At 48.8% G+C, this 70,751-nt stretch overlaps 3 protein-coding genes across 12 annotated transcripts in view; all 3 read right to left on the bottom strand.

Annotated features, from left to right (window-relative positions):
* Positions 1-8,704, bottom strand: part of TBX1 (T-box transcription factor 1) — a 119,012-nt gene extending 110,308 nt beyond the window's left edge. Inside the window, exon 1 of one of the 2 annotated variants that reach the window (XM_085555535.1) lies at positions 8,372-8,704. The gene's annotated coding sequence lies outside the window, so the exon portion shown is untranslated. The remainder of the gene's footprint in view (positions 1-8,371) is intronic. The other variant, XM_085555536.1, reaches the window with a different exon arrangement.
* A 30,760-nt stretch (positions 8,705-39,464) lies between these two features.
* GP1BB (glycoprotein Ib platelet subunit beta) lies at positions 39,465-42,311 on the bottom strand. Of its 3 annotated transcripts, none has more exons than XM_085555478.1 (3): positions 41,437-42,311; positions 41,067-41,149; positions 39,465-40,850 (listed from the first exon to the last, which is right to left on the bottom strand). In XM_085555478.1, the coding sequence occupies exon 3, from the start codon at positions 40,762-40,764 to the stop codon at positions 40,165-40,167; it is 600 nt and encodes a 199-aa protein (XP_085411604.1). In that variant the 5' UTR covers positions 40,765-40,850; positions 41,067-41,149; positions 41,437-42,311; the 3' UTR covers positions 39,465-40,164. The 3 variants fall into 3 exon arrangements, with proteins under 3 accessions (XP_085411604.1, XP_085411603.1, XP_085411605.1); XM_085555477.1 differs by lacking the exon at positions 41,067-41,149 and having other exon boundaries at positions 41,437-41,762; positions 41,853-42,015; XM_085555479.1 differs by lacking the exon at positions 41,067-41,149 and having other exon boundaries at positions 39,465-40,254; positions 40,349-40,850; positions 41,437-41,762.
* A 148-nt stretch (positions 42,312-42,459) lies between these two features.
* SEPTIN5 (septin 5) lies at positions 42,460-70,392 on the bottom strand. Of its 7 annotated transcripts, none has more exons than XM_085555460.1 (12): positions 53,805-53,896; positions 53,503-53,571; positions 51,447-51,543; positions 51,027-51,113; positions 50,342-50,465; positions 50,069-50,203; positions 49,308-49,425; positions 48,874-48,975; positions 48,287-48,383; positions 47,258-47,393; positions 46,252-46,354; positions 42,460-46,104 (listed from the first exon to the last, which is right to left on the bottom strand). In XM_085555460.1, exons 1-12 carry the CDS (start codon positions 53,871-53,873, stop codon positions 46,048-46,050), a joined length of 1,194 nt encoding a protein of 397 aa, XP_085411586.1. In that variant the 5' UTR covers positions 53,874-53,896; the 3' UTR covers positions 42,460-46,047. The 7 variants fall into 7 exon arrangements, with proteins under 7 accessions (XP_085411586.1, XP_085411591.1, XP_085411585.1 ...); XM_085555465.1 differs by having other exon boundaries at positions 53,647-53,821; XM_085555459.1 differs by lacking the exons at positions 53,503-53,571; positions 53,805-53,896 and adding an exon at positions 70,124-70,392.
* Between the last annotated feature and the right edge of the window lie 359 nt (positions 70,393-70,751).

The raw sequence follows: 70,751 nt of genomic DNA, 5'->3' as shown, positions 1-70,751 counted from the left end.
CACACTAACAATGCTTTTGTTTCTGAATTGAAGGGGTGTTTAGTCTATTGAGCCTTTGTAAATCATGAAATAAAAAATAAACAGCACTGACTGTTGTTCTTTCCTCCCCTCATAAATACATCACCGTGATATGTGTTATCTGCTGCAAACACCAGCCAATTTGCTCTTTCCTCTGGAGATAAGATGAGGCATCTGTTTGCAGTGAAGATGAATAGCAGGCCACGTTACCTGGTGTCAGGTTGCAGGTGTCTACCTGCCACGCTTCTCTGGCCCACACGCCCTGCTGCTGGACTAACCCTGCTGCTGGACTGCTCCCAGAGCATCAGCAAGGCTGTGGGGTGAGGCTGAATGCGGCATTTCCATGCACAGTGAGGGCTGCATTGTGCCCTCTCTTCCCAAAGAAGGATCCTGCATTTGGCCTGGGAGCTGGTGCTGACTGGTCCCCTCACACTCGTGATATTTCCCTGTGTTATAATGACACTTTCCAAGGAATGAGTTATTACTGCAACAAAATGGTTTACCTTCATTTCATTCTCTTTCAGCCCATCTGATCTGATGCTCCTGCAGCCTCCGAGATGGCAGTAGTGCTGGGGTGAGACAGTGTTAGCATATAGGGAACAGTCTCATAAGAACAGACCAGCCTCCCTGGAGTTCAGAGGCAGCCCTGGGAAACGGCAGCCCCTGGAGATGTGCGGGGCACAGCCTGTCTGTCCTCTCTCCTTTGGATGACACAGAGCGCTCCTTTACTGAATTTTCTTCCCAAGGGAGGGAGGCAGCTGATGTCAGGTGAGGATTTCAGGGTCTGGCTCATCAGATTCCAGGGAAACGGCCACCCTCATAACCCAAAACAGCTGGTGTGTTTATAGTAAACATAAATGATAACTGGGTGGCCTTTGAAGCTACCATGTCCATTGCTGGTAATTATGGACAAGTGGATACAGCAAGGATGATCCAGAGCACTTGTTTAACATTCAGACATAATTATGGCCATTATCAAATTTCTGCCCCCTCAGCAAATGGGGGGACGGGGTCAGCCCTCCGATACCATAGGCAGAAACAGACAAGGAGGGGCTTATTCCCTGGCTAACTCACTGGACAAAATTCCTGAGTACCACCTGGCGCAGCGAATGGAGTTGCCTTTGCTGCAGTGGAGGCAGGTGATGATGGAAGGCCCCTTGGGCACCCCAGCCAAATGGATTCAACACCGCGGCCTCCCACAGAGCTGGCCTGGCCCCTGTCCCCTGGGTCCAGGAGATGGGGTATTTCAAACGCCAATTACACCTCTTGGAATGTCATTTCTTGAGCAAGGGGAGAGGGCATTGGTGACACTGCTAATTGCAAGGAGGTATCCCTTGTGTGTGTGTTGAGAGTGAAGCCTTACCCCCCACGGTGCCACCCCATCCCCACCCACCCTTTGTGAAGGATATCCCATCTCCCAAACACTGCAGCTTTGTGGCAGAGGGAAATACCTGGTTTGCAAAGGGTTATTCCAAACACCAGAGCTGATGAAAAACGTAGCTACACAAAGCCTTTACAGTGAGAACCTGATCCACAGGGAGAATTACTAAACAGGGTCTACCCAGGTATGTCAGTGAGAAAGCATGGAGGACAGAGAGTGGATTTCAGTATAAGGAAACAACTGAATCAACTTCTTCAAAGGCAGCAACCTAATTCTGTATCTTTATGTATGTTATCCACACGGCATATTTATGTTCTTAGACAAAACCACACGATTATAGAGCATCTAAAGATTCTCCAGTAGTTGGCAGAAGCTGTAGATCACAAGTCACAGAACTGCAGGGTTAGAAGGGACCTCAAGAGATCAGAGTCCAACCCTCTTGCTAAAGCAGGCTCCCACAACAGGAACAAAGGATGCACAGGTTGTGTCCAGCTGGGTCTTGAATGTCTTGATAGAAAGCAAGTGGCAGCATGTGACAGAAGAGAAATATGCTCCAGAGAATGCTGGAGTGAGCACCCTCACAATGACACTTTGGTCTTTGGCACACACAGCATCACAACTGAATTTTCTATTCACTTCCTAATGCAGCTGACTTTAGCAGGCTGAAGTAAAAGACCAACAGTACATCATCCATTGCTAAGAGTACCTCTGTACACTCACCATCTTTCCAACTAACAGAGCCAAACATTTATCTGTGACTTGAGCCAATTCCTGCTGAAGATGTACCGACAGGGAAGGGGCTGGTTCAGCATGAGACAGGCAAATGCATGCTAGAGTGCCGGGTTCCCATGTGAGCTGCTCTGAATAATCTCTAGTCCAATATTTACCTTCTTGAAGAGAGCAGGGCCAGCCACCCTGCAGCACCTGGCAGTGGAGCAAAGCCTGCATGAGCTGCTTCCTCTGCTTTGTTGTGGAAGAGGAAGGGGAGCAGCTGATTATTTTTTCTCTCTGGCTGTATCATAGAAGTAATCAAACAGTTGTTGAAAGTTGGGAATGACGGTGTTGGAGCAGGAGAGGGAGAAAGGGCCTTGTGTTAACCTAAGTGATAAGCTTTGCCCAGCCACAGCTCAGCCTGCCTTGCAGGTGGCATGATGGGCATGCAGGGTTTGTTCTTAGCAGTTCACCTGCTGCTGGCTTTCATCACGTTTTATTCAGTTTTCCTGTTTATCTGAGCGGCCTATTGTCATCACCTCCGTGCTGCAGGGCAGGTCTCAAGTGTGGAGCAGTCTGCAGGGCACACGTGGCACAGCCACCACCATTGCCAGAAGTCAGGAACTCCTTCTTCCCTCCATTTATGAAAATTGCTTCCTTTGCTGATGGTGATAAATGCAGGCAAACAAACACCACTCAGCCTGTTAAGCTTGTCTTTCTCCTCAGGACTTGAATGGTGTGGAGTACTCAAAGCATTATAAACAGACCTGATTTCCAGTAATGAAGCTGGAATAGACATGAGCAGGTCTGAGTACCACATGATGACAGGTTCAGTTATGGTATTATTGGATCAACGGTGGTACTCAGCATGGTCACTATTTTCAGGTGGAAGTTGCAAAAAGACAATTTCCCGTCTTTGAAACACCCATTTTCATATGTAAAAGTTAAATACACAACCCTGTGGCCTGCCTAGTCCACAGCTGCTCAGCCATGCTCAGGGCTAACAGCGTGCAGCTGCCAAGTGCAGAGTCAGCCTCTGAGAGCCCTGCCATGGGTTTTAGTGGGATTTACTGCACTGAAATGCAGAAAATTTCGTTGCCTTTAGGATTAGTCTCTTTGTTTGCACTTAGAGCAGGGCATACTGTCTGCGTGTGCTTCACTGTACATGGTGCTCTTTCCTTCAGTTATCACCACTAGGACTTCTGCCTGCAGGAGATGCACAGCCTTAATTCCTTCAGTCAACAGTCACTGCAGCTGGTGACTGACTCTGAATGCTACTGGAGCAAAGAACATCAGGAATTTATGACAACTAACCTAGCCTGGGTAGATTCGTACTGATTCTGGACTGACCACAGACCCTCCAGTACAAACCAACATCACTATAGTAGAAGAATTTTATAGCGCTTTTTGAACTAGAAAGTTATCTTGTCATTTGAGTTAAGTTTCCATTATAAACAGTGAATAACAAAGATGAAGCAAGGTAGTCTGAGGAAATTGCAGGAGCAATGCAGCCCTCACTCTCCACTGTGGCTACCAGAAAGTCCTGAGTGAGCCCAGCTGCACTGACAGGTAGTGTCCCACAAGAATAACAGATAAACACACACACTTCCCAAGTCACTGGATGCTATATTTCTTCTGATGAGAACCATCCATTTTCTTCTGTCCTCTGTGTCACATTAGTGAGGTTTTATAGAGCAAGGCAGGGAATGGGTTTATTTACTCCTGACTGCACTGCACAGTACCCAGGTTTGTTCGTATTGGCTACAAATGACCTCAAGGTCTTCCATTATAGGCTAATGTCTGCAGCTTTCTGACCTCAGATGTGCTTGAGGAAGAGCTGCAGTAAATCAGTGCAGCACTTCGACGCAGAGGAAAAAAGTCTCTATTTGCCAGTGGGAGTGGAAGGATTCTGGCTGGGCTGCTGAAGGGGAACATGCTCTCAGCTGCTCAAAAAACTCTGCAGGCAGAAGCAGACTTTGCATTTGCATTTGGAAGTGCAGGACTGTTGCAGTGAAGCAGGAGAACAGTAAGCCTGGCTGCAGTTCTCCTTCCACCTAGGCGAGCAGGGGAAGGCACAACAATTCACTTCATACAGGAGGTCCCATGTACACAGGCTGACTTCTGCAGCTGACCAGTACAAACACGGGTTACAGCAAATACTACTGAAATGGTACCACCGCGTGTTCATCTACTTTAAGTTTCTGCTAACATCACTAGAGCCAGGCACACTGCAACAGCCTGAAGAGAAGTTACTGGACTCACAGCATGGAAGACACTGGCTTGGTCAAAAAAACCTGTGGTTTTTGGGATGCCATCTGAGGACCATCTTTGCAGTGGTGAGAGTGGCCAATGCGATGACTCTTTGGAAATTTTTGATGGCAAGTTAGAATCCAAAAGTGGAGACTGACTGTCTTTGCAAGCCAGGGTATTTGGAGGTGTCTATGTAGGGCCACTGCTTGCTATAGCCGAGCTGTTTTTATACCTTTGTCTGAAAGATGTCTGGTCTCACACACCTTCTCTGTCATGAAGCAAAGTCTCTATTTCAGAAGCCTGCACTAAGGTCTATAGTCAATCCTTACCATTCTTCTTACCAGGATACAAAAAGTCTACATGGTCCTAGAGGAGATGGGTTGTAGGAGAATGAAACTGAGAATGCCATTATATACCCTGTGCACCACAGCATGTAGGATTGTAGGAGGAAGCCATAATGTAACCACAAAGCACCATAGCTGAAAATCGTCCCAACCACAAGCAGTTTTCCTCAGGAGGGTGGAAAGAAGAACATTTACCACATCCTCTCTACAGACAAGCAGAGCCCCAGGAGAAGGTATGGAGGAGGAAGTGCATGTTGCAGAGCAGAGCTTCTCTCTGCAGGACCTGCAGGCAGTGCTGGATTTCAAAACTAGTAACAAACCTCACAAGTGCAGAATGACAAATCTTGGAAATATCTACAGATGCATTCAAACTTCGTGATTCTGGCCCAAGTCCCTACACAAGGACCAGTAATTTCTAACTTGTAGATTAGAGGCTCAAGCAGCTCCAGAAACTGAGACACTGCAGAAAGAGTGGCATGTCTGTATACACACAACAAAGCACACACAGCAGTACCGGTGTGGGACTGGAAGCCTGGATCTCTGCATCTCTGAAAGTGCTCATCTGCTTCTTGCTTGGCATTCAAAAATACCAAGTCACAAGATCCAGACCTGCCAATTCTGTCACATTTCACTTGACAACTGTCCCTCTTCCACACTGTGATAACAACTTTGAAATTCACTTGGTGTTTCAGTTTCCTTCCTGTTTCTCTCAACAGCTACACAAATGACTGTCAACACATGCACAACAATAGTCTATCATCAGCAGATAAGCATGAAGTGCCCAGGAGCCAGTGTCCACATGGCCATTCCCAAACAAAGATTTGCATGTATTAAAAACTGTATAGAATAAACAATTCCAGTGAAAACAGGGAGTCAGAATTCTTTTCTTTTGGGTACAGGTTCTGAACGTTCTGTTGATCATTGCATTGAAGTTATGCAGACAGACCTTGCAAAACAGAAGTCTAAGCCAGGCAGATCCCAGCTTTTCTAAAAGAGGTAACTGATCTATATCACAGCTGTGTCACCACTGACAGTCACTGGGGGTTTTACCTTCTGTTGTGCCTGAAGGAAGCAGCAGGACCACAGCCCAGATCGCTGTCCTCAATATCCATACAAATGATGAGACATTCAAGCCCCAATCTAGAATTCTGTATGTGCATACACCACCAAACCTGTGCTGATAGCAGCTTATCTCAGTTCTAGAAGACTTTTCCTACAGAATTATCATGTTCTTAAGAGGTTATTTGTCTTTCAGTTTCTTATCTTCCTCAGTGGAAAAATGGATTCAAATATTTCTCTAACACCAACGACAAAACAAATCAAAAATTCCCCAAACAAATAGCAAAATAAGCCCCAAATAGAAACACTGTTTTTGGCTTGAATACAGTTTCATGTCATGACAGCTGCCCATTAAGACACTGCCTGAAACAGCATAAAAGTGGCAACAGTTGTGTATCCAAGGCCATCAGTTCATAGCGCACTGTTTGTGGCAGCAAAGATATCTTCACTTTCCTCTGCCTCGTCCTGTTCTCAGAGCACTGTTATAGGAGCGTTGTTTTAAAGTCAGAATCATTCAACATCCAGGTTTACACACATGCAGTTAGGGAGAGGGGGGTGTGGGGAATGTGCACACTGTGGCACCAAGCTAGTACAGCAGTGCCCAGGCAGGGAGCCCAGCCAGCAGCACGCTGGGGAAACCCTCCTGGAGCAGCAGCAGGACGGCCGTGCCAAGGGACTCCTCGATCCCCTCCCGTAAGCCCTGCTTAAATCCCCTGGAAATGTCTTTCGTTTCTCTGTGTTTTTTTAAGAAAGCAGTTTTCTTTCACAAGCATATCTGTCAGTCAGCTGAGTAAGAACAAGATGTGGATGGTTACTTGGGCACTGCAAACATCAGTGGTGTGTCAACTTGTGCTAGAGTCTGAGTCTCTAAAATAGGAATAAATTCAATTCAAGTGTGTAAAGTAGCTTTTCTATGTATAAGAATAGATTAAATTTGACAGCTTTGAAAACCTGATAGTGTCAGTGAAATCCTGCTACTGTGAAGGCATCCAGTCTTTGCTCTCTCCCATAATACATCATTTAAAAACCTGTTTGCTGACTGTTTTTACAGTTACTGTAAAAGTGAGAAAACTTCCAGATTCACACTTCTCCTCGTATTTTCTTATGCCACAGAGAATTTTACTGCAATTAGTCTGGTTTGTAATGGAAAACAGATGAAAGTACAAATGAAATCAAAACCTTGCCACATATCTAAGACATTTTTCATGCCATGCATCCCAAGAAGCGTTCCCAAAACCAACAACATTAAATTAAAAGCTCAAATATTTCAACCAGACCCAACGAAAGCAGATTAAACTTAAATTTAAACAAGAAGTTAAAAGATTTTTCCTTCTCCTCACCTGCCAAGTCCTCAGAGTTCAGGGCTCTGTGTTTCTCTGTCAGCACTTAGCAGCAGAAACACCTAGAGCTGAGAGGAGAGATTTCCTCCTCACGCAGGCATTATTCATTATTTCTGAAGTGTCGACAATTGTCTTCAACACTACACCATGCACACAAACAGAGTCCCTGACACAGCCAATTTCCAGTCTGAGGCTGTTACCTTTGCTCTGCTTTGGTATCTCACCACAAACCTCTACAGGGCACCAGAGGAGCGCAGCCCAGCTCCGACCAGCAGTTTTCCACTGGATTAAACAGGGGTTAAACCAGCTGCAGTCAAAGTTGCAGAGTAGCCACAGCAGGACCAAGCTGAGTTCTGAGTGTTTGAGCAAACAGCAAAAGAACCAATTCTCATCAGTTTTGTTTTAAATTGAAGGTGTATTTCAGTGTCTTCACATGCAACACATTTTGAGATCATTAAGAGTTCTCCTTTACTCCAGCTTTCAACCACAGCAGCATTACAGATCAGCCAGCAGTCGTCATTTCTGAACCAAGGCAAACTGGCAGCTACAGTAACAGCTCCTACTGGTGGAAGCTGGTGAAAGTTTTGTTTTGTTGCCTGGAATTTTGCACTAAGCTTTCTGCCAAGGCATTTCACACGAGTGTATTTTCTCTGACATTCTGAAAGCCCTCAAGTGTTCCTGCAAGTGACTTTCAAGATTTACTCCACATTCACATTTCTGCAATTTCTGCATCCCAAAGCACTTGCACTCAGTTACTATCCTGGCTTTTCCCTGGCTGTATCTTGTGGATGAGTGAGCAGAGGCACACGGCTCTGTGCCCTTACACATGAAAGGCACATACACGTACACCTACTAATGCCCAACAGATCATAGGAGGAGAATACCACATAGAGATTGTGCCATTCTGATGTATGCTCTAGCTATGTTTTTGTCTACATTCTTACGCAAGCCAAGCTTTATTTTAAACTTGCTCATAGCTAATTATTGCTGATCCAGCAGCATTTGGATCTATAAGTAAAACTCATTCCAGCTAAGAGCAGAATAGATATTACCATTGTGACTGGGGAATAAAACAACTTAAAACCATACCAAACCAAACCTGAGCATTAGCACATTCAGACGTCACAAAAGGACCTTATGACAGCTTAAGGCCTCACTATGCTATAAACTAGGCTTTAAACCATACACAGTTTGAAAAGACTCAGCAAACCACAGCTCCAAAAGGCATGTTCCCCCTGAGTCCCCATCAAAACCCTTCTCAAGCCTACCTGGTGTTGTCTTCTGGTATGGAGGAAAGAGAAAGTGCTTTCTTGCTCATCATGCTTTGGTGATCTGCTCTCTTTCAGACAAGACACTGCTATTAATAGCCAGGTAAGATACTGGCTCCTCTCCTGTCCTCTGCCTTAGAAGTGCTTCTTGTAGTTGTCCATGGTTCCGAGTAACATTTTCCCAATTAGATCAGAGAAGTCCCTCTCCCTCCAGGAAAAGTCACCCAAGTGGTTTCCTTCCTCTTCCTCAACTGCTTGGCACAGACAGTCAGCCACCCTGGAAAGCAAAGATCGAGTTCATGAGATTTGTTTGAACCACACCCAGTTTACTGTTAAACACAATTGAGTACCACAGAAATGTGCTATGGTAATTCTTACCTTCAATCCAAGCGAAATGCTCCATAATCTTTTAAGACAGGAAATGACACGATACCGTTTTTCCTATTTCATTGATATTTTCAAAATTTCCAAAACAAACTTGCATATGCAGTTAGAACTTTTAAGTATCACATCTACTTACCTGGAAACACTGCTTGGGTGTTTGATAGAGCATCCACTTGTCTACATCAAAATATTGACCAAAATTCCTGAACAATATGTGTAATATTTAGTGAAGTTTTAGCTTGTTCTTAACTTGATTTATTTGGAAAAGCAGACCCTCTGTTGCCTTGTCTTTTGCCATATCTTCCTACCGATTCCATGCAGAAACAACAGGACCAAACACAACTCTCAGCTGGGTTCAATGTATAACACAAGAAAATCTCTTTCCCTACTAAAACTATAAATTTGCTTTGACACTGTGGAATACAACAAGCCTGGTACCAAACAGGCTATTTGGATAAGAAAAGAGTTTTGGCCACACCTTTCAGATGGGAACTGTATTAGATTCAGGTTATCTTAAAGATGTGAAAATCATTTTCTAACTTCAGTTTTTAAATGCTTAAAAGATTCTGAACACTCAGACTCAGAGAGCAACCTAAGTTCTATATGGAATCTGCCTTAGGCTTGAAGGAAATAAGAACTCCAATGGGCTGATTATAGACCCTGGAAAGTCTTTGGGGAAAAGAGACTTATATGGTCTACATTCTCACCATTCAGAAATAACTTCTCACTCCCTGCCTCCCATTTACTGCCTCCTACCTCCCACTCATCTATTTCTCATAAAGGTTGTTTCCAGACACAATTGATTTGAAACCTCAGATTATTCTGTTAAAATTGCTGACTTTGGAGCTGAGACCTGGATTGGGACAATCCCCTCAGGTCCTTTCTCCAGCTAATTTATAGAAGGTTTTGTTGAGACAAGGAGTTATGGTCTGTAAAAGGCTTGCTGTCAGCCTCTCATAAAACCCCAGCACCCTGTCAGAGGAGGGCCAGAGCCTGGGAAGAAAGTTCCAGCAGTGATCAGCTGGTTTCCAGATGGGTGGCCTTCCACACACTGTCCAATCCCATGAGCCCAATAAACCATCCCTGATTTTGCACTTTAAAAAAACAAAGACACAAACCCTCCTGTACTCTCAGTTGGGGTTTTATAAACATGTTCCCAGTTCCTGTGTCAATTTTTTAAGGAGAAACTCATAATGCTCCTTTTTGCTCTCTTTACGTGCATGTGGTAGCCCCTTTTGCTCCTGTTTCTCACTTTCCTATGGGGTGGGAGGAGTTGCATCATGATTTACATCCTCCTGGGTTGTTTTCTCATCAGAAATAAAGAAGGGGAAAAATAAGTCAGAAAGTTGAAGGATTGGCCTCCAAGGTATAAAACCACCCACACGAGGCAATGTTTGCTCTCAGTCTGGCATAAATTCTCTGCTGTTCTGTCCTCTACAGCTTGACAAACCAAAAGGCACATGATTAAATATGCAAACGCTTTGTTGGCAACTCTGGCAGTCAGAAAACAGTGTAGTTCTGGCTAATTAAAGAGGATGCTGCCTCCAAAGCAGCACTGCCACAGAAGTGCTACTGCTCAGAGGAACCAGATGTGTCTCAGCACCCAAAGCAAGTCCACCTTCCATTTCAAACCTTGATTTTAGTTTGTCTGACTTCTCAGTGTGCCTCTAGACAGCTAGTTCATCAGCTTCTGTGTCCATTCATCTCTATTAATCATGGTGTGAATAATTTTCCCTGTATTTAGCTTAAATTCTCCTTTTACTTTCAGATCACTGCTCTTACTGATATCTTCAACAGCACCAGAATTTCATGTCTGGCATTACCCTGAAGGGAACCAGGAATGGCTGTTGTGGCTTTTGAGTGGTAGACATCCCAGAGCCAGTATAGCTTTCCCTACAAACCTGCTTAAAGCTGCAGCTTTAAATCAGTTTACTTTGTATCTAAACTTGGCCTATAAACATTTTTACATCTAAATAGAACCCATTGAAGCTGTTTTCTCAACTGGCCAGTAAAGGTGGATAGTCTCCTGAAAACATCAACTCGGTTTACTTGTCCTTGACTAAAAAAAACCCAAACAAATATCATGGTAGAAATCATGAAGAAATGAACAGAGAATAGAACAGAAAACTTCCTGGTGCACATTGTGAGCCTTGACCTCTGCCTCCTGTGCTCTACAAAGGCAGAAGTAATCCATGAAACATACAGCAAATGACAAGAAGGATGGAAAGAATATAGCTTTAATGTAAGGTGAAACTAAAGAGATGGAACTTTTCAGTTGGAAAGGAGACAAGTAAGGAGGAACATAGTAGAGGTCTGTAATGAATCGACAAACATGATTTACTGTTTGTCCAGGCTAGACGGACCATTCTTAATCCTAAATTGAACATATGTTTAAGTATGGGGCTCAGACAGAGCTCAGGCTCTGCCTGTTGCTATCTCAAACGCCCTTGGCCAACTTCATCTTTGAAATTTTACTCAGCTCAGGAAAGAACAACTCAGAAGCCCAATTTCATGCCCTGGTTCTTGAGCAGCAGCACAATGTGGTAATGGCTCAGGGACTAACGCAGCCTATGAACACTTCCACCCATGTAAATGCTTTTCATTGAAAAATGATTCATGTAAAAGGCGCAGGTGCTGGACGTTGTTAGATCCTTTGTGGCACAAAAAATCCTTAGCCTGCAATATCTGAAAAGCCTCTTTTAAATTCCACGTCAATATACACAAATTGAAAAACTGTTGCCCTCCTTGTTTTCCCTCTATATCACACTCTATGGCAAAGCATTTTGCCAAACTGAGACACATTTTTGTGAATAATCCCACAGGAACAGGTCTGTAGACATTAATACATTTTTCTACAGGTAAATGTATGCAAAACTGAGTATCTCAAAATCACAATTTTAATTTGAGTACAAAACCTCTCTAACTCATAACCAAACAATCATCCAAGTAAATTAACTTTGTTTCTGTAATGCTGGGCTTCTCTGTAGTAGCCACGTTGAACAATGTGTAACTCCTCATCATTTCTGTGAAATAACCATTATAAAGTCCAGATTTGCTCACCATGACTTAGAGCCTCACTGAAGGCTACCAGCAGCTTCCCACAGATCTCAGCACCGCCAAGATTTCACTCTCAGTCTTGACCAAATCTTTGAATAAAAACAAAGTGACCCACAAACAATTATGGCATTTTCCATCAAAACCAAATCTGTGTGTCTCAGGAGCTCTGAGAATCTTGGAACAAGGAATTTTGATGGGAGCCTGGGGAAACCCCATAGTATAGGATCTGGGCTATCACTGCATTCTTACAGGCATCACATTCCCTCATTAGGTACACTGAAAACTAGAGCTTTTTTGCAAAGGATGAATGCTTACAGCCACCATTAATAAGCTTTCACGCTGAGGTTCAGGATTGACACAAAATGCTGTGATCAATATTACCCACGCAGCTCTCTCCACCTGAAGTGTTTGGCCCAGATTTTAAAGCACAGTGGAGTTTTCCAGGGTGCAGCCGTCACTCCTGTGCTCTCTCTGGAGTGACTACTGGAAGCCAAAAGCATTTAAGTAAAGCTAGATAAAATCAGCAGCACCCAATGTGGGTTCTTTCTGGTTTCCTGCAAGTAAACAGACATGTTTACAAGGGGCTGCACATTCACATCAATCATAACGTGACTTTGTTTACAGTAAAGGAATTTCCTGCAGGCTTTTGCTGTCCTGGTTTCTTTCTCTTTGTATTTACTTTTGTTCAAGTGCAATTTAAAAAAGCCATAATACTCCAGCTCAATTCAGAATGTGACACACTGAAATCTGAAGCAGGTAATAATTCATGCCCAGATTTAGTTGTTCTTTTTCTTGTTTGTTTGTTTAAGCTGACACACACCTCTGCATTAAAAAGCCACTTTTCTCTACCCATCCAATTCATCTACACCTGGCAAAAAAGCAGCTTTGATTTGTCTCTCCATAAAGAACTGCTTTTCTCATCAAGCCCACAAAACACCAGGAGCCCACATGACACGGGGATTGGGCTTTTATTTCAGGCATCTAAGAGACAGATACCTCAGAGGAATTAAAGCCAAAATGTTATTGAATGCAATTGAAAGACTAGCATTAAGATCAGCTGAGCAGCCGGGGATTAAGGACTTCTGCTGCCATGAATCAGAGTGAACCAATTCTTCTCCCTTTGATAGAATAAAGACTAGTTGACTTCAATGGGGATTTAATTTGAAGAACTGCTGCAGAATTTGGCTGCAGACTTCAGAATTTGGTCAGAAAAAATGTTTCTCAAAAGCAAGTTCTTCATTTCTATGAAAAGAGTCTGACTCCTACAGTACTCATCTTCACTTTTCCTCTCTGATTCTTCCCTCAAGCTCCAGTTGTGTCCAGAGAAGCAGCCTGCTTTTCTCAAGGCACAGAGTTGTGTGGGGCATGCAACAAGGACAGCCTACACATGGTTCTTGCCCGCAGTGACTTTACACCAAAGCACAGTGCACAGGGCAATTGCTGAGCTGACCTTGATGGCACAGACTGTGGAAGCCTTCATTGCCTGAGCTGCTTGCTCTCCATTCTGCTATGTGATGTGACCACGTGTTAAGTCAGCATGGTTTATTGTTCCTGAGTGTAACTGAGCATTAACAATTCAAGCAGAGGAAGTATGAGGAAAAGCCGCTCCTTTGACACATAGGCTTGTATATTCCACAAGGCCAATAAATAGAGAAGAGCTAGAATGGGAAGCACAGAGCCAAAAGTTTGCTGAGAACAGACCACAATTTCAGAATGGCAAAAGAGGGAAGTGTGACATCTGCATTTGCCCTTCCAAGAGAAGTTCAGCTAGAGAAACATGAACAGGGCCCATGTGAATATGAGGCTTTGAGAGTAACTTCCAGTGTACAAGCCATGATTCAGTACAAAAATCAGCCTAGTACAGGCTGTCTTTGTTAGCATCTGTTAGCAAGAATGTCAGCTAATCAATACCTTTTTATTGCCAGATACCTACAGGGCTGGAAAAGACAGTATTTCTGACATTATTATCAGTGTTCTTCCTACAGCTCATCTTTCTGGAAGCATTTTTCCTTCGCCTTGTGTGGCGTCGTTACTCATCTTCACCGATGTTTATCTAGCTCCATCAATCTGCAAATGCCCATTCAGAGAACTGCATCCCTCTAGACACAGTTCACTAAGCTCACACAGCTCACCCTATGTTCCCCATCACTTCATCCTACTGGTTTTCACCCACACTTTGGTCAGTATCAGCATTTCATGGTGGCAAGCTCTCCTGCAGATGACTTGCGTTGTCCACAGAACAGCTCCCTGCTCTAGGCGAAGAAAGAGAAAAGCTGTGACTTGGCAATGCACAACAAACCTTCATCGTCCTGTAATTCAATTTATAAAGTAGCACCTCATACCACATTTGTGCATGGTAGGTGAATAGAGCCACAAGCCATATCTGTTAGCAGCCCTTGCCTAAACCATAGACTTCTACAGAGCTATTTGGCACACTGGAGAATACATGTAAGCAAGCCTGGAGCTGCCTCCTGGAAACTTCCCAGCTTTTCTTCTTGCTTTTCCAGACACCTCTTTTCTCTCCCTCACTATTGCTGTGTTTTTCTCCCTCTCACACTGGCAGAGCCTGGGGTTCTTCAGCACTTTGTGCTTTTGAGGAATCCCAGCTGCACACACGCAGCACAGAGATTAACTGGCAAATGGTGCTAAGCCCCCCAGGTGCTTCTCAGTACCTTCACAGGAGGGTGTGCAGTACAGGGAGCAGTCTGCTTGCAACCAACTGGGAGCCCTGCAATCTCCTTCTGCACTGACCTCTTGGCATTCAGCAAGTCACTCACCTCTTCACATACACCAGTAAAATCAAGCACCATTGTGCCTTGTCACTTAGGATTAATGCACTGCCCTCAGTAACTAGCGACCTACTGCCATGTGGGCTACAGTGACTCCAAGCTTACAAAATATAACCAGAATCAATACCAAGTATATAGAATATATTGTCTTCAGACTGAAAGAAATAAAGTCAAGGGAAACATTGCCTACTGTCATTTTTAGTCAATTGAGCAAGGCACTATCAATTAAATGGAGATGCAGCAAATACTACCATGCATGCCCTGGGAAACACATTGGTATCAATAGTATCTTGGAATAACATATTTAAGAGAATTAATTTAATTCTGAATACTGTCTCGCCTCGGGACCAGTTTCTATTTGTCCCAAGACATGTTGAAACAATAAAGAACATTTTCTTACCAAGCCCCTGCAAAAAAATTTCTCTAAAGGCTTTAAAAAATTGGCAGAAAGCCTTCTGCAGCAGCAATGGAAATCTTCCTTGTGGCATAATCATCACACCGCCTTGGAAAAGTAATGAGGATGTAGGTGATTTAGAAAAACATACAGGTTTAAAGTGAGATCCTTCTCTGGGAAAGACAAGCAAACAACCTGCCTTTAGCTTTAGAAATGAATAACTCTGAGCAAAACTTCTGAGTATCCTCTAAGAGTACTGAGCAAACAGAGGGTTTCCATAAGTGCCTGCACTGTGCACAGGTGGAGCACATGCTGTACCTGATGTGTAGGCTGTAATGTGTTCATTTAGCTGCAGGACAGTAAAATGTTTGGGCTCCTAACTGCTAATACAACACAAAGGATCATCAGGTATTTAGAAGATATATAAATAAGCAGGACACCACAGTGAGCACGCAAGCAGTTAACATTCACCTTACGTTAATAAATCTTGCAGATCATCTAGATATCCCTGGAAAGTAGATAAACCTCCAATGGGCTGGTCAGGATGGGGAGGCTGACCAAGAAAAGGAGATACTCTAAATTATGTCTGGCAGCAGCTTTTCTTTCTCTGCCACACAGCAGATACTGAGGAAGAAGAAACATATCCCTTGTGTCCCATCTGCCCTGACATTCTGGATGAAAACACTAGAGGGTAGCCTGACGTTCATCATCTTCCAAAGGCAAAATGCACGTTCTGGCAAGGTCTCTATATATGACCATTTTTCAATGGGAAGCCCATAACAGCTGTTTAGCAATATACAGGGAACTTATGGAGTGTTAGATAGATCTCTGGCTAACATACACTATAGCTGCATCAGAGCCAACAGCAGCAGGAGGAGGGCACCCCAAAGTGAATTTCAGTGTTTCAGACAAAGACCCTGAAGTTACAACCATCCTCAGGCATCTCTGGTTTGGTGTGGGCTCACTGCAGGAGGAAACAAAGAACTATGGTGAGATGACTCCTCCTGCATCATGCACTCAAGAGCTATACCTAAAACAGCAGAAGCACCTGCATGGCTTGCAGCCTGTTGGAGGCAGCCTGCACACCAAAGTGGAGGTAGTTAATCTGTCCTGCAGATGTGTACAACATGCGCTAAGAATCAAAATAATAGGGAAGAAAAATTATTGAATCTAAAGCTTCCTCATCTTTGCACCTCATGGAAGGGTAAACGCTGCCTCTTTCTCCCTTATCAAGCGCTGTGACGCTGTGAGCTTTGGTTAAATTTTTCAGCAGAAAAAAAAACAAAGTCAGACAGGAAAATAAACAAGCTCCAGCTGGGGGTGTTTCCATACTTAAAGCACAGTGGGCAGCAATACCCACTTGAGTGTTTGGTTTTTCTGATCTCTGTCTTAGGGGAGGGACTTTATAAGGGCATGTAGCAACAAGATGAGAGGAAATGTCTTTAAGCTGGAAGAGGGTAGATATTAGGAAGAAATTCTTTACTATGAGGGTGGTGGCAACAAGTTGCCCAGAGAGGTTCGGTGGGTGCCTCCACTCTGGAAGCACTCAAGGCCAGGCTGGACGGGCCTGCAAGCAACCTGGGCTAGAGGGAGGTGACCCTGCATATAGCAGGGGGCTGGAAATGGGTGATCTTAAAGGTCCTTTCCAACCCAAACCATTCTATGATTCTATAATAGTTCAGAGTAAAGCAGAAGAATCCTCAGTGTTCTAGTCTGCTTGACATTGTTCATGGTGAACACTTTCATAGCAAATCCTGCATACCTGAACTCATCCGGACTGTGTGCATGCTCACACCTGGCAGCAGTCCTGCTGTATTTGCTGCCATAGAGGTTGCATAGAGTTCCAGCAACAAACTGAGCCATCATTCTATTACAAAGAATCTAATTAGATCATAGGTTTTTCCTTAAGGTGACCTAAAAATCATTCAAGTGTTCTTTCTTCCCCACTGACTGTGCTACTGATTAAAGCTTATTAAAAGCTTCATAATGTTCCCATTCCTTCCCCTCTAGAAAAGCCAATTGTCCAGTGCAGTGGTGTATGTGGTACAGTCATTTGTGCCATCCTGAGGCATAGATGTAGAAAAATTTGTGTTGACATGCAATGAAGGCCCTCTGAAGACGATGTCAAATCTAAGTACTTCTCCAAGTGCTGCTGAACTGGTTGAACTGGTGAATCGAGATTTTCAGCTGTGAGTCTTTGAATGAAGATCTTGATGCAACAACAGAAAATTGTCTTCCTTAGAGTTTGGTGACTGCTGTGCTTTGATCTGCTAGTAACTCCTAGGGCTGGGCAGTACACTGAAAGTAGGCACTAGGGTGGAACAGTACTGATGAGCACAAAAGAATAACATAAGCATTCAGGGATAAAATTCAGCAATATTGATGCCACAGTATGAGATGTACATAGAAAGAGATGTTACAGCCAACAGGAGGTGTTCTGAAAGCTTGAGCATCAAGGTAGAGAGGAAAGGAAGTGCTGATGGGCTGCTCACTGGAAGCAGGGCTGTGATCCCTGCGCTCATAAGGCAAGAAGTGATGTCAGCAGGGAATAATGATCCAGGGCTCACATCCAGGTGAGTCTGTCTTGCTCTCTCACAGGCAAGCTGGCACGGCACAAAGGTGCAGTGGAGTGCAATTTGGAGGCAGTGTTGAATTCACTGCCCATCACACAAGAGAGTTGTTCATATACTGTGCTGCCAACCACTCCTGGCAGCTCTGCTTGCCCTGTCTGGGATTTGAACTGTGTAGTCTCTGGGAGCTGGGTGAAGAACTAATAATGAACTGCTGATTAATAATGAATCTGCTATGTCCTGAGCAACAACATACCATCTTCCAGCAACGTGGCAGTTTAAAATGCCATTTAAAAAAACTCCTTCAGCCTATTAGATTTGTATTTCTTGGCTTATTGTCACATTGGAACAGAGCTGTCCCTGAGATGATCTTTTCCCAACAGAAACCACAGTTTTAGAGTGCAAGACATGAATATCCTTATGGATATAGTGATTCTCAGTAGCATGTGGCATTGCCTCCAAGGTCATTTTTTTCTCTAGCTTGTAAGGGATCCTTAGTGATCTGCAAGTGTAAGTCTTCTACAAACACGTAGGTCTTAAGTGAGCTAACAGCACGTACAGTGTCCAGCCATTTAGGGTAAGTGTGAAGATGCCTCTTAGATCAGATCCTAGAGATAGCCTACAGTTACCAATGCATTCCATTCTGAAATTCATACCAGAATAATTCCAGCTAAAAATGCTGTGAAAAGTTCTGTCCCGTAATATCTGGCTGAGAAATGAATGTGCCAAAATAATCTGCATTATCTTGCTGGAAGCACAGCTTTTAGAAATTGCAGGCTCATTTGAAGGGTGCATGTGGGATTCTTGTTACAGAAATACTCTCAATTATCACAGTAAAGAACTGGCAAGTGCTTCATGTAAGATGAACCTGAGCAGTGAGCATCTCTCTCTTTTTTTTTTCTTTTTTTTCTTTTTTTTTTTTTTTTGTTGGCAGTAACGTGATACAGAGTTCTTAAGGGACACATTTCCCATTAGTATCCTGGATTGCACCTTCACACTCAGCTACGTGGTGATTGCATGAGCAGTTGTACGTGCAGCTCTACCTGTCCGGGTGCAAAATCTGCACTTGCTATAATTGGAGGCAGAGTAGAAAGTCAGCTGGCATTTCCTCCTCTTCTACCTGCAAGATACCCCTTCATAGACAGCACCAAACACCAGACCACACCAGTCACTCATCTTGACCCAAGTATTTGTAAGGACCATTTTCCTGTGATTCACACCTCCAGCGTTTGAGCACTCAGTTCAACTAAACCAAGGAGGTGTTTGGACATTACAGATCAGCTCAGGCTACTTTATATTTAGAAAATGGCCTCAAGCAACAACAGTTCTTGAGACTCCTAGATGCCTTCCAGCCCAAGGACATACTGTATTCCCTGCAAATCACTTCAATCACAAATTTATATTGCATAATCAAAAGTCATAGAGAAGAGTGTGACTTCCATTGAGTCAGGAGAAATGCCAGGGGATGGAACACATGGCCCTGAGCACATATGAAATGTAATCCAAGAATTTCTCTGGTCAGTGGAAATCTCTTTTTAGAAAAAATTAGATCAGCCCCCTTACATTTTATAATCAGTTGCTTGCCTTTATTTCACAAAATACTTTCCTCAAGCCATGGCTGAAAGGTTACCTCACTCTAGTCTAGCATGAGCTGCTTACAAAATAAATCCAAAGAGGCTTGCACTCCATGACACAATTTTCCATTGCATCTGTTCACTTAATACGAACTGCTGTAATCTGGTGTTTCTGTTCCAACATATTAATGTTTCATACATCAGCAGTAAGCAATTAGGCAAAGCAGCCCCTACACTGCATGCAGCTCACCAGCTGAACAGTGTGTGTGGGACGATCAGCTGCCAGTTTGAACCCACATGGATTTAGTTACCTGTTGCTCCTGTGCAACACAATAATCAAAATTAAGGGATTACACTCTAAGAACATAAGTGGGGTTCGGTTTTCTCTGAGTGATCTGAGCATATGCTCAATGTGTTTGCATGGAGAGATCAAGTGAAACATCCATTAGACAATAAAGCAGCACAAGCCCACGTTCCTGTGGGCTGATATCAAGGGCATATTTCCAAGCTCTGAGCATGCTAAAGAAACCCAATGCCATCTGAAACAGCCCTCTACCAGGAAGAAGTGGCTGAGTAGAAAATTCTCATTATCTTCTTATTTTGCTTTGTACCTTGAAGAGTTTTTGCAGTGTCTCAGTATTTTTTTCCTTAAAGAGCTAAGTGCCACCCTAGAAGGAGGAACTGAAGTGTCACACCGTGTTTTCTTGACAAAGTGGTATAGGTATTTGCCTCCAATAACTTTCATGGAAGCTCAGGATAGTAACAGGGAGGAGGCACAGCAGAATCGGTGTGTGTCTGGAAAAGTTGCTATGCTCCTCACTCGTTGTAAGCTGAAGCCATTGATTTTTTTATTATTTATTTTTTAAATCTGATATATATTTGAGATATGAGCCAAAATAATATCAGAAGGAATCTTTTGGCTTTGCTGGTTCTTTGAACAGTCTCACTGACAGCAATAAACACCCATGCTGATAGCAGAGTATAAGCCAGTTTCAAGTCAGGCCATAAAAGAGCAAAGCCAGATGAATGTTTGAATGTTGAAAAAAATAATCTACTGGGAGTGCATTTGATGATCTACTATTGCAGTGCAATGCCAGGCACTCTGATCATTCCTGCTGGTCCAGGAGCTGAGTGCTTTAAAAATACTCATGAGCTAAACACCACAGCATCCCATGGAAGCAGGGAGGTGCTCCTTGCTCCACTGCACAGCCTGGCAGCTCTGATCCCAGCAGGACCACAACAAGCCCCTGACAGCACTGGGAGTGAACCCACCGCTCCCAGCCTTTTCTCCATCCATTAATACTGTCCTTCCTCCAAGAATTAAGAACAAAATAGATAGATCTGCTGATAGGCTGATCTGAGGGCAAACACCATCTCAGTAGACAGTAGTGATAAAGCTAATAATTTGAATATTGAATATACAGGAAGCTTAAAAATGCATTTTCTTTAAATAAATATTCAAAGCACATTCATGTTGGGGCAAATGCAAGTACTCAGTTTCTCATGTGTCATGTCCCCCAAACCATGACACTAGTGTTAAAATAGCATTATTTGGCGAGCTGTTATTTTCCTTTAAATTTGCCTTGATTTCTGAGCCCTGAGTTCTGTTTTCCAGATTATTCTTTTTTCCTGAGATTAGAAAGGCTAGAAACTGCCTTGATTTTTGAAAGCTGAGTTTCTCCCTTCATTATGTGCGTGGCTCTAGGAAATACACCTAATACCACATAACCTGGCATTCTTACCATGCTTCATGTCCAAAGCACTTTGCAGACCTCAGCTAACAAGTCCTGTGAGCACTGGTGTATTTGAAGGCAGTCAGAAGTGATTGCGTGGGGCAGGACTTGGGACACAGACAGTGCTTAGGCAGGATCAGGCCCTAAGGAAGCTGTGTCATGGTTAGAGGAGAACTCATAACCAGGATTACAGCTTTAGATTCCTTCCATCCTGAAAGCACACTTCCCTCATTAAAGATATTAGCACTCAGCCAGATCCTGATCCACTCTGGGACACCTGTTTACATGGCCTAGATAAATTTTACTTATTTAAGTTACTGTCCTGTCCTTGTAGCCAACCCACAATAAAACATCGTACAACAGCAATAAAAAAATGGTGCAGTTATTTATTTTTTTAATTAGAATGCCTCACAGCTGTAAGAGTTGGGCAGCAGCAAAGCACAAAATGGCAGCTCATGTCTCCACACCTGCCTGTCCTCCTCATCCACCTCCTAAAATTTTAACAGGAGTATTTGTTTGGAGAAAGACAAATTAAAAGCTAATGGATAAGAGATGCACACTGGGGATTCCGAGGGCCCTAGTCTAGAGACAGAGAAGGTCTCATTAGACCAGGAGTGCCCTTTTTCCTTTCACTGCTAAATCCCACTCTTGGACAACCCTTCTGGAAGGCTTTCTGAGGTTGGCTGTGTTTGTGTTGCTTTGAAATGCAAGTCTCCCCCACTTTGTTTGTTTTTGAAATGGTTTGAAAGGGAGGAACAGACATCCATGGCTACTAAGGCTGAGCTTTCCCAAAACACAAGCTGCTGCTCTTTGTTTGCTTCTCGTTAATTAGCTGTGTGTCTAATTAGTGACAGGTTCCCTTTGGATTTCCTGAAACCAAAGCCGCTCCATGTCAGTGGAGGTCCATCAGGGGACTTGTCAGTGCCCGGATGGTTTCCAGCTGCTCTGCAGCCCTCCACACGAGCACACGTACACACAGAGACACGTATCTACTCAGCTGACCCACTGGTGATGGCCAGGCCAGCAGGAAAACAAGTTGCTGTGCCTGCACTGAGCCTCTGAGTTCAGCCAGATCCAATCTGCAATGTCCCGTTTCATCCCATCACTTCCTAATTTACTGTAGATACAGATTCACAGCAGGAATCCAGAGTCCTGCTTTCTAGCCCTTTGCTTTAATCCACTTGTATCCCCAGTGCCCTTCAAAATTCTGGTCAAGATTCATCTCTCAGTTTCTCCAGTCCAACAATACCCAGGGATGAAAACAGCCTTTCAGCTGCACAGAGCATCACTGAGATTTCAGGGCAATCACCATAGGATACTGTTATTGATGTTTGTTTACTTAAACAGAGGTGAGCTCAGCCTGTTACCAGCTTTAAATTCAACTTTTTGGGGAATCACTGAAAATTCCCTTTGGCTTGGTGTAAGAAAGAGGAAAGACGCAGACTTGCAGCATCTCAGGGGACCACCGAGACTGTTCCTCCCCCATGCACACACTTCCTGCTCTCCTCTGCCCACTTCCCCCCTACAGGTTTCCATCAGCAGGTCCCTAAAGAGAGAAGAGTTTATTTAATTCCCCACTGATGTCAGATCCTGTTGGTGCCAGAATGATTGATGGGCAAATCCATGACTGACGGGAAGATGCACTTTCAATTAGCGGGCAGCTTCCTTCCCTCTGTCTGCCCTCACTCCACACAGTCTCTCTCAGGCAGTGCCCTCATTTCAGGGCTTCTCTTTGGCCCAGTGCTCTGTATTCCCTACCCTGCGCTGTATCAGCAGCAACATTTCAAACAAACACGGCTTGTTTTAAGCTGGGTAAAACTGAACATAGAATTCTCTGCTTCAGGCATGAAACAACTCCAAATTCATCAACCCTAGGCCAGCCAAGAAGATCTTTCTCCCAGCAAAAACATTCTTGGAAGCCACGAGGTTCTCATCACATGATTCAAATCATCTCTGGAGCCCCAGATCTGTAGTGGCTGCAGGTCACAGCTCCAGGTAGTCAGACACAGAATCAGGAGAAAAAGCGTAATCATAATCCTTACATAGTCTCAACTCCTCTTTTGAAGTACCTGGAGGATTGCAGCAACCACACACACTGGAATTATTCCTAGTAAACTCCACCAAGTGCAAAGGAGATGAGAATTAATTCTTTCTGATGTCTTGTTTCTGCTGAACATATACTATCTCTGCTCTTGTTCTCACTCCTGTGTAACAAACCCATTCTCTAGCAGAGCCACTTGTGAAAACAGCACAGCATGAAGACATCAGAAGAGTATTTTCTCTACCTCCCCTTGGCATTTAGTTGAGACTGCCAGATTAAAACACCTAAACCAAACTTCTGCAACTGTAATAAAATCAAAAGAACCTTCATTTAAAATGATGATGGTTATACCAAAGAATCCTTTGAGTTTTCAACATGGTCTTGAGTTAAACTGTGATTAAAAAATGTCACCCAAAGGATCCTGATGTACAGAGCACGAAATGCTGTAGTAATAAATCCAGGAAGCATGTTGCATGGCAGGAATCCAAAGGACCATCTGCTTTGACACTATCATGTCCTGGAAAGTATTTACCTTGTAAAAGGCTCTTAATGTTGTGGAGTCTGACTCTCACTTGGGAAGCAAGCACAATTTTCACAAACACAACATGCTACCATTTCTTCCCAGGCTGCACTAGAAATACAGTTTCCTGGAAAACTTTTCCTACATCAAGATTTTCCATGAAGAAGAAACAGTAAAATCTAAGCACTGACTCCAACCCAGAAAATTGGAACCCCTTTCCTGTGTCAGAGTTTTAGCAATGGCCAGATGTGGATGAGTAGCAGGTGCCAACAGAAAATATCAGCTCTGAGCTCACATGCTCCTCACTGCCAAACACAAAGAATAAAGCTAAATTATTTAATTTCCCACAATATAGGCTATCTATTCAGCAACAACTGCATGGAGATCAAAGAATTCAGGGCAGTAATGAGGAACTGTCCTTGGGCAATTGATCCCAGAAACAAAAATGGTAAGTTAAGAGTTGAAGAAAGGTATAGACATTTCACTGGTGTTGTACTGAAGATATGAACGTCAGACCTTCTCACCTGATCAAACGAAGCTGTTCTGAGGAACTTACATGAAATTAAATAATGGCCAGAGAAACTTACCTTAACCTAAACCACCTGTGACTGGTACTTTGTGTTCCATCCTGCCATTCACAAACACTTTCCTGGTACATCTCTACAGACCCCATTACAAAGCTCTCTGCTCCCAGCCACCATTTTCCAGAATCACTGTTGTCTTCTGCAGTTTACAGAAGCATCTTTTATTCTCTTCTGGAAAAGCACATCTGGGATAAGCAGCCCTGTACTGGCTGGTACAAAGATTGCTTACTTATACAAATGTGACAGCATCAATAGCAATTAAATACAGTTAAAAAGTCGTCTGTCTTTAGGAACACTGGGCCAAATTTTCCTTGTTTGATTCATCCACTCAGTCTCATGGCCAGTTACATCGTGTTCGCACCACTAGAGGAACAATTCTCCAGAAGACCGGAAGGAAATAACTTGCACTGAGGATCATTTTCTACATCTCTGTGTGGGAAAAGAAACCTCCAAGGAATGTCTCTATTGTAGTTTTCCAGCCTCTGTTGCTTTTCTAGCTCATGCTAGAAAATACCACTTAACACATACATGAATGAAAAAGAAATCAAGCACCTGACAAATTTGGTTTGGGATTTAGGTGACACTCATGAACAGATGCATAAGAAACAGCAAGAGGCTCTCCTGCGTGATTCATTGCTTATTCCTTATCAACCACAATTAGGAAGGCAATAAATGAAATTAAAATAGGACAGAAAGGCACAAAGGAATAAAAGCTGAGACATCAGTCAGCCTGACCCCAACTTCAGCTGTAGCACTGAAACCTGGAATGAGGCTGATTCAATCAGTGCTGGTCTTCTAGATTCCCATACATGAAACAGAGATTAGGAGACCATTCTGACAATAAATCAGGAGGCAAGTAATATCATCACCAGTTCAATGGCAGCTGGTATATGGAAACACATGCCTCTCTGACAGGGAGATGATATTAGCAACCAAAGCCCAGTGATCAGAATTGGTTTAACTCTAAAGGCCGGACTGCTTCATCTGGAGCACAGCACTGGGGGAAGGCGAGGATGTCTATGCACAATCAACTGTGCATTTCAAAATGAAAAGGGAATCTGCCTTTAGTCCGCCTTTATGGTCCACTGTTTGTCTGTTGGAGAAGCAATCAGTAGGAAAAACAAAACAAACAAAACAAAACAAAAAATCAACTTCTTTTTTTAGCTGTCAGCTTCCCCCACAATCACACATGGCTGGTTTGCATCCAGTGCAAAGGAGGCAGCACAGTACAATTTTTTCCACCTGTGTCTGTAGAGAAGAGAAGCAGAGAGACCTGACAGGTTTGTGATGGCCACATTTGAAAAAGCCAAGTGAAGTTTTAGCAGGAAGCTGTAAAATAGTCAGCACCAACACTGACACTGCCTTTCTCTGGATCACACGGGGTAGAAGGCAGAGGAGCCACACACAGGTGTGTCCAGAGATGCATTCCCTGGAAAACCTCTCCAGACCATCCGAACTGTGTAGCAAAGGAAGGGCAGAAGGAGCAGTCTCCCTCCACACACCTGTTATGTCTGACTGCGTCCACTGCTGCTTCTGCTTCTGGCAGCAGAGGAGCAGGGACTGTCCTGTCTGTATGAGCCAGGTGGGCAGGCAATGGGATTATGTGGCTCTTTTTGCACAACAGCCCATACAGCCGTTCCCTCAGTCTGGCTGGAGCAAGCAGCTCCCAGCCCGGAGTTCTTCCCACATGGCAGTGAAATTCACCCCAAAGCGGGAGCTCCGTCCCATTTTCCCCTGCTCGCTAATGGAAACTGCAGAGCGAGCGCGTCCCCAGGACTCTGTCCAGGTTGTGGGTGCCCTCTGCCGATCAGAGGGAGTAGGATGAGCCTGGGGGAGCTGTACGAGCAGGGAGACCCCCGAGCTCTGCCGTACTGCGTCACGGGCTGCATCCAGCGCATCCCTCAGCGAAGGAAACTTCCTCCGATTCCCAGCTTTGAGCTGTGGCAAAACAACACGTGCTGTGAAATCACACCTGAGGGATGACTGAGCACCATCCCGAACTTCAGCTTCCAGCTGCTCCCGGCCCCTCTCCAGTCGGCAGGGCTGAGCCAAAGTTACTTCACAAATCACTGACACCTGTGGGTTTGCTGTCAAAGAAAACAGCCTCCTCAGCACATACTGAAGTGCCCCAACCTCTCTATGGCGGCACTACAATAGGACGAGGAAGAGCAGTGCGGCCCAGGAGCAATCTATTTGTTCAGAGTGAGAGAGCGGATTATGTGACTGGGGCTAAACAAGTGCCCTGAAAGTTCAAGCTACATCCAGAAACAGATGAAAACAAGCTGTACTATGGCCACTCTGATGGCAAAGATAAAGGGGCTGATGGCTTAAAGAAAAAGGCTCATTGCACAAGAGAAATGAAGGGTAAATTGCTCTTTTTATTTCCTGTTCATGTCAGCCGGTGATGAATTAGAAACACAGATCCCTGCCGCAGAGCTCCAGTGAGCCGACTGAACAGAATTTAGGAGGTTCAGCTCCACAGGGACCCATCGGCTGCCTTGCCCAGCAGCAGCCTCCTGCAGCTGCCTGTAGGCTCTGCTGCTCATTGCAAGCTGGGAGAAGCTGCCAAGAGATGCCTGGGGATGGCTGCTGCTCCTGGAACAGCACCTTCCCCTGTGGGGCTGACGGAGGGATGACGAGAGGAAGAGGGATCTTTGCTAAAGGTGTGTTAACCTTTGAGCTCTGCACCTCTTTGGGGTAGGAAAAGGGCCAGTGCAGCAATATGCCAAGATCAATACATGATACACGTGCTGACCTGGCTGATCTTGACATTTCTTTCCACCATTCAGACAAACTCTAAGTTACAAAATTCATTCTGATTTCCAGCAAGTCTGCTTTCTAAAGGCACTCATTGGTAAAGCAACCTGGAGGAGTTTAAAACAGATAAGCAATCAAACAATGCACAACATCATCTTAGGTCTGCAGTGCAAATACAGCTACAGCCCAAAGAACACAGGGCACTCATGAGATGCATCCTCCTTTTTGGAAGGAAAGGCTTCTTGAAGCAAAGGGGATTTTGTGTGTGCAGAACAAAGAAAGTAATTCCCAAATTATTCCTCCGAGGCCCAGAAATGAGATCACACATCCTACAGATGGAAAAGCTTACTGAGATTGTGCTCAGATTTTAAGAAGTGTTCATTCAAAGCTTTCCTGCTTTTTCTGGCTGTGTCAGTTCATCCGAAAAAGGATACTGCCTCTCCCCAGAAACTCTGCCTATATTGTGAAGCTTTTAGATTGCAATATGTGGAAGTGGAAGAAGAGATGGGGCAGCTGATCCCTTTTTTGTAGCACTGGGATGCAAGGACACAAGGACATTCGTCACTCAACAAGCTAACCTTATGATTTCTGTAGCTTCAGCATACAGTTGCTCCATCTCATTCACTTGGAATTTACAGAACAAGACATCCAGGGAGTGACTGGGCAGCAGAAATGGCACCTGTCCTCACAAAGCTAGAAAGGGAAGGAAGACTTCTGGTCCATTTGGCAGTATCTTTATGTCCTCTCTTTGCCCCCACTGGAATAAGCCAGATCTAGATCTAGAAAGGGTCTCCTTGGGAAGGAAATAGTGGCCTCACAGCACTGTTTGTTACACAGGCATGCTGAAAATGGCCGAAAGGAAGCACAGGGCATATACATTTGTGACAGAGCCACCCTAGCAAGAGAAACAGTTGGAATTTTCTTAGTCTATCAGGTCTTTTTAAACTCTTCTTTTAGGAAATGTTGTTTAACAAGAGGAGTAGTCAGGCATGGAACAAACTCCCCACGGCAGCAGTCATGGCACCAAGCCTGGCAGAGTACAACAAGTGTTTGGACAGTGCTCACAGAAATATAGTTTGATTTTTTTGGGAGCAGCCTGGAGTGGAGCCACGACATGATGACAATTGTGGGTCTCTTCCAACTCAGGATGTTCTGTCATTCTCTTTAAGAAAACCTTCAGTGGGGACAGAACACAGATTTCAGGTCCTACCAACTTAGAAGGCAGAGATGTGGAACCCTTCAGCTCCAGCCTGTCCTCACACCAGGTGCTCAGGAGCAGCAAGAGCTGATTCAAAGCACCTGCACAAGTAGCTCTGTAAAACCCCACAGCTACAATGCTGTTTCCTGCAAAAACAAAAATAAAAACAAAAACCAAAGTTGCCTCTCTGTTTATTTTCTGGCTTAGCACAGGCTGGCTGCCCACAGCAGTTATTCTCTGCTAATGGAAACAGGCCATGTTAGGGTGGCACTGGGCTGAAGAAGCCCTTTTCCAGCTCTGTTTTGGAGCCAGCTGACACAGCTAAAAGCCCAGCTTCGCCACACACTTTGCATGTAAATAAACATCATCTGCACCTAAAGCGTGGGATGCAGCAAAAGGTGAGAGCTGGCCCTGGCATCTGCTCTCCAGGCCTAAACGCTGTGCACTGAAAGGCAACTGTTTTCAGGCTATGGGAACAACTCTATCAAGTCTCCATTAAAGAAGGCGATGACAGTCCCACTTATACAGCTGACTAGGTTTCACCCATAAGAGGCAGAAGGTGCTTTAATGAAGGGCACACCAAGAAAATCATCTTCTTTTGGTTAACCTCTGCTCCCAGTCCTTGCCACCCACAGTGAACTAGGAATGTTCCCTGAGCCCAGATAACCAGTTTTGGTCGCAAAATCATGGCTTGCTGTCACAGAGCAAGGGCCACAGCTCACAATAAACTGTTCTTTATAAAAGCATTTTCTCATATGTTTGGTGGCACTAGCAGCACCTCCCCTTTCCAGGTGCCCTCTCCTGGAATAGACCCCAATTAACTCACAACCTCGGGCTATAAATCAAGTCAATAAAAGGGGCTGTAAAATAAACATGAACAGGTCTTCCTTTTTCCATTCAAATGTACTGAAGTGGCAAAGGCTTTTTCCAAGCAGAGCTTAGATACCCTGTGCTTCACTGGCCTCACAAGAGGGAATCCAGTGTCCTCAGATATTAATACCGGTGACCTGGTCACTGCGATGCAGGTAGCACTAAGAAGAGCCCCATGGCTTGGAGGTCAGCTTCAGGTCACTCCTCCAGAGTTTCCACGGGGCGGACAGGTCTAATTTACAGCTCACAAGAGCTGGAAATGAGGTTTTTAGAGATGGGGGTTAAATAAGCAACGCTGTTGATTTTTATTATAAGGTCTGGCCTAGCGAAATGTAAAGACATAAATTGCATCTAACAGACTTACCTGACACCTCAAATAAGGAAGAAAAGTAGATTTTTAGTCTCTGAGCCAAGATCTGCTCCAAGGGATGCCCACGGGGTCAGCGAAGTTGGCTGCATGACATCAACAACACAAAGGACTAAATTCCGTCAAAGCAGCCATGAGAACTGTGACCTTTCTGAAAAATTTGCCAAGGAAGAGAAAAAATGATTTATAAACCATTATTATTCGTAGTGCTATAGCGTCTAAAACTTCCAGCTCCAGTAAAGGGCCACAGCATGCCAAGTGCTGTAAGCCAAAGTGAGAGAAACACCCTAAGGAGCTGAAATCCCATATGTAGACATGAGGGGGAAAATGGGAAAACAGAAAGGGCGGCATGAGCAGACTTTGTACACAGTTCTGACCATGTCCTTCCATTTTCTCACTGGGCTATGGAACAGGACACCCTGTGCCATGATCCCTGAGATCCCTAAGTAGGTTGACCCAATTTAGGGAAGGTTTTGGTTAACCCTTATACTTTCATCTCCTGCACAGTTCAACCAACTCACCACAATGCCCAGCAGTCTCATTCACCTGCTCCACAGAAAAAAACAAGCTGTACTTCCCCAAATCACTGTCAGCTCCCTCCTCGCTCCAAAGCACACATCAAACTTTTTCCTAACCTTTAGAGCCATATGAAACCTTGAAACATATTATCTGCCTTCCTGGGTCAATAACACCAAAGCATCAGTAACCCCCCCCCCCCCAGTCCTTGCATTATCGTACTCATGGAAGTCTCTGTCTCTAAACTGAGCTGCTCCTAGAATACAGACGTGCGATGATCACATGCACACATCTGTAGCAGAATAAGAGGAGTTAAAATCCTTGTGTCTGTTCTGTGGCTGCTCCTTCTGTGCTGACTGTAGGTTTGCAAATCAGTGTTCATTCAGAGCTGCAGGTGAGACATCTTTGGAGTCATGAGAAGAATCGGAAGACAGAGAAAAAAAAAATTCAAGAGAGGAGGAAAAAAGCTGAAAGAGACTGAAACCTTCCTGCAGGTCTTTGTCCCTTCTCTATAAATGCAGAGCTGTGACAATGCTCCTGTAGTTGTCCAGTTAATTATGGAACAATACGAAGAAGAGGGCTGTGATGGATTGGTGATTTACAAGATAGGGATGTGAGAGTCAGAGAATGGTAATTAGACAAGTGCTTCCACACCGCCTATACAACCTGGCTGTTTGACTAATGAAAAGAACCCTTCCTATCTGCCTTCCCCTCCACGATAAGAGCTGAATGCCACACAGGCTCAGGTAAACAACACAGCTTGGCTTCACTCAGTCTCAAGGGGATGCTCGTTGCCCTTCCACCCCACCTGATCCCGGGGAGGCACCCAGGGAGAAGGCACAACACTGGCAAGCGCTCACCTTCTCTGCAGGGAGTGGATACCCAGGGCAGAGATAAGGATCACTGGAGCAAGGCCACAGGTGAGTGGACAATGGTGAAGCTTGGGCCACAAGGCCATCCATCACATGGGAAACAAAGGTGTTGTCAGCAAGGACAGACGCATCCTCCAGGCATGTCAGCTGTTGAATGAGTTGGATGACAGGTCCTTCAAGGGCTGACAAGGCCTCCAGGAAGACTCCAAGCAAAGAAGAAAAGCCGTACAGTGACATGCGATTCCACTCTGGTACCAGGAAAGGCCATACAGCTTTGCAGACTCCTGCCAGACGAAGGCAGCTAACTGCCCCGATACCAGAGGCAATTTTTCTTACCTGAAAGCTTTGGCCAGTGGCTGAGGATGCAGGACTTCTTGGCACAAGGAATTATTTCAGTTACACAAATCAAAGCCCTTCCCGTATTCTGACCAAAAATCCAGGCTCAAAATACTCAGGGAAGAACTAAATGGAATATTTTTCCCTCTCTTTTCTTAATAGGGTGAGCATTTCCCTGCTTAGACTTTGAGTATACACACAAGAAACCCCATAGCTCTTACAGCCTAGTTTGGATCCTAGAGCTCTATACCAGCGGCTAAGCAATGTAAGATTCGTTCCAGTTACTTCAGGACAAAAAGAAGGAATATGGTGGGGTGGTCCGCTCAAATAGAAGGCATGCAGTGGAAGGGAGCTATAATGTTGTACACACATCAGTCTTCATTTTCCTTCACAGGAACAGCTTTTGTGATGAGAGCCTTCAGCTGGATGTCCTTACTTCACACTAACATAACTAGATCACTTTGACTTCCCAAACCATTAAAGCCTAATCACACCTTGTAGACAAGCCCTCATGTGAGCTTCTTATATGTGTAGTCACACCAAATCATCCACCTTGAAGGAAAAAAAGCAAATTTCCAGCAGGTCTGGCCTCCACATGAAAGTAAAACAAGAACAGCCTTTCCAAGCTCAGCACTGGCCAGAAAACAGGAACAAAACACATGTTTCTGATCAGTTCAGAAGCTCCAAAAGAAGTTTGATTCAGAGAATGGACAAGAGTTTGAAGGCAAAGAGGGAAAACACAAGTCCTGTTTGAAGTGTAAGGACTGATTTTTTTTATTAAGCCACTTTAGCCATTCTTAGCACGTGCGCTTGAAGTGTCAGCCCAGGGCAATGTGCAGAGTGGCTCACAATGCAGATATTAGAAGTTAAGACACTCCCAGCTTGGGAACTGCTGAGTCCAGCAACATGTTCTGAGCTCATTTTAAAGAAAGGTTAAGGTGGAGGTGAGGGTCTGAACTCAGACTCACAAATACCAAAGCTTGAACTGGGGTACATCTTGAATTATAAGCTGTTCTCCCTCCTTTCTTTCTTCTTGCTGCAGCTCTTGGAACTTTCCTCCTCTGTGTCATGTTTGGTGACTTTTTGCTTATTTTTCTGCAGTCAGGAGAGATGCCACAAACCTGGAGCTGGGCCCTTCCACCCATTAATCAAAAGCTACAAGTGCTCTGTAGGGAGACAAAAACTCTGTGTGTTTTCTCTGATATTTCTGGAGCGAGGCATTGAGGACGAGGGGTTGGGGGGGGGGGGCAAGGACCCCAAGTTAGATTAACATGTTATTCAGAGACCTATTAATCAAAGTCAGAAGTGGTGTGAGGCAGCGCTAAGGTGAAAAAATGGCTGGACAACTAAGGTCCTTTCAAACAAAAAAAAAAGTACCAGCTGAGAGAGAGGGAGATTTGCAGCCTCTCATCAAACAAGAACAAACCCTACAGGTCAAATCTGTTTTTTCCCCCCACATTAAGCAAATAGCTCAGTATCCAGCCACCATCACAAGTCAAAAAGGTCCCTACCTTTCTTTCTCCAGAGTGCTATATGCTTTCATGAAAGCTTTTGCTTTTTAATTATTATTTTTGGAAGAGAGTGCCATTAGACTCTTTTTTCTTAAAAGGAAAGATAGACTCAGTTAACAGAAATGGGTCTGGCCAGCATTCTGCTTGATCGGGGTCTTTTGGATGGGAGCCTTTTGCCCCCAGAGGAGGGATCAGTGGCCTTGTACAGCGCGGTACCAACAGAGGTCAGGTATGTATGTGGCAGAAGACAGAACAATCTTGTGTTTGTTTCTTCTGGCCCCAGTGCTAACCCACTGTGAGACAAAGCACAAGAATGCAGGTGAGCCTGAAAACACATAAACGTGCTGGGCACGGTGGAAAAGAGCTATTTTGTTTTAAGATAAAATTTCTCCAAGGAACTGCTGAACACATCTCCATGGCATGGGCTGGACCTGCCTTAAGAGCACAACTGGAGCCCAGCATATTTCAGTGTGAGTCCAGATGGAGTTCCTGACTCCTGTTTCCACATGCCATTCAGAATGTTTTATCTCAAGGACCTCACAAACCTCAAGGTACAGAAGGGAATTGGGGTCCATGGCCTGAAAGGGCAACGGTGTTAAGAACATTACTATCCAGAGGTTAAATGGAGCCCAGAGGAAAACCTTGTGTTGTTTTTTGTTTGTTTTTTTTTTTTTTTCCCCCTCAGAAAGCAGTGGAATCCTGCTAGAAGAGAAGGGATAAGGGTTAAGCTGGAAAGCAGTGTTATGCCAGCCATGCCACACAGTCCTAGGAAGCTATGGCAGCTCTTTGTGCACAGACAGCTCTGCTGCAAGGAAGGAGAGACTTGCCTCCTCGGAGGAGGTGGGGAAAACTGCATGCGTGCATCCCCAGACGAGGCCTCTGTGCCCACCCAGGAAAAGCCAAGGCATCTACAGCAGCATGTGGTTGGTTTTTGCCTATGGTGAGCTCCTGGCAGCTGCTGACAGGAGGGAGACGTAGGGAACTTGATCTCTTCTCTTTTCCCCAAGCGTCTGCCCCCTCCAATCCCAAGACACAAGTATATGGACTTTTCCTGTGCAGATATGTAAGACGCCAGGCAAAGGGAGGCTTGTGGAATGCACAGCCCAGTGGATCTAGTTTCCCAGAAAGACTGGCCCGGCCTTAGCAGAAGATTAATTAAATCTGGCAGCTCAGGGCTGGAAAACGTTCACTCCGTGCACTGGAGTGCCTGTCCATGGGTGGAGAGGGGGCTATGCAAACCATAGGGGCAAAAGTCCATCTGCAAACATGTACAAAAAGCTTGGCTGGGTTCATGCCTGGGTCCTATGGGGGAATGCAAGATTTAGCCAATCGCTATGGCCAGAGCAGGGTGCAAGGGGAGGACAAGAGAACCACAAAATAGCTAGAAAAACACAGCTATGCCAGGCGTGGGTGGAGGAGCATTATTTTATGGGGTAGGCAAGTACTCTGCCCTCCCTTCTCTGAGCACCACAAGTGCCTTTGCATAAAAGCATCCAAGCATCCAAGCCTCTAGGAGAAATGGCTTGAAGACATCCCTCACAGGTAATGCAGTTCGGTAGTAGAGTTGGGCGTACTGTTGAAGCACAACAGAGAGAAATCAAACAAATGCATGGCCAAACAGACATGTGGGGAAAATAAGTTGGCTTCCCTTGCACACTGAAAAAGGACACTGCCCCATCTCCACTCCCACTGTTAGTTCTGCACCTTGCCAGACCGCAGCGTACATTTCATGCTCAACAAGACCCAAGTTACAGAGATCTCACTGCAGTGCAGCAGCTCCCAGCTGCACCACACGTTGAAAGATTGCCTTTGTCCCTGTCATTCCTGTAACATCCAGGGTATGAACACTTTGAGAAAACTCATGGCAGCACTTTGTGAAACATCCATGAGGTGGCAGCTGCTGCTCATCTGAGCCCTGAGTCTGATCAGGCACCAAGTCCCCAAGGCTCAGACATCGGCCTGTAGCACCAGCTCTTTTGGTTCAAGTTGTGCTGAGATCTAGAGGTAGCTGACAGCCTCAAGCACTGAGGTCTGGAGAAGAGGAAATCTATCCAAAGAACAGGGGGATGTGGTCGATCTTCTGCAGCATGTGGATATGGAGAAGAAATCAAGGAAGAGCACCCAGGGCTGTACATCCCTCCCACTGCCCAGGAAGTGGGTGTGAGAGGCTGTGGTGTTCAAGCCCAGCTGTGCTGCTGATGCACTCAGTGAGGACAGGCACATCCTTACTCCGAGATCAGCTGATGGGAAGGATCTTTATTTTTATTTTAATAAGCCTGTTCCCCACACGAGGTGGATTAATGGATGAGCAGTGCCTGTGCTGTTTTGAAGTGTCCCAGCATCCAAAAGGCAACCCAGACTAAGTCTGCTATGCTGAGTCAGGATGCAACAAGCGGCAGCTGGGGAGCTCACAGATCTTCTTAGGGAAGCCTTTGTGCAGCAAAGGAAGGGTGAGACATCAACAGAATTTCTGTGATTCCTTGGCTCGCTGCTCAAGATAAGTATCAGTCTTAAATATTTGAGGGAAATATTAAACCTAAACTAAGTAAAGTAAGGTTCAAATTGAATTATTTGAAAAGAATGAGAGAAGGAAGAGAGAAGGAATAGAGGCCAGGAGACACTGGACAAGCCAAGGAAAACATTCTGGGAACACTGTGCCACTTAGTACAGTCAGATGTATTTTAAAAGCAAAGGAATAGTTTTTCTGAAGTTCCCACACAGCCGGGCTGCAGACAGGAGGAATCCCCTTGTTCCTGCTTTGAACCACAGATACACCCTCTCCCTCTGCCCAGCATTTTTCACTCACCAGTCTCAAAGCATTTACAGATGTTAAAATTCAGCGGACTTTTGAGATTGATTTTCTGATAACTCTACTCAATAAAACAGAATTCAGCGTTCTCATTTTGCTCACAGAGTCCCCACAAAAACTGCTTTGCTGTGAAGCTGTGACACACCTCGTGGCAGCCCACAAGTTCAGATGCTTTTCTCTCCATTGCAAGCTTAGATGCAGCAACTCCAGTACAGCTTATGTTTTATTTATGCACAGTTTGACAAAAGTGACATAAGCTGCAATAAACCCCAACAGAAGAGCCTCCCTTTCCATCTGTGCTAGATTCAACCAGGGCTGAATTAGCCAGAAAGGTGAACCAGCATCCACAGGCAAAGAAATTCCAGCATTCCTCTGCAAGCATGTAACCGGATCCTCCCTTCCCTGCTAGTTCTTGCCACTCATTCTCCATCTATAGAAACTGCTGAGGATACAGCAAGGCCAACTCAGTAGGCAAAAGCTGCTTCAGCATTTATAAATACTCAGTAATCAGCCCAGATCAAGCTCCTCATTGCCAGAGAAACATCCTTTTTCTTCTACTCTCTTCTGGTAGTTTACCAATAAGTCTGTGTGCACAGACTTCATTCTGCAGACTCCTTGCTGTCAGTCTGCTCTGACTGTGGGCAGTTCTGAAGCTGAGCTCTCCAGTGAGGATCTTGCTCCCCAGCTGAATGAGGGACCTTCTGCAGGCAGCTCACAGCAGCAAATGGACAGCAGTGAGTGTTCCTGCTTGCTGCCAGAAACCTCTCCATACTCACAAGCTCCTCAGATCTCCTCCCTCAGGGAAGGCCCAGTTCTTCCCAACAGGGGAGATGTTCCCTCCCTGGCTGATATTTCCTTTGAAACGAGAGCAATGCAGCAGGAACTGGACTCTCAGTGTGTCAGCACCAGCAGCTCAGCACCTCCAGGGGTGCTGGGACTCCTTCCAAGACCTGAGGATCTCTGCAGTTATCAGAGTGTGAATGTCACCGCAGATTTCAAACTGTGCTGCACTTAATGCAGAGCCTTCCGTCAGATCCACACGTGTCATTTCAAGTTACAGATAATGGATAGATACAGAAATCTACCTGAGGTTCTGCTGACGTCAGGGGGGTTTACACACTGAGGTTTAGATGTAGGACTTGGAGGGAGTTTCCCTTCACTTAGGAGTAGGGAATGCAGAAATAACAATATTGCTCCTACTACGTTTGCAAGTCTAAGGCAAAGAGGAAAGGAAGCAAACGGACCATTACAGTGGTGTTCTTGACAGACAGCAGCAGGAGGGATGTGAGGAGAGGAAGTGAACAAGCTCACTAGTGTCTTTCATTCAAAGCCTTCTGCACTGGATCATCGAACTAATCTATTTGATGTATTCAGTGCGGTTTGGCCGGCAAAGAACCTAACAGGAAAGTAGCAAGCTGTAGTTTATGGACAACTCAAGAAGTGTTGGCAGCACTTGGAAGGGGGGAGCAGGTACAGATGGACTGAAGAGGCAGCAGCTCACAGCAGAGCTGAGGATGGGGCAAGAAGGATGACAGAGTGTGTGTGAAGGGACAGCAGGCACAGGGTGGAGGTTTGGGATGAACTTGAAGGGAGAACTTAAAAGGCAGAAAACTACATACAGCTGCACAGGGAAACTGCCCTCCATTTCAGAGGCTTTAATCCAGACGGTCTTGCTGCAGCACTGGGTGACTTATGGAAACCAAATATGATGCCTAAGTCTCAGTGACTGCCACATTGTCTCAGCTCCCTGGAATATAAAGGCCCCACGCTTTATCTCTCTCCCCCTGCAGGAATCCATTCCACTGATCAAATATGAAGATTCAACAGAGAAAGGTACAAAACGGCCTGGGGAAAAGGCTTCTTTTCACCAGCAGATTCATTCCCAGAGATCATGGCACAGCACATAAGGGGGGCATTGTTCTGGAATAAAATCTCCATTTGAGCTCTCTACTTTGGCCATGATCAATGGGAGGGAATTAAAGTCTCATCGCAAGAAAAAATTAGTTTGCTGACACCGCGCTGAAAGATGGGTAATAGAGACAGAGCAAGTGTGGGCACCCGCACCACCTCCTGGTGAGCTCCAGAGTGATGGAGGTAAAAGCCCCTGCAGACAGAGCTCCCCAAACTCCAGCAGAGCTTAAACCAAGAGAGACAGACACACCAAGGGCTGCGATTTGTAACGGAACTTCAGCTCCAGTAACTTGCGCTGCTCTGCCCTACACAGACCAATAGTACACGCACAGCTCCTGGCTCCCATTCACCCTCTGCCCACCTTCCCACCTCCAACAGACACGCAGAGGAAAACTCCAGCTCCCTGCTCTCACTGCTCAGTGACAACAGGCAGTTTTTTTCCCATCCACCATGGTGGGATTTCAGCCCTCCAAACCCAGACTGTTTCCATCACAGCCATCACAACGCAATGCCCGCTTTCCCCTGCCCCTGGGTCTGATGTTTTGGAATGGCAACAAGAGTCTGATTAAACTAAAAGCCACTGGCTGAAAATGCAACGTTTGCACCTTCAGAGCCTGGGAGAGGTCCCAGGCCGCGGCCTCACATCGGTATCACAGGTAAAAGCGAACAGGGGATTAAAAGCGATCTGCTGCCCTCTTCTGAGCAAACCCAAACTGCAGGTCAGCGGGGGAGCTGGGCTGTTTCCCTGCAGAGCGAGTGACAGCGCCCGGCACCAAGCAGCTGTGCCGGGGCAGCTTAGGAGCAATCATCAGATCAGTGCCATGCGGCCCGAGCCGTGTGTTATCCAGAGGGCGTCCTTAGCATTCGGGTTTCATAACTCTCAGCCTAATCCCCTTGTATGGAAATAAAAAGAAATTCCTCCCAGTATATTCTGTTCCCTGCAGTCACAACCATTTCAGAGCAGTATTCCCTAGTGTCACTTACCAGCCCCTGGGTCCTTTCCTCGGGTGGTATTAAGCTGTGACAGGTTTGGAGCTCTGCATCATGCAGGCTCGAAATACATTTTGGTTTAGTTTTCTGTTTTTTTGCTGTTTTGTTTCTTCCTGTCAGTGTCTCAAAGCAAGAAGCTGCCTGGAAGCACTCTGATCCTCTGCCAGTGCAGCAGCCCATGCAGCAGGCCTGGCAGCCCTCAGCATGCTCAGGTGTTGCATTAGCCCTGATACCATGCAGGGATTTGCAAAGAAGCTTAAATAGCCTTAGAGATCATTGTGCAGCCTTGGACAGCCCCTCAGTTTGGAAGGAAAGCCAGAGCTCCCTTCAGCACAGCACAGCAGACCTGCACAGCCTGCTCCTCAGGCCAGCGGGGCAGGAAAGCATCTGTGACGTGCAGCTTTCCTGGCCAGGAGAAGCCAAGGCATGCGGCCTCCAGATTTATGGATTGTAAGTGCTGCCACAGCCTACAAATCACTCTGCACTCCATGTAATTCATTATCACTTTGCTATGGTTGGTCACATTCTTTGCAGGTGTCGAAGATGCCAAAAAGGCTTTTTACCTTTCTTGTGCCAGAATTCAGGGATATACAGCCAGGACACTGGGAAGCAGAACTGAAGGCAGCAGCTGTTCTGCCTCTGTGGGCACATGGAGTCCTGAAGGTTCTCCAGTGCCCCACAGCAGCACTGACAGGAGCTGCTCCCACCCGGCCCTGGCAGCTCTGCCGGTGCCTGCCCAGGTGCTGCTAATGACATTCTTTGACCCAGGGGAATTCAGCTACAAATCTACAGGCAAAGCCGCCGCTGGCCCCGCAGACCCGGCAGGAGCCGCAGCGGCGCGGCCCAGCTCGTCCCGGGGGGACACTCACCTCACACCGGACTCCTCCTCCTCCGGCCGCTCCAGGGCGGCTCCGCGCACGGGGCTCCATCGCGCTGCCCGGAGCATCGTCCCGCGGGCAGGCCGCCCTCCTCGGGCACATCGCAGCGGGCGGCCCGGCTGCCCTTCCTGCACCTCCCCGTTCAACTACAGCGGCCCGAAGAGCCGCGGGACACCGGGCAGCAGCCGGGGCTTGAGGAGCCGGTACCGTTAGGGCTCGGCGCGTGCCCACGGCTCGTGCCCCTCCGGGCAGCACCAGCTGCACCAGCAGCACTGAGCAGCACTGAGCAGCATTGAGCTGCACTGAGCTGCATTGAGCTGCACCAGCTGCACGGAGCCGCGCTCGGCCCGGCCGTTGCGCTGAGCTGCAGTTGCCTGGCACGAGGTTCGAGCCGAACGGAGCGCGAAGAAACGAGTCGCCGAGCAGCGCCACTGACATCATAATTCACCGTTACTTTATTCCGGATTTGCCTGGCTACAAAAGCAGCGCGGTACCGGCGGTGCGGGCAGGTGGACGGGCAGCGCCACGGAGCATCAAGGCCGGCCCTGCACCGCGCCGGGAGCTCGGCAGGAACGCGATGAAGTCAGTATTAAAAGCAGCAGGGGGTTAAAAACGCCGCCCTGGGGGGAGGCCACGATAGATACAGCGGGCAGGAAGAAAGTCCCGCTCTGTTCTAGTGCCGAAGGCTGAAGCAGCACAAACCCGACGTCGCTCATCCAGGGCTGGTGCGGCACCGAGCGACGTTTTCTCCATCACCCCCCGCTCAATGCTCAGCTCGGGCCCAGCCTCAGCCAGAGCGACCACAAGCACAGGGGAAGCACAGCTGACGTTCTGCACAGCTGGCATATTCCAGCACTGCTTGAGAGCTGCCGCACTGGTTCTGCTCACTGCAGCTCATGGTTTCCTTAGGCTGAACAAACAGAACTGCTGTCAGCCATTCAGCAAAAGCAAAGCAATGAAGACTGTGCTGAGGTGTTCAAAGCATTAAGAAGCGTAAGATCTGCTCCCTGGAAACAGAACAAGTGTCTGATCAGTTCCAGGTCCTGCTGTGGGCTGCAGTCAGCATCAGATGCTGCACTGAACAGTCCCCTCATAAACCACACGATGAGGGGGACCCTCGCTCTCACAGCTCCTATCGCTCCTGCAGGGACCAGGTGTCTGCTTGCTGCTGGTAGAGGTCCCGGGTGGTGCTCCGCGCTTCAGCAGTCATTCTCCGAAACCTCTGCAGGTAAATAATGATGAATATGACCAAAACAGCCTGGAGGAAAAGGAGGACGATGAGAACAACTTGAGAGAAGAAAGCCAGGGTGCAGTACCAGTACTGGCACGTGGAGCTGATCTCATCTTCTGTCAGATACGCGATGACCCGGCCCTGAAGATGAGCAGGGGAGGCACATCTCACATCCCTGTAAAAGGTTCGGTTCTGCTGCCACTGCAGCCAGGAGCGCAAGTACAGGATGTCACAGTTGCATTCCCAAGGGTTGCCCTGCAAGTGCACGGCTTGGAGGCTCTGCAGGTTATCGAAGAGCCCGCTGGGAATAGAGGTGAGCCTGTTGTAACTGAGGTTGATAATTTCAGCCGATGGCCGGAAAGCCGCTGGTAGTTTAGTTACTGTTAGGCCTTTTGACATACAGTCAATAATGTTGGTGGCACACTTGCATGGCGAAGGGCATGTAGGTGTCACGAATGGGAGGAAGCCAAGGAGGGACAAGAAGAGAATCCCACTGTTCATCTTTCACCTGCAAACACTCCCTCGGTGACAGCGGGTGAGGTGGAGGCCAGGCAAATAGACACCACGAACTGTGAGACTATGGAGACCTGAAAAGAACAGAGTTAAAAGGGGTGTCGTGAAAACTCTTGGTCTCTCATTACAGGAGCAGGAATATTCCTGCTCTTTCCAGCCCTGCGTCTGCAGAGGGATACGAGCTGACTGACGCGGGGGTGTTTGGCTGCAGCCATCACATTCATTTCCACTCATCTGCAGAAGCATTTGAGAGTTGCTGATACTTTCAGCATTACATTGTGGAGCATTACCAGGGTAGCCAGGAAACTGATGATGGGAAGTAAAAAGCTGGAATGTGGAACTGTTCATGTCTTATCAGAGCTCCAAGATACACCTGTAAGCAAAGCTTTGTTCATGCAAACTGCAAGAGGAGATTCAGAAATAAATGCACTATTGCCACAGGTTAAACATAGTCTGCCAGTTTTTGCTTCTGAGAGGCAGGAGTCAATGATACAGCAGAGGAATTGCAGCCTCCCACCATCTCTGAACACAAACTGCTCTAACTTATTTAAGAGAACCACTGCACCTGCCTGCAACAAGGCACTGCTCTTCCATGCAGTCTGTCAGAATGAAAGGGGGGGGGAAAGAAAGAATGAGCAGAAGGTAGTTTTGTTGACTTACCAAGGTGGATGAATCCTTGCCCGCTTTCTGGTTTTACAGTGAATACAACAGAAAGGTCCTAAGGCAGCTCAGCCAGTGCAGGAGTTTTTGCAGCTGCATAGCTGAGCTCCCGGATGGTCCCCTTGCAGCTGGCTCACAAGATAAGGGTCGGGCTCATCCCAGGGACACCTCCCACATGGGGCCTTCCTGCGAGTGTGCTGCTGCCACCACAAGCAGATCTTCATTAAACAAGTCTTCCAAGAAACAGGAGCCGGTCTGGCTCACAGGAAATGCTTTTGCTGGCAGAGATGCTGGCAGCACCAACAGCTCCATCCTGTGCACATGCTCTGGGTAAAAAGTAGCCAAACAGTGCAATGAATTCAAGTGTGGCAGCAAACTCTACTGCCTGGTTTTTCCTTATTCTACAGACAAAATACCTGCAGGGTGAAGATCTGCCTCTCACTACTGTAAGTGGGTCAGGCCTTCCGCCACGTGTTCTCAGTTTTGAGCCTTTGGCCAAGCAGGCCAGACAGGAGGTAAAAGAGGACACCATTGCAACAGAAACAACACAAACTCAACTGCAAAGTAGTCATTCAAAATGCATTTAAACCTGAAACCAAGTTACCAAATTGTACACAGCTGAAATAAACTATTTTCTAGTGGTCCTGCTGCTAATTGAGCCCAGGAGAAAGTTCTCCGTGTGCTTCCATCCTCATTTGACTGTTAGGGGTAACATACAACAGTAAAGCTGGTTGGCTGCACAGGAAGGATGACAGGCTGGGTAAGATAGTGCTCCATGGGTCTGCTCTTCTGATAGTGTCAGCTCTCAGAAGCTTTACTGCGAAAAACTGACCACATCCTTCATTCAGAAGCTGCGTTATATAAATACTTGAACAATCATTTGTTCAGCTTATGTACAAGGGTCAAAAATACACTCGTGTCTAATCTAAACCTCCTCTGGTACAACTTGCGGCCATTTCCTCGGGTCCTGTTTGCTGCCTGGGAGAAGAGGCCAAAGAAGACTGAAAATCAAACAGAAATAGGTTGGTTTCTTGAATGTATTTATTTCACTGATCAATTCAGGTAGTAAACATTATTAATAATAATAACAATAATCATTTAATAAAATGGATATGTTTTAAAAGGTTTCTTTTTTTCCCACAATGACAAAATGTTCAAACAGAAATTTACAAAAAATATAATAACCTAACATGACAGACAGGAAACAAAGAGCTTAGGAGTGGAGTGAAGGGTGAGGAAGTCGCATGGTAAAAGCAAGCCAGTGTTACAGCAAGCACGGCTGGGTTTGTGAGAAGCAGCAGGGAATGCCATCACACAGCACAAGGAGTGAGAGCCCCTTCTCTAGCGGGAGGCATGCGGGGAGGCAGCAGGAGGAACCGCACAGGCAGGACCAGCACAGCAGCAGCACACAAGGAGTTCATGCCATGGCTCCCTCCCCAGTCAGACAGAAGGGCTGAGATGATGTGCACCAACCAGCCCAGCTGCAGCCTGGGACAGGCAGCTCTGCTGAGCAGGACGCAGCCCCTGCTGAGTCCAGCTTGGCAGGGCAAAGCTTGGCAGCAGTGTGGGAATGTACCTGAGGGTGCAGAGGTTGCATGTGAGACTATGGGGCTGTATGCAAGGGGAGGTGTTAGACTGCCTTCCTATCCACACTTCTCACTGCCAAAATCAAACAACTGAGCTGCACTTGTTCTGGTATATCTTCTCAGCTTATTGTGCAGATCAGTGCAACAGTATAAACAGTCCTCCTTTAATAAACAGGTGTCACCTTCTAAGTCAGTCCAGGTCCCTGATGCCCTCCAAAGTCAGTCTAATCCACTTGCAGGCAGCCCCCTAACTCTGATGCTCTGGGCAGGGGACCATCTATCCAGGACATGGATTTCAGTACCTCTGTCCCTCTGTAGAAGCTGTGTCTGCAGTGCCTCACTCCTATGTGTTTTGAATAAGAGCAGCTCAAACCATCTTTGCCAGCTGGTAGCTGAAGAGTTCAGTTCTGTAGAGGACAGAGCTGACTCTATCAATGTGATCTAGGAGCCATGTGCACTGAGCTGATGGGAGACTTCCCTCACCCGGAGGGACAAGGCAGATGAACACTCAGGCAGTCCTGCCTGCCTGTGAGCAGAGCACCCTGTGCTCCAACCAGCACACGGCCCAGGATAACAAATGTCACCTCTCTGATGTGCATGCTAAACAGTAAAGGTCTGGAGTTTTGTTGTTGCTGTTTTTTCATCTGGGAATTAATCTATTTTAAAAAGGACTATCTAGCTGAACAGGGCTCATATGTAACAACGTCCTCCTAACAGACAAGACTTATGTAAGAAAAGAGGGGACAGCTACTGCAAAGTGTTTCCAGTTACACTAGCGTGGATAAAGTTGAGAACTCAGCATTCCCTCTGCTTCCAGCAGCAGCAAACCAGCCCCAGAAAACCTGTAGAAAGCTCCTACCTCAGATTACTCCCTTGCTCACACAAACACGCTGCAGAAAAAAGGCTGTATTTCCTCCTTAAGAACCTGGTCCTGGGCATGTTACTGAAGACAAGCTGAACCCATTCCTTCTCCTAGGCTGGCATTTCCACGGTCACTTATGAGCTTGACACAGAGGAGAAGGAAAATAAAAACCACTGAGCCAGAAGAGCTGCCTGCACCCCTGTCCTGCTGAGCTTATCCCCACCTCCTCCCCCCCAAGGCAGCAGAAGGCTGCTTAGGAGAGACTTGCCTTGGACATTGCTCTTGCTCAGCCTGCATGTTTGTCAGTGGGCTTCCACTTCTGCTCTGACCTTCCACAACACCAGGATCTCTTCTGCCCCGACAGCCCATGCTCGGTTGGGCAGAGGCTCCATCCAGGGAATAACTGAAACCTGCCTCTGCACCTCCTGGAAAAGCCCTGATCAGAGCTCTAAAGCCCAGCAGAAAATCAGAGAAATGCAGCACCAAGAAACAGAATTTAGGGTTTGGGTTTGGGTATTCCTGGCCAATACTGTGCTTTGTGCACAGGGAGATCTACTCTAAAGAGCCAGAGATGTGGGAATAGAAGGAGCAGAAGGGCCCATCCCACGGCAGCAACCCCTGGACTGGAGGTAAGAGCCTAATGCCTCTCCCTCCAGCAGCCACTGATTCCCTGTGAGCGCTGCAGTGTTGCTGGTCAGTCGTGCCCTGTCAGGCACATCACACTCCACAGCTCTCTTCTGTCTGTGCTAAGAGTTAAAAATACTGCAGGAAACAAAAATAGGACAGAAGCTGCTGCCCAAACAGTGCTCTTATCTCTGCCCAGCAGATCCATTGCTTTTCCCAGCACTGAGACAGAAAGAGCTGGGGAGAGGGAGAAAGGTTGTGTCCCAGGGGAAGGGAAGGGGAAGTGCCAAGTCCGCTGGGCTGCACTCAGCCATGTACTGTGACATTCCTGTCACACTGACCTACACAGCCCCCCTGCCACCTCCTGCTCTCTGCAGCAGCCTGTCTGGTCAGGCAGCTTGTAAGATCTCTGGTACAGGCATTAGAAACAGCCCCTTTCCCCAGGAGAATCTCAGACAGAAATGTGGGCTGTTACTGGCCTTTCAGACCTGAATGTTTCTCTCTCTCCAAAGCAGACCCAGCTAAGAACTGCAGCTGCTGCAGCACTCCTCAGTGCAGGCACTGGAGATTGAACAGCTGGATAACCAGCGCCACGCCATGAGATACCTTCACCCCGGCTCTGCCAGGCCCTGTGCTTCCAGCTGGGGTGCTCCTGCCAACCCCTCCAGGCTGCCATGGGCTGAGAGCACGGCCGGCAGGATGGGGAGGTGTTTGCTTCCATCATCCCTCCTCCTCACAGGCCGTCCTCAGCAACTCATGTTCTCTGCCAGGAAGACACAGCTGAAGGCAGTGGAAGCTGTTTCTTTTAACACACCTTGAGAGACTCGGTTCCCTGCCGCTCAGTGCAAAGATCTGGAGTTTCTTGGTAGGAACAACAAACCTAATCAACCAATTGGAAAAAAGCCAAACAAAATAACCTGGGCAGACAACCAGCAGGACCCCTGAGCAGGTCAGTGCACACAGAACCCCTCAGCCCTGCACTTTGGGCAGCACAGCTTGAGCTCCCAGGGAGGAATGGCTGCCTTAACAACAACTGTGCTGGCCCCAGACAAGGGGAGCAGGGGAGGGGGCACAGCACCTCAGTCAGAAGTAAACATTTACGTGCATTGACACAGATATTCTTCAAGTTCGTACACCAGAGAAACCAGGACTTAAAATACCAGAGCATTCCCAAACAAGAGGTTAGTACATGGGAAAGGGAAATCTGTTTCTTTGTTTTTCTTTCTTTCTTTCGGATGCCTTAGAGACTTCCTGGGCTATTTTCCCTTAAAAAAATACTTAAAAAATAATTCAACAAAAAGAGAAAAAATAGAAAGCATTAAAAAACAAAATAACACATCAGTAAACAGTTAAGTAACAACCTTCTTCACAAACCAGCTGACTGCAAAGCCAGCATTGCTGCTAATAAATTAGAGGATGCGAGTGCAGATCTTGCCCACAAGTCTCTATACAATGGGAAACCTCTTTTCAAACATCCACAGCTCTTGGCAGGCCTCAGATGGTCGTTGGGGTTCCCTTTGCCCTCCAAGTACCTCCATCTCACTGATCCTGCATCTGCTGCTGCATCTTCTGCAGCATCTCTTGCATCCGCCGCAGCTGCATGAGACAAGAGAAGAGACTATCAACCAGGAGCCCACGATGGTGGGAGGCAGCAGTGGGAAGCCCCAGGAGAGCCTCTGTGGGGCAGTCCTGGAGGAACATGTCAGATTCCAGCACTAAGGCCCAGGCAGAAATGGTTCTCACCTCCTCATCCTTCATCTTGATCAGTTTCTCCGTCTCAGTGTCTGGTGTTGGGAGGGGCAGGATAGGAATGGGGCTTTCTATCCTGTTGTCCTGAGTCAGCTTGCTAGAGACAGAGGACAAAATGCAGTCAGTTACGGCTCAGCTGGCTTTGCTGTCAGCACCTGATGGCTGTCAAAGGCAGCCAGCCACATACACAGCCTGTGGGGCAATCCAGCAAAGACGTGTAGGATGCATTCAGGCATAAAACAAGAGTACAGCCAACAAAAGTCCTCAAAATAGAAGTTCACGGGTAACTACCAGAGAAAACTCAGTCTGGGCTAATACTGATAACACTGAGGAATAACAAGTACACGGGGAAAAAAGGAAGATGACTTTGGAAAGTCGGAGGAGCCCTTTGCAGAAAAGCTGGGAATTCAAATTAGCACTTTCGGGCTTTCACCACTTGGAGTCACTGTTTGCCCCTTACTGAATCAATTCCAGCTCTGGAGTTCGGCACATCCCCCTCCAACGTTTCTCTCAAGAAACTTTACCCCACTGGCAGAAATGGCCACAGTGTTTTTCCAAGACTTCACTGCTAAGGGACCGTCTGCTGCGTGAGAAATAGCATCAACATTTGAAGCATCTCTTTAGCTAAGCTACTGCTTTTTCATCACCCCACTCTTTTAACAGATACATTGCCTGTCAAAATAGCAACTGTGACACTTCTCACAGACCTCTAGCATTTCAGATACCTATTTTGGGACTACTAGGCTGGATGTATTTCAGCCAGTGATAGGGACGGCTCTTCTCGAGAGCTTTTTTCTCCAGGTCTATTTGCCAAGATCCATGCAGGAATCATCCAGCAGGAACAAGGATTCTCAGCAAATTCCTGCTGCGGACTCGGGCTGTGGGAGACAAGCTTGGATTTGCTATTTGACGTTCCTGTGCCGTTTCCCATACAAACTCTGAGAGTAGCCCCAGCTCCACAGAGAGCAAGACACCTTCTAAGCAAAGTAGTAGGACCCACCTGGTCATTTGCTGGATGCACTGAGCCCGGTAGTTCTCATAGTGGACATCACAAGTGACATCCTTCAGGTCATGCATGTGTGTTCGGATCAGCATATTCCGCAGCTTCACAAAGTCGCAGTGTGCCTGATTTTCCACTACAGAAGCAAGAACAGGTGAGCACCTGGACATCACACCTCACCAGCTCCATTCAGAAAGTCCCTTCTCACCTCCCAGAACCCAGGCCTGAAATCAGGCTCCTTTCCCCATCCCTTCTCCCTCTCCCTGTGCCAAAGAGTCTCCCCGGTGCAGGCCTTAGTGATGCTCTGTGCCTGACAGCCTCGTGGCCAGGCTGCTGAGGTCATCGCATTCCCAGGACTTTTTCTGGGTAAGAGGATTAATAAAACACATATAGCAGAGCCACGAGGGAGGATGCTGCTCCCAGGTACGTAGGATGTCATCATTACATCCCCAGTGAGGGCAGCAACTGCTGGATACAAATTGGTCATTCTCTCAGAACTTCAGACTGACTGTAAGGCTGCTGTAGGCAGGGTGGCTTCCAGCAGGAAACTTGAATCAGCCCCTGAGGAGCAAAGCAACAAGCAGGGAATAGTCTGGAGAGCTGAAAGGCTGCTGTTAGCACAGATGGCCAGGCCCCAGGCAGCCCTGGGGACTCTGGGGGGAAGTGCTGCACTTGGTAGCTGTGTGCTTGATGTGGCAATCTCCATTTACCTCTGTGAAGAGCTGGGAGAAGCTTTGACAAACCTCAGCTCTGCCAATTACCAGCACTCAGACAGGTACAGCCCACTCCAGAGCCAGCAAGAGAGAAGAGCCAGCAGCTGGGCATCCCAAGCAGCTGGCACCAACCCACAAGCAAACATACAGAATTCTGGGATTGCAAGTTGCAGGACCATAGAGCAATGTGCCTGCACAGGGGTGTCAGCAATAGCAGCAAAAGCCATTCCAAGGTTATTAAGGACTTGATGAAATTTATCCCTTTAGAAGAGGGAGCACAGTTAGAAACAAATGCATTACGTGGCACTGCACTTACCTTCCACAATGCCCCACGGGTACAGCCGTCCACGGACTCGCTGGCCTTTAGCCTCCACCACTGTGTTGCTGCCAATGACAGCAAAAGGAGCGCTCTCCTGGAAAGAGAGGTGACGCTGAGCTTGTGGCTGTCAATGGATCCCTCCCCCAAGGGCCAAGCTCAGGCAGAGAACACGAGGAGGAAGGGAAAGACAGTGACACCCACACATGCATGGGACACCACAACACAATTACAGAGAAAAGCCTCAGGCAATGGCATCTGCAGGTGGCTCAATTCCCAGCCTGACCTTCTCATGCCATACAACTCAGCCTTCTTCTTAAACATCCACCCAAGGAACACTAGGGAAACACTGACAGCACCTAGTGGGACACCTGGTCCCATGTCTTTATGTCACACTTCATGACACCAGCAATGACAACAGCTTCCTTCTTCAGTCTGTCTCCAATGTGAATCAATACAGGCTGCCTCTGGGTTACCAGCATCACTTCACAGGACTTTGGCACACAAAGGACAGCTCTGGATCCTCCCAGAGAACCAGTATATCCAAGAGCCAGACTTCCCAGTTCCTCAATGAACTGGTTCCTTACCTTCAGCTCTCTATCTTGCTGCTTGAACTCCTCATCTTCATCAGAGTCACATTCAGGAAACTGGTACACTTTAATGCCAAATTTGTCAATCTCTTCCCGGATCTGAGTCCATGCAAAACAAGAACAAAAGGATGCCCCAGTGAACAATACAGAAATGATGGGTTTAATAACCACAGATTTGCTGTTGCCTACAGCAAACAGGGAAGGGGTTTGACGCTTCCTGTAGAGCTGGCCTCTCTGAAGACACGACTTCCCTTCTCACAGGTTTCACACAGCACTGCTGCAATTCAATCTGCAGATACTACACACACACACACACACACACACACAAACTTCTACGCTGCCTATCTATATTTTCACATTTACTGCTCTCCTTCCTGAGCACATCCCTGCCACCACATCAGGTATATCCCTGTGGCAGAAGACCATCTCACCCTCTCTTTTAGCTTCCGGATCTCTGAGGGGATCAGGCAGTCAGCTTTGGCAATCAGGGGGACAATGTTAACCTTCTCATGAAGAGCCTTCATGAACTCGACATCCACGGGCCTCAGCCTGCAGCAGGGATGAGGATGGACCAGGTTAGCAAGGACAGAGCAAGCAGCTCCCCCCTCCAGCCTCTTCCACTTCACCCACCACTCCCAAAAAGGGAAAAGGACAGCACTGTCATAAGCTTTGGGCAGCCCCCGCTAGGGCTGCATTGTCAGGAAATCTGTCTCAGACTTCAGATGCTGAAACTCTTCAGCAGACAGAGGCTGAGTGTTCCCCTTACAGACTAAATATTGCCCAGGTCACAGCCCTGGCCTCCCACCAGCTGTCCTCTATCGTAGGAAGCCAGCACATCCCCTGCAGCTGTTCCAGACTAGGCTGGCACACAAGGGAGGCCTGCAAGGCCTGGCAGGGATCAAAGGCAACTTAAAACTCTCTTTCCTATCCCTCAGTCAGGCTCAGGTAGACAGGAAGATACAAATCTGTGTATCATCATTTCTCCTGATTTCAGAACCAGACTGCAGACCTGAGGGAGATCAGCTCTGTCAGTTTATGGGCAATCTGTCCTTTCAGAGAGCAGAAAGGATGCTATGCTCATCAAGGGGCAGCAGCTGGGTGGTTCTCCATCTGCACCAACAGCCAGACAGCAAATGACCAAATGAAGGGCAACCCAGGGGCACAAAGGTCTTCCCTCTAGCCTGAGTCTCACCCATGCCCGAAGGGTGAGATGAAGTACAGGCAGCAGTGCACTCGGTTGTCTTGGATGTTCTTTCGGTTCAGGCCACTCTCATCACGGAAGTACTGCTCAAACTGCTGGTCGATGTAGTCAGTGATGGGCTTCCAGCTGAGAAGGACAATTCAATCAAAACCCAACCATGTGTGTAACAGCATGCCGTCCCTATGGACTAAGATGTGTCATCCCATCCCCACTGCCAGAGCCCCTTTCAGAAAACAGATGTGGCTCAAGTGGCAGCCTGCTCACCATTCAGTGTTATTAACAGCATCTCCAAAGCCTGGTGTGTCCACTATGGTCAGCTTCAGCTTGACACCCTTCTCCTCGATGTCCACCGTGTGCTTGACAATCTCCACTGTCTGGTTGATTCTCTCTTTGTACAGCAACACAGGAGTTAAAGCCCCGCAGTAATGGTGGGGATCCCAACTCACACCCACAACAAGCTGGCTCCCCGCTTATCACTGAGCACAGGCAATAACAGGGGTTTCAAAAAACCCTGATCACACTCTAAGGAGTCTCAGGGGAGGGGTGGTAAGGGAGGCTGGCAGCAGGCAGACCCATGACAAGACACAGGAACTATCATACTGCTTGTAGCCCAGCTGATCCAAACATTTTGTCCAGTCACGTGGAAAAGGGAATCTCTATTGCACTCCATCATCCAAGAACAAAAGACAAAACTCGGTATCTCATCCCAAAGGGACAGTGCTGTTCTGCAGCCTTGTCATGGGATTGAAGAATCCTGCGGACAATCCCTTTTTGCTCAAATACCAGTGTCCTGACAGCCAGTAAAGGAGACCACAGCAACAAAGGCCAGGGCTGTGATGCAGCCACGCCTGTAGCTGCTGTTGAAGCAAGGAGCCAAAGTACTGGGCCCTAGGACAGGGCAGCCCTGTGGATACAAGGTCCTGTTTACCCCCCTTTGTCCCCAACTTACCCTCTGCATTGAGGAGCTTTCTGTCTTTGTACAGATCTGTCAGGAACAGGCTATTCACGAGCGTGGATTTGCCCAGACCCGACTCTCCTAATTGACAAAGTGCAAAGGGAAGGAGGGAAAAGCAAGCAAAGTGACCCACTAATTGACTTACAAATAAAACTCTGAGCAAGGCTTTGAATCCTGAGCCAGAGGAAGTGAGATATGAGCTGTCAAGAGCTGATTATGGCTATTATATTTTTCCAGCAGTGGGAGGACTTCTCTGCAAGATGTCTCAATCCTTGTAAAAATGTGCTCTTGCAGCTTTCTGCATCCTCCCTTCTCTTTTCTCCCTCAGTCCCCATCCAGCCCTACCATCACCACCCAAACCAACCCCACAGGGGGAGAAGCCACACTCAGCATCCCCACCACGGGCAGCCTCACCTGCAACCATCAGGGTGAAGTCAAAACCCTTCTTCACAGATTTCCGGTGGACCTGGTTTGGCAGAGTGGCAAAGCCCACGTACTGCTTCTCATGGTCCTGCAGGGCAGAGACGGACAGAAGCAGGTCAGGGTGTGCCACCACTCCTGCTCGAACAACAGGGAGTTGCATTCAGAAGAGCTGAAAAGCCCCGAGACAAAGCCAAGGGGTGGAGGAGAGGTGGGTCCCTGCTTTGGCAGTGGTGTGAGGCAGTGCACACATCCACAAGACTCAGGGACCTCTCCCAAGTTGCAACCATTTCCCAGGGAAGCAGAGGAGTCACCATCCCTTGGAGGTATTAAAGAAATAAGGAGATGTGGCACTTAAGGACGTGATTTATTGGGCATGGTAGGGATGGGCTGTCAGTCGGACCTGATAATCCTTGAGGTCTTTTCCAACCTGAAGGATGCTGAGATTGTATGATTCATGCATCTCTCCCACAGAGAGCTATGCAGCCCACTGGACTCTGTGATTAGTTTGGGCACAGGGAACAGACCTGTGCTGATTTTTAACAGCCTTTAGAAGGAAAACTGCCTGCTCTGTCCAGAGACTTTCCATGTGAAACAACACTGGGCACAGAGCAATAACACCACAGCAGATACTTGGGGTGTGTTGCTGTTCTTTTCTTTGTCTTTTCAACTAGATGACTAAAGGCTGACAGCGGAGATCTCTGGTGCAACCCTGCTTACTTCAGCCAGGTGTAACTGGCTGAACCTGATCTCTTGTTTCTTTTCAGCCCAACCAAGAGAGCATGGATTTACTGTACTGCTGGTACTTCCCCATGGCTGAGTAGAATCAGGATGCTTCACAAGAAATGCAAATCCCAGCTGGCGCAGGATGCTGCCCTTTTCCCATGGCTCAGGTGGCCATTTCCCCTGCAATAAGGCAGGGCAGCACTGAGCAGAAGGCCAAGTGGAGGGCTTCCCTCCCATGGCAGGAGGCAGCTGGAGCCGCAGGGGAAAAACCATCCCCAGCTCTGCCTCCCCCATCCAACCAATAACCATCATGTGCACGAAGCAAAGGGTGAAAAATGCAGGAGAAACAGTGCTGAGGGGTCAACTCCTTTAACAGCCCTTCACTGGGAAAGATCTCCTTGGTCCCTGCACCACCACCAGCGCATCCCACGGTTCACACATCTCAGCTCTCAGACACACAGTGCATGCTCCCATCCCAGCCACTGCAAGGCATCTCGGTGTGCCAAAATCAATGTGGCACATAAAGAGCCCCAGTAACCTCCTGAGCCCACTGTCTGCCCTGCTCAAAGCTCCGCATCTTTGTTAGTACACAACATGGATGCTGGCCGCAGAGCCACCGTACACAGGATGGAGAGCACGGATGGGAGCACAGGGAGGGCTGCTGGGAGAACGGAGGGGCTTCCTGGGTTGCCGGTTTCTGTCAGCACCCGGCTCAGGGAGGTGGGGAAGCAGAAGCCGCCCTGTTCCCTCCCAGGGTCCTTTCTCTGGCCTCTCACGGCCACCACATCCACATCTGCACACACCAGCACGGCCCTTCCCCGCAGCAGAGAGTGCCCTTCGCTTCCTTTCATTGCCAGCGGGCCCAGAAATGCACAGCCCCCATAGCTCCGGGATGTGCCCCGTGTACATGTGCCTCCTCCGGCCCGCTGCTACGTACGGGCGGATCAGCAGGGCCGCTCGCCCACCAGTGTTTGATGCAGAAAACGGGCTTGCAAAGTGCAGCCCGAACACGGCCCCCCCAGCCAGGCTGCTGGAGGCACCGCCGGTGCCTGATTCGACCATTCAGGCGCACGCCATTCCGAGGAGGAGATCGCCGCACGAGATAACGGCACGGAAACATGGCATCCCAGCTGTCCCCCGCCCCGCTCTCAGGCTCTCTTCTCCTCTCCTCTCCTCTCCCCTCCCTCCTTCGCCCCCGGCCATCTCGTCCTCACCGTCTTCCTTCCGCTCCTTCGCTCCTCACAGGGCTCCTCTCGCACGGCTGCCGGCTGTTCGGGCACCATTCTCCCCCCGCCCTCGTGCCGCTATAAACACATCCCCGTACCTTCAGCTTGGCCGGGTGGCTCCGCTGTGCCTGCGTCCGCGGGGAAAGCAGCCTCTCCACTAACCGCTCCTGGAGAACGAGCGAATCCATAACCGCGGCTGGCGGCACAAACAGCCGCTGCGGCCCGAGCGAAAAAACACCCACCCCATGTGTTTGTTCCCTCCCAGCCTTCGCTAAGCCCACGCAGCAGCCCCTCCGCCCGCGGCCGCACACACACACACACACACACACACACGCGCGGGGCGGCTCGGAGCGCAGCGCCGATGTTCCCCGATGTTCCCTCCTGCCCGCACCGCACGCACCGCCCGCAGCCCGGCACACGGCGGCTGCATCGCCACCCCCGGCTCCGCTCCCCGCCGCACTCGGACCATCCGGCCGCAGCTTAATGCTCAGGTCCCTGAGCAGCTCCTGCCCACAAGCAGGGAAGGATGAAGACACCTTTTGTCCCCTCTCAGATTCCCAATATCTGCCTGGGCGCTCCCCCACTGCAGCCTGCAGCCCACACGTGGCCGAGGAGCAGCAGAGATTCCATGCTCTGTGCCAGGCACGAGGAGTGATGGTTTGGGGACAGCGCAGACACATCCAAACTCACTTGTGACAGCGCAGAGGTGCCACACGACCTTCCACACTGTGAACCACAATAGCTGCAACCAAACTCTTTCCAACCTCCATGAGTTCTCATGCTTTGAAACACGCTTTCCTGAAGACCACAGGCCACACGGCCACCAGCCACAGGCATCTGTCAGCCTGGGCACAGGGGGAACGGCCACGTCCTCACCAGCCCACTGCACCCAACAGGAGCATTCTTCTGTGGTGGGATCATGGATGAAGTCAACACTGGTTTGGTGGAGAGAAAACCACACGGCCCCAGGAACCGAGCTGACAGTGCAGACAGGAACAAGGAGCTGCTGTGTCCCACAGCACACACGGCTCTCAGGACTGACAGCCAGGGAGGAATTCCAGGCAGGACACCGAGCCTGGGAATTCAGAAAGCACACTGGGAAAAGGAACCCAGAAGGGAAGCTCTTGGCTACTGAGGGCCTTCAAAATGCTCAGTGAGGGCTGTCTGGTCTGACTCAGCCTCCTCCACCTTCCTGAGAGATGAGCCAAGGAAAGAACATGTTTGTATTACACTGATATGCTGCAGGGCACACCCACAGCCACGGGCTCAGGTTGGTCCATGTGCAAACCTCCCAAAGGCAGCCAAGCCAAGGCTTGTTTTGCCCCCTCCGATAACCCCCACCTCCCCATGCAGGCAGAGCTCAGCAGGGAATCTACAGCAAAACCCAGTGCTTGCTTCCTTTGGCTTCTAGAAGCCAGCTCGGCAACTGCACCTGAGAGAGAGCCCCTCTGGGCAGGAGATGCAGCGCGAGGAAGAGCTGTAGCTGGGCACCAGCAGCAGTGTCCTACATTCTCCTTTGTTACAGGGGATTTCTAGCCTGCAGGGCTGCAGATGGGTTCTGAGAAGAGGAAGGAAAATACATTACTTCATAGCATTAGACGTCAACTCACAGAAGGCAAAATTCACCGCAAAGCAGCATAGAAATGCTCCTGGAGAGCAGCACATTGGCAGGAACAAAGAGCAGGAGTTGTGCTCCTCCAGCAGCACTGAGCTATGGCTGACACAGGGCTGTGCTGTCACACCGCAGCACGGCTGGGAGCAAAACAGCCGCTGCAGGAAAACACGCAGCTCAGCCCAGAGGAGGCAATGGCAGGGATGGGAGCACACAGCACAGAGCTGTGGGTGCAGGCAGCTGAGAACGTGACAAATGAGGAGCAGAAACAACGCGATGATGGGCGAGGAGAGAACAGCACAGATCAGAGATGGGGCGGGGAGAGGAAATTCTGTCCTTGGCTAAATATATATGTATGGTGCTGGCTGGGCTCCAGCCACAGCGACAGAGCCCTGCACTCTGCGCAGGGAGGCCTGCTCTCTGCACGGCTTTTCCAATGAGACGCCTCAGCTCTGCTGTGCTCAGGCTCTGCTCAGTGAGCAGCCACGAGCGTGTCGGGGAACAGATGCCTTCAGCCCATGAATCCCGCACAAAGGACTGGGGAAGCTCTGTGTACCCACAGCTCCACAAGGTGAGCACAGCCATGTTGGGACATTTATGCTTCTTCCATTGAAGCAAAGCTATCTGCAGAATGCTCCCCAGAAGGAAAATTCAGCTCCTGTCTGCTTTCTACCATGACAGGACAGGAAGCTCCAGAAAAGCTGTTTGTTCATGGCAGGAGGACACTCCCCACTTCAATCACTGCGATGGAGGCAGGGGAACCGCAGATTCCACCCCTGCAGGCAGAGCTGGGTCCAGTTGTGGTCCTGCTGCCTCCTCTCATGCTTCTGTCCCCCTGTGCAGAACGTCAGTTGTGGGCAGGTAAATCTCAAAGGGTTTGCGAGGTTCAGACTGCTGCTCCACCACCTGCACAGCAGCACTCACCCTCAGGCTCCTGCTCACCTTATACAACAGAAAATGCCTTGCTGATCCAACCTCTAATGATTAAACCTCGAACTTGCAAGCAAAACTCTAGGTACATGGTCACTGGGAGCATCAGAGCCCTGACATTCTGGCACGGCTTCATCATCTCATGCTGAGGAAAACGTGGGCCAGCAATGCAAAAGTCCCAACACATGAGTTTAATCTCCTGCACACAGTGCCATGCGCACAATCAGCACAGCAACCAATCTCCTTTCTTTTGCCAACCTCTCAAGTCAAGCTTTGCTTTTCACTCAAGGACTGCAACTGTTTTGTATGTTTGTAAAGGTATTTGTGCTTCTGCATCCACCTGAATTGCTCCAAGCTTCCCAGGAGGCACCGTGTGACTGCCCAGACACCTCCACTTCCAGCTCTGAAACAGGACCGTGCTCCAGCAATTCCCTCTTGTTTAAACTTCTGACTCCGTCTGGAGCATGTTCACAGCCTTTGTCACACCCAGCACCTCTGATCGCTCAGGATCATCTGAAATAATTGGACAGAGGTGGAGGAGGAGCAGCCGCTTACAGGCAGAGCTCTCTGCTGCTGTACACGTTCCTGGCAGGGAGAAATCAGCCTGCAGAAGGTGGCTGCCACGGAGGCTGCCTGGGGTCACCACCAGCAGCAGCTCCTGCCCGGGGCCAGCTCTGTATCAGTGTTTGGATCAGGCTTGCAATTCTGCCACACACGGGGTCACAGGTACCAGCACCTTCCATTGCAAACACACTGAAGATACTAATGAAGGATAGGGGGACAAATTTGGCCCATTCAGACAGGAGGAGGAATGAGGCAGCACAGAAGGGCTGCAGCACTCCTGTGGCACTGCTGCTGCTTTTCTTTCCTTCTGCTTCCACCAAATCTCTCGCACGAATCAGGCTTACATAGATTCCCTCCCTCTCATCTGAAAGCCACAGCTGGGAAAAGCAGAGGCAGTGCTGGGCCCTGCCTGCCCCAGGGCAAACAGAACAGGAACACTTGGGAGAAAAACGGGTACATCTCGTCCCATGGCATAGGAATGGCTGGGCTGGGAGCCCTCTAGAGAGAGGGAACAGAAACTACTGGTGACATCCTCAGAAATGGAAGGGCGCTGCTTCTCCAGCTCTCAAGTCCTCCATCCAAATGCCAAAAGCATCAGCAGTTTGGAAAGCTTGCGATGCACATTTACATGAACAGCAAAAATTTCAGTATCCTACAGAAGGTCCACTTCAGAGTTACAGGTAGTGGTCCCAATCCTGCTATCCTTACTCACCGAGTAGTCCCACTGAAATAGATACGACTACTCATGTGAGTAAGGGATGCAGGATCAGGCCTGTCTACCAGAAAGGCTGAATCCTGAGCCAGAGAGGACATCACAGCCTCCAAACATCAGCAGACACCCACCAGCAGGGCTGGTCTGAGGGCATGGCTGGGGAAGGCAGTGTGAGCACACTGAGCAGGGGCCCTGCAGAGCAAGTGGTGGGCAAAGCAAAGGGACTCAGGCAGAGATGCTCCTGGTTCATCCACAGTACATCCACCTCATGAATGCCCCCATTCAGAGATGTTTTAATCATGCTGACCTCCCAGAAGGCTCCCAAAATAACACTGGGAGAAAACAAACCAGCTGCCTTGGGACTCCCACCCTCCCTCTGCTGACCCGCATGGTCTCACCTGGCTCCCCAGACTCCCAGCACCGCCTGACCGGCCTGCACAAACCTCAGCCTGGCTCAGGCTGGGCCCTGCCGCAGGGTAACATCTTTCTTTGCAGATGGATAATTAGATTCCCTTTCCATTTCCTTTTCCTCCTGATGGTTTCTCTGCCTGGCAGTTCCCCCGCAGCCCTGCACAATCCAGCAGCATTAGTCAGAGGGAAATTCTGCTCCCTTTCTTCCCTGGTTGTTTCTCTTAGTTCAATATAAACAGCAGAGTGAACTGCACAACAGTTTGAGTATTTCATTGCAGAAGCATTTGTCCTTTTCAGCCTTGCAAACACGGCTTTCCTCCCACACCTGCACCCTGCTCCTTCTCCCTGAGTGACACAGGAAATGAGCATGATTAAAATAAATGTGATGGCGTTGGCAATTGGAAGCAATAAGCTAATCAACAGGAAGACACAATCAGCGATGCTACGGCTGCAGCACAGCATGGTTTATGAGCAGCAGCACAAAATATTCTGTTGGGGCAGGGCTGGGAGAAGCACATCTGTGTGTCCGCAGGGGATGAGGTGCTCACAGAGAACCATCAAAGCACGTTTCTCCTGCAGGAAACAAAACCCCAGGAAGAGAGAAAACAACCATGAAATCTGGGTAACCCAACACAGGGTTCTCTTCCAGAGCTCCCTGATGAAGCACACATATGTAACACACAGAGGCCCTCAGATCCAGAGAACTGCCTGTGTCTTCCCATGATGCAGGTGCACCATCACCTCCTTCCCATGAGGATGCCCCTATGGACTATGTACCAAGATGACAGATGCCAGCAGGCCCTGATGGCCACGTGGTACCGAAGTGACCCTGCCTGAGGCTGCTCCAGGAAGCAGCACAGCTCTCCCGGCGTGGAGCAGGGCTCAGCCCTCACACTGCTCAGAGCAAAACTGCAGCAGTGAGGTTCCTACCAAGCACTAAGATGACGCCATCTGTTTCCACTTACGTGCTGGCTCACAGGAGCAGCTGCAAAGGGCTCCACAGAGACATTGCTCTCCTGAGTGGACAGGGACTGAACTCTGTTTCCCAGAGTAACGTAGTGCTTCCCCTCTGTGCACAGCTGGAAGGCACAGCAGCCCCCACAGCTTGGTTTTGCTTAGGCTCTGACGCACACATCTACAGCCCTGCAGAAACAGAACTGCTCCCAGCAGCCACACAACTGCACTGAATTAGCCCCTGCTCTGCATGGCACCACAGCAGAGGAGGCACTGACTGAGCCATACCCACATCTCTTGGTCCATCCTCTACAAAAAGAATCTGCTGATGATGAACCAAGATCCCCAAATTAACAGCTACCAAAGCCTCTTTCTTTCAGTATCAGGGTCCCACAGAGTTCATACTGGGCAAATCAGTCTTTATCTACACTCCTTTTTCATGTATTCATTTCTCCATACACTTGGTGCAAATAGGCATCCACCCCAAAAAGGGGCAACACAGCAGCATGCAGCAAAGGAATGTTCAGGCTGCTCCTGTAAACAGCATCAGTAGAAGGGAAGGGATCAAAATGGGGCACTGTGTGGGAGGGCGAAGGGCAGTATTGGCACTGCCTGGCCCTCAGACTGCAGGACTCTGCCTCACCCTTTCCACCTGATTCAGGAGGGAAAGATCTCTTGCTCAATTTAATGCTTTGAAATAGATTGCTTAATTCTTGGCAAAAATTGGGTTCAGCAACTACCCTTTTCCTGTGGTTGCTGCTTCCTCTCTGGGCACACACAGTGTTCTCCAGAGCCAGAAGAGACCTCGTGCTCCTCCCAGCCTGCCCTCCCAAGCCCTACAGCTGCCGTTCCTCTGGATGGAAACCATGGCAGAGCACGTGCCAAGCTCTCCTTTCTCTCCCACCGAAGTCCTCATTGTCTTGCTTAGTTGCAACCAACCTGTTCCTGGAGATCAGTGCTCTTTGGCCAGAAGGGACGATATACCTCAACATGGCATAACCACCACATGGCAGCAGGAGCACCCTGGGATACTGCAGTAGTAGCCACAAGTTGGATCAAACTGACTATCCTTTATTAGTGTGACTAGCGCAGCAGCCCAAGCAATGGAGTTTCCCTCACTTCTCCAACCTATCATCTGCTTTAAGCAAACCCACTCAGCCTGCTCTGCCAAACTGCAAGAACAGCTCCCTTCAAGTCCCAGGTAGAGCATCGTTGTCACCTCGGTCTGCTCCAGCCCCGTCCCAGTGCTGCTGGTGCCGCTCCTGGACATGGCGCGTTGCAGGGAGCGCACACATCGCACACAGCCTCACATCGCAGCCCCGGGACACACCGTCAGCCCGGCAGTGAGCACACACTGGGGGTACACGAGCCCCTCCCGCAGCCACCGGCAGCTCCGTGCCCATAGCGAACGGGGCGCTGGAGCCCCCGGCACCGGGAGCTGCCGGGCACTGAGCCGGGGGGCGGCTGGGCACGGAGCGCCGCGTTAGTGCGGAGCTGACAAACCTCCCGCAGGCGGCAGGGCCCGCTACAAAGGCTCCTTTGTTCCCGACACACGAGCCCATTTCATGCTGCCGCCTGGACACATTAGCGTTATTGTACCCTCGGACACCGGCGAGTGGCACAGCTCGGCGCTCAATGGCTCCTTTGGGAGCGCACGCAGGAGCCGCAGATGGCCGCGCACTGATGGCCGCGCGCTGCCGAGGGCCGGAGCCGCACCGAGCAGCGAGCGCTGCACTGCGGGTCATCATCCATCGTCTGCGGGTCCTGTCGGCGCTCCGACGGCACAGGGCTCGTCGCACAGAGGTGGCAAAGCTGCTCCGTCATGCAGCCAGCCACACTGCCCCACCTCTGCACTGCAGCGCTGTGAGCAGAGCCAGGGATGCTGAGCAGAGAGAAAGGCGACGTTTTAACACAAATCCTTCCTTGCTGACGTACTTACAGACTATTACATCACATACAGGTGGGAAGCAACGAGAACATCAGAGCTGCTGCTAAGCTCCTCCCATGAAAGCGTGGGGCTACACCCACAAACAACACGAACGGTCCAGAAAGGAGGATCAGATGTACCCACAGAACAGGCACTGGAAGAGCAGAGCTCCCGGAAACGTCACCTTTGAAGTAATTAAAATGGATTTCTGGAAACCGGACCAAAGAAGATATCAGACACGACAAAGTCATTTGACTGTGAACGCTGTGGCTGTCAGACACACACAGCGCAGCAATACTCAATGCTTGGATTGACTCAGAAGCAACAAGGTGGAAAATCTGCATTTGCAAAACTGTGCTTTCCTGTGAGGCAACCCAAGAGAAACGGAACCAGCTTCACAGGCAGAGACATGGGCGACCCCTGCGGCCTCCTGCCCCCGGGCTGCTCTCAGTGAGCAAAGCCTGCAGCATCTCGAGATGAGAACGGGGAACAAAATGTGTAAGTGAGCCCTGCTGACAGCCAGCACTGCTGAGGGACGGGGGGGCTCTGGTGCTGAGTGCGCATCCCACCAATGGGGTATTCACTGTGCACAGTCACATCGGTGGGGTCAGGATTAAGTCATGGCCCAGGCTTAGGAAATTCTGACAGGACTCTTCACTGACGCTACTTCGCCCTGTGTGAGGAAATCAATTTCTTTTTTCATCTATAAACCACTCCTTTAGGAAGTGATACCTGTTTTCTCCACCATAGGAAAGGCATGCTGGCCCAATAGTGCGGCATGGCAGCCAAAAGGTGTGTGCCTCAGGATTTTGGAAGATAGTAAGGAAAGAAAAACAGGTAATTTCTCATTAAGGGAAGCCGTAGGCCCCCGAGAATCAGGCTCTGGGTGCCTGATACACACAGGTCCCCACAAATCATCTCAGCCCTTGGGTGTACATGAGGAAGGGTGTCTGATGAGGCAGGAGCGGGGCCTCACCCAGGTGTTCCCCAGACACACACTGCTGCTAATGTCACAGCAGGACCGGAGCCCTCTGAAATGCCCAGCAGTGAGATGTGACACCTCAGTACCAAACACGCACAAGGAGGATGCAGGGCAGGAACAGTGTATGTGAATGAACATCTACACACTTTGCAGAGAAAAATAAGATGGTTCACGAAGCTTTCACACATACAAAGTCTCATGATATCCCTCGTTAGCAATCCCACACACACCCTGCACTGCTGCTACATGAAAGACAACTCCAGTAACACCATCACTTGTTTACCAAGAGAACAATTCCACTATTGACCAACACCTGCCCATGACACTGTGACCACAGGAGGAGCAGGGAGACATTCAAATGACACTGGCCATTCAAAGCAGGCAGTGGGACGCCTGGCACTGGCCGGAGCCTCTGAGCAGCTGCTGTGGAGTGGCCCTACCGGCTCAAACAGAAAAGCTTTCACTGACATTAATGAGGGCTGCTGAAAATAACGCCATCACACAGCTATGAGATGGCACACAGCCTTACTGCATGAGGACCAGCAGGCCAAATAGAGCAGGCACTGAGGAGGAGGAACCCAAGCTCCATCCAGTTGGTCTGGCATTTGTTTAAACTGTCATGAAGTCAAATAGCATGAGCTGATGTGGAGGGGTGGTCCAGGCAACACTTACCTGAGTGGCAAGAGGACACACTCCTGCTCCCCAAAAACATCTTGCCCACAGGAATAATGCTTCAGAGGATCCCAAACAGATCAGTGTGACAGTACTGAGGTGTACGTACAAAACATACCTCCAGCTTTCACACCTCCACAGGCCTGAGCTGAGCTTCTGAAGTATCAGCCCCAGGGTTTCTGACGGCCTGGAGCAGACACAGAGCATTCAGCTGCTCCATGGACCTGGAGTCCTTCCCGAGCATGTGCCAGGATTAACTGCCCAGAAGAAGCACCAAGTCCTGCTAAATAACTGTCTGTTCTAATTCCTGCTTCCCTCATAAATACACACTTTGCCAAGGGTTCCTTTCAAGAGAAGGAGAGCTCTTGAAAGTAAGCAGACAAACAGCAAAGTATTTTAAACTCGGTATTTTAAACTCAGGCGTGAGCAGCTTCCCTTCTGCATGCTGCAGCTAAGGGAGCCAGAGCTAAGGGAGCATGGCACAGCAGCCATCATTGCAGGGATGCACATACAGCCTCTGGGAGAGAAGAGATGCCCTCAGACAGCATCCCCCCCCCCCCTCTACTGCTGTGTGCACACACTTGCTTATCTCAGTATTGTGCCATCACAGCAGCAGGACTTTGCTACAAGCCATTCCCCAGGAATCAGGGCAAATACCAGCAACCTGAGGCTGTGATGCTCCTTCCATTGCTATCTGACCAGCTCCTCTGAGCAGCTCACTCTACTGCATCCCCAACAGCCAGGAGATATGACAAATTGCTGAAAGCGAAGCCATTTGTCTGGGAATTGATCTTAAAAATAATGGCAATGCAAACTAAAGCAACAAAAAGCCTGCTCTGCTCCATGTGCTCACACAGCTCAGGGGTCTGCAAGGCAAAGCGGAACAGCCACAGGAGCACAGATCACAGCTGTATCCGTGGGATGTATCACAGCCTCACAGAAAGCAGAAGGAAGATGTCAAGCCCTTGAAGCCTCTTTTCCCACAAGCCGAGTGGATCTTTTCTTCCTCTCCTTCATTTCTGCACTGAGAATGTCCAGAGGTCAGCAGGCTGAGCTGGCTCCCTGTGGCCCGGCTCCAGCAGCCAGCACTCACACTCCTGTGATTTATTTGCCCAGACTGCATTCCCAGCTCCTGGGCCAGAAGTCATTCCAGGGGAACGGCACCAGCTGCCCCGGGTGGGTCAGGCAGAGGCAGAACATCCCAGTGCCCTGCACACACCCTGGACACTCTTGATAACGAGCTTCAAAACAAACAGGGCACTCCCAAAGTTCCCAGGAAGAGCAAAGATCCGAGCCAAGCAAAGCTGGCAAGTAAAGGAGCTCAGCTCTCCAGCTCTGAACAGACGCACGGTACAGCACTGCGGACAGGAATGGGCCAGCCACCAACAGTTAAACTCAGGGCGAGAGCTCCAGCACTGGCACAGGATCTTCTGCTGCCAGCTGATGCAGCTGTGCAGAGCAGCAACCCACAGAGTGTGAGAACAGCCACAGTTAAACCCTAATCAGGGCTTCCCACCTCTGACTGACTTCCAGCTCACACCTCGCAGACCCCACAGTGAGTGTGAAGCACAGTGTGAGATCCCCAGCACACCATGCTCGCCCCACGCCTCCCTCAGCCTGTGCTGCCATGGCACAGCACCCGAGGGCTGCCCAGCTGCATCCAGCAGTGCCTGCCATCCCGAGCATCCCTGAACTACAGCTACATCTTTTCTTCCAGAAATGAGCTCCAGATTTCTCTTTACAAAAAAAAAGCAAACCAAAACCAAAAACATTTTTTTTGGACTCCAGGAGTAGACAGTTGTACTAAAGCTAAACAATTCACCTCCCCCTCTTGGCATTACAGCCTTGCAGATGCTCGTACAGGGTTTCACTTCCTCTCCAGCTCCTCTTGGCCAACACCGAGCCAAGCTTTGCTGCAGCCCTGGGCATGGGGCATTCGGGGGTTGGAACTACATGATCCTTGAGGTCCCTTCCAACCTGGTTCATTCTGTGATTCTGTGATGCTCTGCTCCACAGACAGGGGCTGGGAGCCACAGCCCAGGGAAGCCCTGCAGCCTGGAGCCAAGTGTTTGCAAATTGGTACATTTTAATTAACACGCTGGAAATGCACTTACACAAGAGAGGGGAATCAAGAGTGCTAACCCAGTCAGCCCCTCGAGATAGGGAGGATTCTTCACTTGAGTTGGGAGCCACAGATCACCTCTGCTTTCCACAGTCCAGCCACTCTGGGCAGCACTGCAGACACAAATCCTTCCTCCCAGCACTCAGCACCACCTACCACCACTTGTTTTAAACAGAATTTATGGGATAACAAGGCAGGGATGAACAGCAGCACACATGCTGACGACAAGCACATGTCCTGGGATCTGATCCCAGCTCTTCTGATGCGCCACACACAAATCCAGCTTCTGAACATTGCTGTGGGAACACGATGACTGCAAACTTCTTCACAGCTCCAGGAAGGATTGTATGGGACAAAAGGAATGCAGAGCAGCAGACAAATATTCCTCCTGGGCTTCCAGGCTGACCGCACTGCAGACACACACATGGACAGGCAAAACCCAGCCCATATGGAGTTATTCCAAATGCTATGAGACAACTCACATAAGCTTCAGAAAACTCCGAAGTCATCCAGTGTATCTGTCAGAGATGCCATCCTTTCATTCTTGAGAACTGGAGGATTATTCTGTGAGATTTCACTGCCCAAGGAAATCTCTGTCTGGGGCAGGAAGGGTCAAAGACCACTGCTGGTCAGGCAAGGAGCTGTGAAGGTAAGCAAGGAAGGCTGCTTTCACTTCATGCACCTCTATCCAGAAAGAAATGTAGCCCAGGAATCACTTGAACTGGAAGAAAAACGAGATAAACCCTCTTGGCTGAGTCAAGAGCTGTCCCAGCATGAAGGGCTTGAAGCATCAGAGACAGGGCAGAGCTCTCCAGGCCTGAACTCAGCACACACGGGCTGTCTGGTGTAACAGTGCAGTTACAGCAGCCACTGACCCAAAGCTGCTGGGAGAGCCCCTCGGGTTGAACATTTATAACTCATTTAGTAAAGCTCCAAAGACCACAGCAGGGCCCCAACTGTGTGCAGCACAGCGAGCAGCCAGCTGGATGAACACAGCCCCCAGCACACCCACCGTACGGGGTATTTAATGACCAGCAACTCAGATCCAAACTGAGGGTGCTCCAGAAGACCCTGAACACAAAACTTGTCTCTGCTCAAAGGGTGTGACAGGACTGTCATGACACATTGCTTCAATTTCCTGCTACAACAGCCAAGCAGAGAACAGTATCCGTGTGCAACTAATATCAATTCTGAGAGCATTAGGAGCTTGTAAGAGACTCCTGGACTCTGGAGGCTACAAGTATCCAGGGAATGGGTTTCTCCTCATGTAGATGGCAACAACGCTTTCTGCAGTTACCAGCTGCCTTGTGCAACATCCCAGCACGCTGCAACCCAGCAGCTGAGCAACAGCATCACGAGTGACTCTTGGGTTAGAGGACGGTTGGTCCCTCTGTGCTGACATCAGGGCACAGAACCTGCCATGCTTCCATTGGATGATGAGCCCAAAAGGGCTCTGCTCAGTTCACACAGGAACAGCCCAATTTCAGACTTGCAGCCAAGCAGCTCATGGAAATTCAAGGGATAAAAATCCCTCGCAGGGACACCTCCTTTCCATCAGCTGCACACTGAGTGGGCTGAACCTCTCCACGTTCTGACAGCCATTTGACCCATTTGGAGCATAACTAATGGCAGAGCAGGAGGCAGGCTGTGCCCAGCTCCCAGCAGTGCCGTGTCATGAGCTGACCTGCTTTTATGGCCCTTTACAAGAAGCCAAGCAGGAAAAAAAAGTATTTAAAAGAAGCCAAAGCGCCCAGGATGGAGCTCACCTCCCAACCCCCCTGTGAGACACAGGGCCACCTGCAGGGCTGTGCAGACAGGGGCACGGCAGGAAGTCGTGCAGGGCTGAAGCCCAGGACCTGCTGCAGTCCCACCCAGCTCCAGACACACTGTGCTGAGCACAGAGCCCCTGCCCAGGCTGGAGGGCAAGGAACCAACACCACCCATTGAATATGGAACCAACACCACCCATTGAATATGGAACCAACACCACCCATTGAATATGGAACCAACACCACCCATTGAATGTGGAACCAACACCACCCATTGAATATGGAACCAACACCGCCCATTGAATGTGGAACCAACACCGCCTGTTGAATTTGGAACCAGCGTTGCCTGCTGAATCTGGCTTTAAAAAAATAAATAAAAAATGAATAAGACAGTCAAGGCTTTATACAGAGAAGTAAAAGCTTCCACCCTAATGCTACGTCTGGCCAAGATACACTGGGACAACAGAAAAACAAGCAGAGATGTGCTGTGCTGCTTTAAGTGCTTCCAGTATCCACCTCTTAGAGCCTGAGACTAACGCATGGCTCCCCTTCTGGCAGGCACAACTCAGGAGCCAGGATGTAAGACTGGGGCTGGAAAACACATCGGTTGGAAGAGACTTCAACACAGAGAGTCAGAGCGAAGCAGCCTCACCCAGTGCAATCCACAGCTGTGCTGAACTGTCCCCCTCACCAGCTGCAAACAGAAGACCTTGCTATCTGCTACAACACCCTCACCACAGCACACTCCATTTCAACGGCTACAGATTGTGTCAGACGTGCACAGATCCCTATTGCCCCTCCCAGTGACTCAAAGAGTCACAGCTATAAAATCACACCATTAACCCTGAGAAAAAGTGCACGCTGCCGTCCAGGTTCCGTGCAGTTCTGTACAAACACAGGCACAAGGAAGCAGAACCTTCCCCAGGCCACGAGACCATAAGAGCAGTTCTTTTAAGGGAAATGGATGGAAGATAAAAATGCTGCAGACATCGAACATGGGTGGGAGTCCTCCATGCTGCTCCTGCACAGACTTGGTCACAATTCCACATGGAGCAGGAAGCGCCCAGCAGCAACGTGCTGTACATCAGAACCCATCACTCACATAGTACTTCTCATCTACTTCACAAAACTCAGCTATCAATATTCACCACATACAGACCTACACAGAATCCAAGGGTGGCATTAAGGTCATCCTTCCTGAGCTCAGGACATGGGAATTGCTGCTCCTCTGCTCTTTGTCACGACCCCCTGCCCTCACTGGAGCACTGCTGGACACATCACAGCACCCAGGAGCACCTCGTACCCCTGCAGCAAGCAGAGCACGGCCTGCACAGCAGCTCCAGCAGTTCTTGTGAGCCCCTCGGGGTTCTTCTCACCATAAAAGGACAAGGCTGTGGCTCAGAACAGGCTCAGGGGGAAGTAGGGGATTTCCACCTGCCCAGGCTATCTGACAAGGCAGGACTGGGTTGAAGGTTGGCCTGAAACTGATGCTCTATTTTGGCATAGATGCCATTTTAGATGGGAGACATCTTTGCTTTTGTAATATCTCCTGAACCACAAACAATGGAAACCTCTGAGTTTTGTTGCTGTTTTTCCCCAATAATAAAAGCCATCGATTTTGAATACATAAAACCCCAGATCTCAACAAGAGAAAAAATGCAACAAACTCAGGAGTTCTTACACTGACACCATTTTTTCAGCCATACAACCGTTTGTGCATCACCTTCCTCAAACACAGGACCCCCGTCTGTATGCTGAACTGAGAAGCAGAGAGCTTCAAAACACGCTCCAGCAGAAAAAGGAGCAAGCTGAACTCAAGAGGCACAGCTCTGTAACTCCAAACCCACTAAAAGAACTGGATCCACCAGATTGCCTCTGCTCACACACCCAAACAACTCTGCAACTCGATGGGGTGGAGAGATCAACTTGGGAAGGTGCTCCATCCTGCTGACCTAACGAGGAACAAAGACTTCAAACAACAGTAGAGACACGGGCCTGAGCGAGCAGGAGCCAGTTCCAGCGCTGTGACAAGTCACACCCCAAACAAACACACACCAACAACATGAAACAGGAGGCGTGTTCTGCAGGAGTGAGCCAGGAGACTCCAGTCTGACCACGTACTTAGAGGGTTTCACCTGTTCTCTCACAGCAACAATTGGGCTTTGGCGGTGCCCATCAGCAACAAACTGCTCCATTTCTGTATGTCCATTTCCATCAGGCCATTCCCTGTCCTTCAGTACCCGCTGTCAGTGGCTGCTCACCTGTCTCCCGTGCCCCACCAGGTGAGGAGCTCGGCCTTACCAAGCAACTTGCTGGACATCTTGGGAACAGAAACTGGTTTTCCTGGTCCAGGGTCCTAAACCACAACCCTTCCCCTTGGAAAGGCGGATGGAGACCAGGACTGAAACCCCACTGAGCTGAGCTGGGTGTCAAACCAGAGCTGACGTCAGAAACAGAGTGTGGGAAAATTGGGGATCAGGGAGATGGAGAATCTGCTGCTGCTTTCCCTTCATAAAACCACATTTGGGAGTCAGACCCAGAAATCAGAGCCCCGGCCCCAGCCAACACGTCAGGCACAGCCACGGAGGGAAGATGCACAATGATCCTCCGACAGCACACTGCTCCTTTATTTGTACTCAGCAAGTCATTAACGTTATCAAGATGTCACTGAAAGCTTTGTTACTTACACACAATTCATTGTTCTGCCCTTGCTTAGCTCTTATATATTTTTTTTATTTTTTATTGCTTCTGGCAAGAATTGCAGCTTCAGTAACCCTTGTAAATGGGTACCTGCTGCCAGCTGCGTGTGGGCTGGCACCAGGCAGCACAGAAAGCAAAGCCCTGCTCTCGAACAACAAGGATCTCGTTTGTGCTGCTGTCCATTCGTTCACGTTTCAGCGCGTTGCTTTGTGTTCACAGCTTGGTTTCCCTCCACCATCCGCAAGGAACGCGGCCGGCACAGACACAGCCCGGCTGCCTTTGCTTTGTACAAGAGCTGCTCCGTGCTCAGCACCTCAGTGCGGGCACATGCATGGCAGCACAACGGAGCAGCACACACACCGGAGCAGCACACCGGAGCACACTGGGGCAGGGCTGTCAGCACGTGTGACAAAGGCCTGCAGGAATTCTGACACCTGGAACAAAGTGCTCCATCTTCCTCGCTTCTCACCCCGGGGAGCAGCAGAAAGGAGCTGCACGCGCCTCCTGCTTTGCTCTTTGTTCAGCAGCGAACAAGCTAAAGAGCCGCACGGGGTTTAGGATCACAGAGCTCCCTTTCGGCTCACAGCTTACACTGACTTCTTTCCCTGCAGTTTCAGGACACAGGCTGGCTTATTCCTGCCCAGAAATACAACAAGAATCGGAATCAAAGCAATACACTGATAACTAACCATCTAACGGCAGCAAAAATTGCAGCAGCTTAGGAAAAAAAGCAGCCGAAAAGCCTCCATCGTCCTATTGCCACCGGATTGACTTTGTTCTCTCACTGCAGCCAGCAGCTCCCAATAAGACACAGTTACCTTCCCAGTGTCTGTGTCTGCGCTATGGGGAAGCACCACTCCCCGCAGCCGCACAATGAGTTCGCAGCAGCTCGTGAAGGCTGCGGTGCCACCGCCCGGCTCGGGGAGGGGTTCGCTCGGGGGGGAAGCGGACCCCGGAGCGGGCACGAGCCGGGCGGGGCGGGGGCTGCTCCGTGCCGCACCTCCGACCCCACCCCGAGGAACCGCTGCCGCCTACGATGGACGATGCGCGGCGCTCGGCAGCTAAACCCAACGCGGATGCGGTTCTGCAGAGAAAACCATCCTCCCGTAAAAAGCACCGAACGCCTCCGAATACAGAACGGAGAGCATGAAAACCTGCCGATGGCACCCGATTGCATCACCCCGCGTCGCAGCGCTCCGCTGCGGGCGGCCGCCGATGCTGAAGCGCCTCCCGCAGCGCCCGGGCCGCCTCCCTCCGTCAAACAACCAGAGCCGGGATGGGAAAGAAAGGAACCGGAGCGCGGGGAGACGGAGCGAGCGACACGGACGTTTCCCGGATGCGCGCGGCCGGCGGAGCCCACGTACCTGCTTCTCCTCTGCGGGGCGGCAGCGGGATGAGCGGGATGGGAGCCGGCAGAGGGGAGAGAAAGAGAAAAGAGAACGAGGCGTGAGGGCGGCGGGGCGGACACACCGCGGGGCGGACGAACCGCACATCCCCGGCACCGCCTCACCTGCGCCCAGCGCCTTGCTCTTGTAGCGCGTGCCGGTGCTCATGGTGCCGGCCCTGCCCGGCCGGGAGCGCGTCGCCCGCCGACGGCAGCGCGGCACAGCACGGCACAGCACGGGGAACGAACGGGGAACGGACGGGGACCGAACGGGGACCGCCCTGCCGCGCAGCGCCCCGCCCGCCAGCACCGCCAATGCCGCCCTGCGCCCCGCCCCGCAGCGCGGCACGGCACGGCTCGGTACAGCACAACGCGGCACGGCACAGCTCGGTACAGCACAGCACAGCACAGCACAGCACAGCACGGCACAGCACAGCACGGCACAGCACGGCACGGCACGGCACGGCACGGCTCGGTACAGCACAACGCGGCACGGCACGGCATGGAACAGCACAGCACAGCACAGCACAGCACAGCACGGCACGGCACGGCACGGCACGGAACAGCACAGCACAGCACGGCACGGCACGGCACGGCACGGCACGGCA

This window comes from Coturnix japonica, chromosome 9 (assembly GCF_054131305.1).
Source record: "Coturnix japonica strain WE chromosome 9, WE-NBRP24, whole genome shotgun sequence".
NCBI lineage: Eukaryota > Metazoa > Chordata > Aves > Galliformes > Phasianidae > Coturnix > Coturnix japonica.
The sequence above is the reverse complement of the archived record's forward strand: the minus strand, read 5'-3'. Positions and strand labels throughout refer to the sequence as shown.

Coding starts and splice junctions, on each gene's coding strand:
- SEPTIN5 (XM_085555459.1), bottom strand. CDS start 70,312: ATGAGCACCGGCACGCGCTACAAGAGCAAGGCGCTGGGCGCAGGTGAG. Junction 51,544..70,123: donor GCCCCGCAGAGGAGAAGCAG/GTACGTGGGCTC, acceptor TCTGCCCTGCAG/GACCATGAGAAGCAGTACGT. Junction 50,466..51,026: donor AAAGCTCCTCAATGCAGAGG/GTAAGTTGGGGA, acceptor TGCTGTACAAAG/AGAGAATCAACCAGACAGTG.
- GP1BB (XM_085555478.1), bottom strand. CDS start 40,764: ATGAACAGTGGGATTCTCTTCTTGTCCCTCCTTGGCTTCCTCCCATTC.